This window comes from Cryptomeria japonica, chromosome 10 (genome assembly GCF_030272615.1).
Source record: "Cryptomeria japonica chromosome 10, Sugi_1.0, whole genome shotgun sequence".
NCBI lineage: Eukaryota > Viridiplantae > Streptophyta > Pinopsida > Cupressales > Cupressaceae > Cryptomeria > Cryptomeria japonica.
The window spans coordinates 666,318,449-666,390,537 of NC_081414.1; the positions used below are offsets into that span (position 1 = coordinate 666,318,449).

General features: G+C 34.4%; 1 protein-coding gene across 1 annotated transcript; it reads right to left on the bottom strand.

The window, feature by feature from the left end:
- Window positions 1-20,250: 20,250 nt before the first annotated feature.
- LOC131027526 (uncharacterized) lies at window positions 20,251-25,904 on the bottom strand. Its single transcript, XM_057957609.2, has 2 exons — window positions 24,315-25,904; window positions 20,251-21,464 (listed from the first exon to the last, which is right to left on the bottom strand). Exon 1 carries the CDS (start codon window positions 25,827-25,829, stop codon window positions 24,357-24,359), a length of 1,473 nt encoding a protein of 490 aa, XP_057813592.1. The 5' UTR covers window positions 25,830-25,904; the 3' UTR covers window positions 20,251-21,464; window positions 24,315-24,356.
- Between the last annotated feature and the right edge of the window lie 46,185 nt (window positions 25,905-72,089).

The following is a 72,089-nucleotide window of genomic DNA, read 5'->3' on the forward strand; positions in this document are numbered from 1 at the left end:
GAAAATGGTTTCCGCAAATATGTGATTTTTGGAAGGAAGATTTATCTTGATAAATCTTGCTATCAATGCAACTGTGTCCTGACATGAATGCAAAATGTCGAGTAGCATATCAGCTATAAGTCAATGTGTTTTTCCAACCAAAAAAAACAAAAAACCTTACAATATTAGTGAACATGAACATGCATTCTATAACATTCAATGATCAAAGCTTTAAAAAACCCAACATAAAAGCTAGAGCCAATTATAAATTAGAGAATCTAATAGACATTGGTTTCTAGAAAAGACTAATACTACTGAAAAAGTTTAGAACATTAGTCTAAAGGCAGGGACTAACAAAGAGGTATAATATTACATCTTATAACAAAAATATACTTAAGTCTGATAATTTTAACATAGGGAGCAAACTTGCTTTAATCTTAAAAAACCAAAAATCCTTTAGGCAAACCCTACAATAGTAGAATATTGTAATTAAAAACCCTCCAATAGTAGAATATTGTAATTAAATTTTAATTAGATAAAATTCAGGGAACATATATTCTATATGATACAATATGGCAAATACAATAAATCACTAATGAAAAATAAATTTTAAATGAAACATGAAATCAAAATAATGAAAAAGCTTTTATTGTTGGTAGCAACCAACTCCTAAATAATTTAGTTGGGCATACACTCGCCAATCAACTTTTACAAAAGATACAGCATATGCCTCTTAGTGAAAGTAAACTACCCATATTAATAATGTTTCCTAAAATTAAAACATATCAATAAGTGAGTCCCAAAATTCCATTAAATTTTTGCAAGATTTGTTTTGCCGAATTTCAAGCCTTCCTTGTTTTAGCAAATTTCAGGTTTCCAATGGTGACATTCACACTTGTCACTGCTAACCACATTGCATTAATCAACCATTGATAAGCTTCCTTTTCTCGGTTTGAAAATCTCTCCAAATACTCTCTCCAAGACATAAAAAGTGCCTTCCGGTAATCAAGAGGAAGGCTACCTACCACTTTAGCAACATCCCCAACAAAATTTTCATGGTACCCCTCAGCCATGTAAGAAATATGATATGCCATGACTGGTACCCACATTCTCAAAAAGGAAATTCTGGAACACTTGGGAAGACTGTTGAAAGCAGATGTACTCTGAGAGGGGAGGGGGTGAATCTGAGAGGGGGAGGGGTGAATCAGAGTACTTTGAACTTTGAAATATATCAAATAAATATGCCTTTTAAGATTGGAATAAGCTTTACAAAAATAGAGACAAAGAGCAGAATTGTACAAATGTAGCAATATGTTTGAGAGTGATTTGCCAAGATAAGAAAACTGAAACAGAAATAGGACTGAGATAAATATCAGAACATTAACACAAAAGTAATAAACTCGACACGATTTTGTGCTGAGTGGAAACCCTCAAGATCCAACCAGATCTTGTCATAGGGAGAAAACCACTCCGTTATTGTATTAACCAGTCCAAAAAATCCAAGATTACATCCAGTTTAGTAGCCCTGCTGCAAGGAGTCCAACTCCTAACCTTCCAATGAAAATCAACAAGATCTATGATAGTATATTTGCAATCTTGTAGGCTATACAATCACAGATTTTTATTACAGTCTATAAGATATTCAATTTTATTTCACAACACAATCTTTTCTTTCAAAAATTGCACTCTCACAATGTCGTTTCATATCCATTTATACACACTATGCATCTACAGATGTATGTGCAGTCACAACCAAAAAATTGTTTTCAATAACTTCCTAGTATACCCGTTAGGGTTTAAAACAAATTTCATTTTACAACTTTGTTTATCTTCAACAAAACTACCATAAAAAATCTGTTTCTTCCCGTAGATAAACTGCCAACTGTCATAAACAAATCATAAAATTTTTGCAATGACAAATCACAAAGATTTACCAGCAGTTACCAAAACCTGTCGCGGTTAAGCACCCTCTCAAAGCTTAAACTGCAGTAACAAATCTTTGCCCTCTGAGACCTTGTTGAGTTACCTGTGAAAGGGTTTCACAAAAATGTGAAATAAACAAAACAATTCAAACAACATCCTTTGTCATAATTTATTTTACTCTTACGTCCATCACTTCACTAACTCTCGTGAGTTAAGTATTAAGTACATATTACCAAAGTCAATAGTTAAGTGTCAACCCGAAATCAAATTTTGCCACAACAACCTTAAGAATTTAAACACACGTGGCTTTACTGATTTGTCATCAAGGACAAAATGAATCAACAAAGACTTATATTCCCATTTGCCAAACTCTTCATGTACCTGTCCACTAAAATTTGTAACAGACAACCTGAGAATGTTTCAGAAAATCCGAGATGTGCGTCAAGTAATATGTTAGGTAGTTCTGAATCTTTGATCAAAATATTCAATGTGGTTTCAAATATTTCAACATTGCAAAGCTTAGTAAGGTCTAATAGCTACAAAAGATTCTCACAATCTGAAATCCTTTTCAGAGAAGAATTTCGATTGTTCTTAATACCATCAATTTTGGATTCAAATTGATTTATAATTACATCTTTACATACCTCCAACACACCCGGAAATGCATTTCCTTGAAAAAATCCACTCAGGTGTTGCTCCATGGTAAGCTGCATGGTCCTCGGAGGTATTGTAGAGGTTTCATTCCTCCATACAGCAGAAAACATTTTTCCCAATTTGTCTTTTAAAGGATTTAACTCTTCCGTAAATGAGGTCTCAGAGATTCTTAGCCTGGCATTTAAATCGGCAGAAGCAATTACCTGAGGAATCGAATACAAAGACTCGATTTTGAAAAATTGTTGCGGAGTCCATGGTGCTGCTTGCAAATAATTTATGCATGCCTGAATGCCTTCTTCAAATAATAATTCTAAAGCAACTGCTAAAATATCTAGGGTTTCATCTACGCCAGAGAAGTGAAAGCTTTTTCCCTTGTAAGATGAATACATAAGGCAAATACACTTATGTAATTCTCAGCAACGCAATTGGGAATGACTTTTATGGTGATTTCAAGAGGCGAACTAGATGAAAACCCATTTCTGCAGAGAAATTATTGAAAAAACTCGGATTTTTGCAGGACACAAGAATGTAGAGGCAGAGGACTACTCTCAAATTCAACACCGTCCGAGCAAAATAACCGTAATAAAACATCGACATTGTTACAATCCAGAATCTGGAAGGAATGTCATCCATTGCCACTCGTAATTTAAGAGATGTTAATGAGGAATTCAGATCTCAAGCCGCACCCTGATCTTCGTATTAATCGTATCTGAAAGTTGGAAGATGTTCCATTCTGAAGTCCAACCGTCACAAACCCTTCAGCTTCCCTGCTTTAAACTTGATAGTGTTTTTAATTTTTATTTTTTTTGTCAATTCAAGAACTTGAGCATATGATTCTTGTTGTAAAGTTTGTTGAACGCTGAATGTGGTAAAATTTGAGTATATAGGGGAAAGGATCTAGTAGTTGTGCACCCTAATTTTGCGCTTCTCAAAATCTTATTTGAAAATTTCAAATCACTCTGATCTTTTTACAGCAGCTTACTTGGCAAGTCCCCTGCGTATAACTAAGGTTTCAGGGCTACATCATCAAATATGATGCCACATCAGCATGCTTTTTGCCAAGGTGTCCAAAACAGCCCCCCAAAAAAGTGAGACCAATAGGCGTGCAAAAGAGACCCCAATAGTTGTGCAGCTGATATGACATCCCCTGATTGGTTACTTTTTCCAATATTAGTACATTTCTTAACAACTATTGGTACATTTCCTAACCACTGTTGGTACATTTCCTAACAAAAATTGATATTTTTTGTTTCAAACAATAGGTTTTATTTGTTCAATTTTTGGAACAAAAGGTATCAACAACCCTCACAATAATTGGTACATGCTCAACTACTCGGTCCTTTCCTATAGAAGCGAGTTCCTAAAACGTCCGCTATCAGCGGTTTTTCTTGAATGTCTTTGTTTAACAGAACAATTTCCTTTGAAGGCATTCTTGTTAAACAGTTCATCTTCTTTTTCTTTTTTTTAATTTCAAATTAATTACAATTGACTATGAAGATGATTGTTATCAACTTTATAATTTTATTAACTTTTCAATTTTTGGACATTTTAATTTTCTTTAATGTTTCCACTTTGGAATAAAATTTAATAATAAATAATAATGATAAAATAGAAAAGAATAAAAATAAAATTTAAAATTTAAATATAAAATAATATAATTAAATTTAATTAAAATTTAATTAAGTTAATGAATGGTCAAAAGATATGGAATTATTAGTTATGACTCCCTCAAACATTGAATATAAAAGGGAGAAGAGAACTTTATTTTGGGAAGGGGATAATTTGGGAATTAAAAGTGCAATTTTGATTTTAATTAAGAAGTGTAGATCTGATTGTGAAAGGTTATGTCCCTTTCAAAGGGCAGAAGTAAAGAAGAGTTCCACTCTTTCAAAGGGTGCTAATGGTGAAAGGGTGCATCTCTTGCCAAAGGGCATCCATAATGAAGAGGTGTGACCTCTCCCTCACATCGAAAGATATAAAGAAAAGGAGTCAAAAGCATCCAATGACATGATCATCGATCAGATTAGATCAGAACTATTATTAAGTTACAAGAATTGGCAACCTCCTAGTAAGGGACATATGCAAGGGCATACAAAACAAGACAAAGACAAAAAGACCAAAAAAAGACAAAAAGGAAAACAAAGGCCAAAAGACACAAAAAGACACACAACAAAAGCTAAAGACAAAAAACAAGACCTCAAGTCAACTAGCCAAAGAGACCTCGATATCAAAATGTCTCAACCACTAATATCATTCTTAAAAAATGTCCTCACAATCATAACTACAAGTAGCTAAGTTATGAACTCATGAGAAGAAGAAGAAGGAGAGAGAGAGAGAGAGAGAGAGAGAGAGAGAGAGAGATAATACACAATAGATGTGTTTATATAGGTGATCCATGAGAAGAATGGCAATAAAGAGAGAACATACATACCTCGCCCCTAAATGTTTGCATCTAGGTGATTCATGTTGGGGAGGAGAGTAGGAATAGTCTAGCCCTATTCTGCTAGTTCCACTCATCCCCGTGCATCAATCTATTTAAGACAGGATGTCTGGTTTCAAGTATGAAGCACCCCATATTTGAGTGTGCATCAACCTATTTAAGACATGTAATGTAAATGAAGATGCCAAGAGGTCACTGTGTGTGCAAATGCCAAGAGGCAAATGTGTGTGCAAATGCCAAGAGGCGAATGATAGATACATGCCTGGTATCGAGGACATCCCATGTAAGAGTTTTCTCTAGTTTCAATGATGTGTATCCCCGTCTAAGACTTATTGTAGACTTTAAGTCTCCTCTGTTAGAATGGGCTGATATCGAGAGTAAACTGAGAGGGGGGGGGTGAATCAGTTTACTAACAATAACAACAATCAATTAAATTATAAACCTTAAGTTGGAGCACAACTCAATGAAGAATATAACATGAAAGCACACCACACATAACACCAATATTTTGACATGGAAAACCCGAAAATGGAAAAACAATAGTGGGAAACCCTACCCACAATTAGAGGAATACTCTGCAGTAGTATTGTGAATGATTACAATGGGGTCTGCACATGCAGAAATGCCAACATCTTAGAGCGCACTACTCATCACAAAGGAAAGTCTCACTGACTTACAAAATCATTGCACTATAATAAACTGTGAAAGTAGCATCTACGAATGCTTGATATAGTTCTAGTTAAGCACTAATGTCTGCCCAGCAATACAAAACCTTTCCAACCTTCTTCTAAATGATATGACTTGTTCGCTCATGAACCAATCTCTGATAATGTAGAATTAACCAACCATAAGCATCACATATGAATTACATCAATAAGTCACCTATAAATACATATCGTTAACCTTATTGACAAGGTCGGCTAAACCCTAAACCCATAAACCCATAATTACAAAAAATACATCACACAATATCACTGGACAAATATTATGATTTACATTACATAGCATGGACCTAGATCAAATAACCAAATAATTAAATCTGTCAGGAATTGCGTTAAGACCAAAATCCAACACGCTTCACTTACCAGTAGAAACCTACAATGAAAGTTTAACTAGATCCAAATAGGACCACCATAACAACACACCATCCAATGCAAAGTCATCAAACACTCGAGATATGATCAAGAAGCACAAATAGCATGATAGAAACTGATTCCATAAGTCGGACCCAAAATCCACAGATGAAGTCACCAAATAATGAATATCGATAAAGCTAACCAGGAATGCCAGAAAATGGTAAAGCCAAAAGCAAGCCGGTAGCCGATAGATACCAAAAGTGATGACCAAATTATGAAACCACCAAAATATAGCAAGCACATAACCAACAGAAAGGAATCCAAAACTGATTCCAGAGATCTGGTCATACCGGATCATAAACACATCCAAAGCCAAGATGATCACCAAGACTAACCGAGATAGATCTAACCGGGATAGTCTCCAACTGAGATACAGTGTTGACATCAATGAGAAAACTTAACTATATCAGGCATATTGCCAACAATCTCCCCCTTTGGCATTGATGGCAACACTGAATAAGAAAAACATCCAAGTGTTAAGGAATGCCAACAATCTCCCAAAAGCTGAACATGAATACCTCTACCCAAAAGATCTGATAGTTTTTCACATGGATACCTCTCTCCCCCTTTGACATCAATAACAAAGGATGGATACCAAGCCAATAATACTGAACCAAACAGCTGACTATATACTCCCCCTGAGTAGTAGCACCAAATTCATCAACTCGGATCAGAAAAGTGTGTGTGATAAGCTCACCGGATTGATGCATCCCTGCATCTCTAAGTGTCTTCTGGAGGGCTGGTAACCACCGACTGATCTCTGAGATATTCAAAAGTGTCTTTAGGTAATGGTTTAGTTAGAATATTTGCAATCTGTTCCTTAGTAGACACATAAACCAATCTGATTTCCTTTGCTTTAACCTTTTCCTTCAAGGGATTATACCTTATAGAAATGTGTTTTGATTTGGACTGAAATATCGGATTCTTTGACATATAAATAGCAGCAGTATTATCATAGTGAATAACAATAGGCTCATCATAACTAACCCTTATATCCTTTAACATCTGCTTCATCCATAAAATCTGAGTACAGTTGGTAGCAGCTGCAACATATTCCGCTTCAGCAGTAGATAATGAAGTGCATGATTGTTTCTTACTAAGCCATGAAACCAACTTCTTCCCAAGAAAGAATGCATACCATGCCATAAATCCAAGCATTGTGGTGCATAACACAATGAAACCAAGGCACACACCCCAAAGATCTGATCTTCAGAATGATTTAGCTTTACGTACCTTGGAGTCTTTGAATTTTCTTGATTTGTTGACTCATTCTATTGTTCCTCTGTCACTGTTGAATTTTATGATGTTACCAGAGTCACAGGTTCACTATTCTGAACTGATTCTTGCACTACTGGTTCAGGTCGAATAAATTCATCTTCTGGTCCATAATCATAAGCTCTAATCTGATTATTGCCATGCTCATCCACCTTGACATTTATGCTTTCCAATATCCTATTCAATCTTTTGTTATAACATCTATATGCTTTTCTCTTAGTAGAATAACCCAAAAATATTCCTTCATCACTTCTAGGATCAAACTTACCTAATGTATCATCTCTTCTAATGTAACATTTGCTTCCAAAAATTCTGAAATATCTGATAGTAGGAGTATGACCAAACCATAATTCATAAGGAGTCTTACCGGTATCGCCTTTAATGTGTACTCTGTTGAAAGTGTATACAACAGTATTGCCAACCTCTCTTTTATAGATATCAGGTAATTTAGTTTGAGTCATCATAGTCCTTGCAACATCCAAGATTGTTTTGTTCTTTCTTTCCACCAATCCATTCTGTTGTGGAGTCCTAGGTGCAGAAAATTGTCTTCTAATATGATTCCTTTCACAAAAGTTATTGAACTCACTGGATCTAATCTCACCGCCATGATCTGATCTCAAGCGTTTTATCTTCAATCTTCTTTCAGTCTCAACCATGGCCTTAAAGATTTTGAATTTCTCAAAAACTTCAGTTTTTTCTTTCAAAAATGCTACCCACATCATTCTAGAATAGTCATCAATAAGTAACATAAAATATCTATCTCCTTGAAAACTTTTAGTCCTTGCTGGTCCACACAAATTAGTATGAATAAGATCAAGAATTTCATTAGATTTATCATGTATACTCTTGAAAGAAGTTCTAACTTGCTTACCCATTTGATATTCTCTACATATCGGATTACGAGGTTTAAAATTTTTAGGCAAATCTTTGACAACCGATATTGAACTGATCTTCACTATGCAATCAAAATTTACATGACACGTCCTCGTATGCCATAACCATGAACTTTCATTAATCTGAACAATCAAGCAAGCCTTCTCACCAGAGTTCAAATGAAAGATATTATCTTTAGTCTAAGTTCCAGAAGCAATCTCCAATCCACATTTATTAATTATCTTGCATTTTCCATCTTTAAATTGCAAATGCAATCCTTTATCCACCATCTGACCTACACTCAAGAGATTATGATTTAAGCCTTCAACATAGAAAACATTATCAGTATTTGTCTTACCGTCCGATGATATTGTTCTTTTGCCTTTGATCCTACATGACTTGGGTATGTGCAGGATCATGGTGTGCCAAAACAGGCCCTCAAGTGGCAATGCAATTTCAGAAAATCAGAGTTATGCAATTTGACATGAAAATTTGAATAAGTTGTGAACACTATTTTTAAAATATGTAAGAAGAGAATCTATAGGAAATTGAATGTAGTTTCTAAGCTACTAGTTGTTTTTTGAAAGAAAAAAAATCCTATTTGATAAAAATTTCAAATTTCAATGCAGTGGTACTAAAATTTCAGGAAAAAGATAAGTACACGTATGTCTGACCACCCTACTCACAATAAAATCATAATATTTTTTTATAATATAAGTATTAGACTCATGTCTGGATGTGACACATATTTTTTTATAATTTTTTATAAAGTAAATAATTATTTATGATTTTTTTACTACAACTTTTCAGAAATTCAAAAACTCCTACATCTGACAACCTTAACTTGGTCAAAACCTTATGAAATTTAATTTTTTTTAATTTTTCCCTATAGTAAACGAAGCATAGGATGTGATGCATGTTTCGGATTCAAAAAATGTTATATCGTTTGAAAGTTATGAGTGTTTTCCAATCAGTCTATCAATCAGGACTATTGTCAGAATTCAATTAGAAAATAAACAATAATTATTTATTAAAGTCGAAATAAGACAAGCCTTATATTGTTGGAAAGCTGAGAACGTCCTTAAAAAACCCTTTTCGTTTTTATCAATTTTGGCTACCAAAAAAGTTGTCAACCACCAGTGTAAAGTCTAGAAAATCAAGTAATACTGAAAAATACATTTTTTAAGTTGACTTTCCAGGCTTGTCACTTCCAAGCCAAATCTCAAAGCATTCCTAAGCCAAAATTTGAAATTTAAAATTTGTACAACAAAAATCGGATATCTGGTAAAATCGGATATCCGATTTTAATAAGTAAATTCACTATCTAAATTTGCACATAATTAATCTATTGTTTATTAATATATTAATATATAATATTTTAATATATTAATTTATAAATAAATTAGTATATGATATTAGGGAGAGGGAGAGAGAGAGAGAGAGAGATTAGGGGAGAGGGAGAGAGAGAAGGGGGAAGGGAGAGAGAGATAAAGATATTAGGGGAGAGGGAGAGGGAGAGAGAGAGGGGGGAAGGGAGAGAGATAGAGAGAGATAAAGAGATTAGGGGAGAGAGACAGGGGATATATATATATATATATAGAGAGAGAGAGAGATGGGGAGGGTGAAGGGAGAGAGAGATGGGGAGAGGGAAGGGAGAGAGAGATAGAGAGATTAGGGAGACAGAGAGATATTATTGGTCCTTTAGTGTCCTAAGGGGTCATATTGTGTCGTACAACCACTTAGGACACCATATAACCCCTTAAGACACCAAATTGTATTGTTATGGGTCATATTATATTCTAAGGGGTCATATTGTGTCATATGACCCCTTTAAGACACCATATGATCCCTTAGGACATAATATGACCCTTTACGATTCTATATGGTGTCATTATGGGTCATATAACCACTTATGACACCATATGGTATCGTTAGGGGTCATATGGTGTCCTAAGGGTTCATATTGTGTCCTACGATCCCTTAGGACACCATATGACCCTTTAAGACACCATATTGGGTCATTATGGGTCCTATGGTGTCCTAAGAGGTCATATTTTGTCCTACAACCCCTTAGGGCACCATATGACCCCTTAAGACACCAAATTGTGTCATTATGGGTTATTTGGTGTCCTAAGGGGTCATGGGACTCCATATGACCCCTAAGGACAACATACAACCCCTTATGACACCATATTGGGTCGCTATGGGTCCTATGGTGTCCTAAGGGGTCATATTGTGTCCTATGATGCCTTAGGACACCATATGACCCTTAAGACACCATATTGGGTCATTATGGGTCCTATGGGTCTCGCTCTCAATCAACTAAGTAAACAACTTGTTCCCCCATTGTTTCTATAGGCAAAGTGGAGCCATGTGGTTACCTCTCTATCCTATCCTAAGGGGTCATATTGTGTCCTACGACCCCTTATGACACCATATGACCCCTTAAGACACCAAATTGTGTTGTTATAGATCATATGGTGTCCTAACAAGTCATGGGACACCATATGACCCCTAAGCACAACATACAACCCCTTATGACACCATATTGGGTTGTTATGAGTCATATGGTGTCCATAGGGGTCATATTGTGTCCTACGACCCCTAAGGACACCATATGACCCCTTAAGACACCAAATTGTGTCGTTATGGGTCATATTGTGTCCTTAGGGGTCATGGGACACCATATGACCCCTAAGAACAACATACGACACCTTATGATACCATATTGGGTCATTATGGGTTCTATGGTGTCCTAAGGGGTCATATTGTGTCCTACAACCCCTTAGGACACCATATGACCCCTTAAGACACCATATTGGGTCATTATAGGTCATATGGTGTCCTAAGGGGTCATATTGTGTCCTACGACCCCTTAGGACACCATATGACCCCTTAAGACACCAAATTGTGTCGTTATGAGTCCTATGATGTCCTAAGGGGTCATATTGTGTCATACGACCCCTTAGGACACCATATGACCCCTTAAGACACCAAATTATGTCATTATGGGTCATATGACATCCTAAGGTGTCATGGGACACCATATGACCCCTAAGGATAACATACGACCCCTTATGATACCACATTGGGTTGGTATGAGTCATTTGGTGTCCATAGGGGTCATATTGTGTCCTACAACCCCTTAGGACACCATATGACCCCTTAAGACACCAAATTGTGTTGTTATGGGTCATATTGTTTCCTAAGGGTGTTGGTATTTTGGATATGTTAATATGGTTTTGTCATTGATGTCAACACCTATTAACTCTGACACTTGGAGAATTGGCAATGTTCACCGACAAGCAATTGACTTATGCACAGTCACCGGTATCTGGTACACTGGAAGAATATATTGTTCACCGGCACTTGGAATGACATGGAAAACACCTAGTTATGTCGAAGACATTGTTTGGACACTTTGTCTTGAAGATTTGTTCATTGGTATATTTGTGTTTGCATATTTGTTGTTACCGACAAATAGATCCAGGATAAACATTGATAGGCTTATCTATTCCAGATCAACATGACACGCTATGGAGATGATTTATTATTGTTGTAAATGCATTAAGATGACAAGTTTAATTGGATATTGCATTGGTCATTGATTTACTTGTAAAATGTTTTACTGTAATATCTTTTAGAGCCGACCTACTAAAATTAGTCTTAGGTTATGGTATAAATGTAAGATCTTATTTGTAAGATCGATATGTGAATGTGAGAAGGATTGTAATTCGGTATATGCGAGAATAAGCAGAGCTTTATATGCAGACATCATTTGAAGGTGAAGGAAGGTTTTATCAAGGCATATCAGAACTGAACCGGTACTGAATCCAGCATATGAAGATGCTATTTTGAGCAGTACATCATTATTGGATTTAACCATCCAATTGTAGTCAGTGTGACTCCCATTTGTGATTGAGCAGTGAGCTCTAGGTGCTTGGCCTTTCTGCATGTGCAAACCCCATTTTGTATACACATACTATCTGCAGTAGTACCATCTGATTGTGGGTAAGGTTTCCCACCATGGTTTTTCCTCTTACAGGGTTTCCATGTACAAATATTGGTGTTATGTGTTGTGGATGTTATTGTCTTTCTGTTTCATGCATTAATCTTTACCGATGCTGCAATTAACTGATAAAACTGTCTATCGACATAAAGTTTGGTTCACCGGTATTAAGCATTAAGTTTGGTTAAGTTTTAGTTTTTGTTTAAATTTATTAGACATCTGATTCACCCCTCCCCCCCTATCAGTTGTCTCTGGGACCTAACAATTGGTATCAAATCCTAGTCCTCTTTTTGCAGAAGTTTAACAGCTTGAGGAGATCCAATGTCTTCTAACTATTTCAGGAAGTACAATCCTAAACTTGATGGAACCAACTATGGGATATGGAAGATCAAGATGGAGACACATCTTAATTGCATTGGAAAGGACATCTGGGAAGTTACAAAGAATGGCTATACTGTTCCTACTCCCAGTGATCATAATCCACCTACCTTAGGAAAAGATGAAGAAAATGATTGTAAAGCAAGAGAAGCACTTTTGAGTGCATTATCATATCAACAAATCATGGGATTATTAGATAGATCTACTGCTAAAGCTATTTGGGACCATTTGGAAACATTGAATGAAGGAGATTCCATAGTCAAAATTGCAAAACTTGAAAGCTTCTAGGTCAGGTATGAAAATCTAAAAATGGAAGAAGATGAAAGGATTTCTACTTTTATGGAAAGAGTTAATGAAATTTTTTTGGGTATTAAATGTTGTGGAGGAACCTTAAGTGAAGATGAAATTGTTTCAAAAGTTTTAAGAGGATTGACACTAGCATACAAAATGAAATTTACTGCTATAAATGAGTTAAGAACAATGCCTAATACATTAGTAACTAGAGACACATTGATTGGAAAACTTTCAGCCTTTGAAATTGAGGAATTTGGTCATGTTGCTACTATAAAGATGGATTTAGCTTTTAAGGCATCAACATCATCTGCACCATCATTTGACAAATTTGATTGGAAAACCTTTTATGCAAGAGAACTTGAAGAAAGTAGGAGAGAAAATGAAAAACTTGAAGAGCTTGAAACACTATTTGCAAGGAAAATGCCTAAAGGTCTAATTGGAAGTAAGGATGAAGGTAAAGCACCCTTTAAATGTTTTAACTGTAATAAGATTGGTCATATGGCTTCAAGATGCCCTAATAGACTTGCAAGATTGAGAGAAGAAGCTAGAAGAAAATACAAGCCTAACCCTGAATATCAGAGATACATATTTAAGAAGAATAAAGATAAATCTTGTTATCTTGTTGATGAAGGAGTCACTGATGATTCTGATGAGGATCCAATAGACAATGGATGGGTCTTTGTTGCTATAATAGAAGATCAACCGACACCTACTGTTCAACCGGTAGACCAGGCCCTGGCAACTAAAGTTGAAGTTAAGGATGAATGGATCATTGATTCAGGATGTTCACATCATATGACTGGTGATAAAGGTAAATTCCTGAACTTTCAAGAATATAAATTTGGAGATCTTGAAGAAGAAGTTTACATTGAGCAACCTGATGGATTTTCTTTGACAGATAACAAAGATATGGTTTGCAGGTTAAGGAAAGCTTTGTATGGGTTGAAGCAAGCTCCAAGAGCTTGGTATGCTAGATTGGATAAATATCTTTTGAAGATTGATTTTTCTAAAGGTAATGCTAACAACAACTTATACTATAAAGTAACAAATGATGACATCTTGGTTATAGAAGTTTTTGTTGATGATATAATCTTTGGAGGAGAAGATGGATTATGTAAAGACTTCTCTATTGAAATGCAACAAGAATTTGAAATGTCTATGATTGGAGAGATAAAATTCTTTTTAGGATTGCAGATCTCATAGACTGATAAAGTTATATTCTTGAGTCAATCTAAGTACTTGAAGGAGTTACTAAAGAAATTTCGGATGGAGATTTCTAAACCGGTAAGCACACCTATGACTACAAATGACAAATTATCACTAAGGGATGAATCTACACCTATTAATCCAACTAAGTACAAATCTATGATAGGAGGTTTACTGTATTTGACACAAACAAGACCTGATATTATGAATGCAATATGTATTGTTTCAATATTTCAGAGTAATCCTAGAGAGAATCATGAATTAGCAGTAAAAAGGATTTTTCGGTACTTACAAGGCACTACAAATCTTGGCTTATGGTATCCTAGAGATGAAAACTTTGAATTATGTGCATACACAGATGCAAATTGGGCAAGAGATGTGGATGACAGAAAAAGCACCACCGACGAAGCATTTTTTCTTGGAATCAGATTAATTTCTTGGTTGAGTAAGAAACAAAGTTGCACATCTTTATCAACAATAGAATTAGAATATGTTGCAACAACAACTAACTGTACGAAGGTATTATGGCTTAAACAAATGTTGAAGGACATAAAGGTAAAATGGAGGGAACCTACAACTATATATTGTGATAATACAACAACAATTGATATATCTAAGAATCTAGTACTACATTCTAAAACTAAACATGTTTCTATCAAACTGAATTTTCTGAAAGAGAATGTTGAAGCAAAAGAAGTAAAACTGGTTTATGTGAATACTAAAGAGCAGATTGTAGAAGTTCAAATTTTGACAGAGTGAAAAGTGGAGGACCAAGGTGACCTACTTTCTCGATCTTGAGAATTTTGGTCGAGCTTCTAATAGTGAATCCAATGCATCTCTCTAATTTGAAACAAATCCTAATTGTTTTCCTTAGATTTAAAGGACCAAGGTGACCTACCTTCCCAATCTTTAAAGAACAGGCTTCGATTCTCTTTTTCTTCTTAAATCCCTATCTATGGCTTTATTTGATACCTTTAGTAGTCTTTTATTTTTGTTTCATTTCAATTATCCATTTCTTTATCCTAAACCCTACAATTCATAATCCAAATTTCAACTCAAAAGGGGGAGACAACAAAATTGGTAAATCTAATTAGTATTCTCATCTCTTTACCCAATTGAATTGTGGCTAGATCAATTGCATTTACCCCCCTCTTTTAATGTAATGGGCCCTTAGGTAGAATTAGTATTTTTATTATTTTAATTGGTGAAATCCTAATTTCTCCTCACAACTACATTTTGGTGAACCCAAATTGCTTCATGCTTATTTTTAATTTATCGTCTTAAATTTGATTTTGTATGCACTTAAAGATTTTTATTTGCACTCAAAGATCATATTTGCAATTGAATTACATAAATTTAGAGGTTAAATCCATAAAAACCTTAATTTATTATTCTACAATTGACTTTTAGGTTGCATATTTTTTCAATTGTGGTTTCAAATCTTCAATTAATATTATCTTCATTCTAACTAGAGAGATATAATGATAAAAGGGGTTTGAGCTCTTAAAATCCATTGTAGAATCCTTTGTTTAGAAGGAAGAAAAAGCTCACCATAATCAAGTTTTAATGGTGGAACAAAGTGACCTTGAAGGAGACACTAAGATTTTATAGACATGGGTTTAAACGTAACCTATAGAAGATGTCTTCCTTTAGAAAGATGAATTTGTTATTCCTTGTGAAATACTAACTCAAATTAGGGTAACCATACATAAGGTTCACATTTAGAGAATCAATTCTAAGAGAAATGAATGTCATAACTATTTAAACAATTCTTTATTACATAAGAGAAATTTGAAAACCTAACTCAATTCATTGTGCAAGACATAGTATATGTTGACCTCAATTGTTAGGTGCTAGACATACATTCTTAAGAAAAATCTTTTGATTTCAATACAAAATAAATACAAGAAATCTAGTATTTCAAACTGCATAATAATGTTGTAATCCTCTTTTATTCCCTTGAGTATGGTTTTAATACTAAGACGTATTTAACAAGGTAATTAGGATACAATTTTTTCATATACCTAGGTGACGACAAAATCAACCTAAGAAGTTGTACTACCATTTACATCATCTTATTTCTAAAACATTAGTTTGCTTACTACAGATCTACTCCTTGCTATGTTACAATTTCCCAAATGGAAGGTATATAATTTTGAAAACTATAGAACTGTGCTCTCAGTCAACCCACAATTTAGGTTGATAGTATTTATAAAATATTATGTTTCTCAACATGTCCTAAGTCATCCTTGAAGTTATTTTGATTATTGTAACTATAATAATTAGATTTCTTAAGAAAAATGTATGACCAATATTGAAAATAATATACTTAATTGAAACATGTAATATACTTATTTCTAATTATTCTAATTTCCAGAGTTCCCAAATTTAACTTTAATACCCAATATCACACCAAAATTTTTAATTGAACAACTAACTATTTTTTATTTGAACCATTAATATCATTATAAGACTTATATTGGCCACTATTTGTAGTATACCATTAACACCTTCATGTGAAACTTAATGTGATAGTTGGTACAAAAAGCATGCAAAAGACACTCGATGACTATAAGTGAAAGTGGTGTGACTACTATCACATATCAAGAGCCACTGAACTTGTTGTGAAGATGTGAGGTATCAATAATAAGGGGAAGAAACCCTAGAGGCTTTTCCATACCAACAAGCTGATTTTTTTTTTCAAATAGTTTGATCTCAAGTTGTGAGACTCGATATTCTTTTCATCAATTTTTGGCTAATAAATTGATTTAAGTATAATGTCTGTACCCAAATTACTAGTTTTAGAAATGGCCATCAAGTTTAAGGCAAGGAGTATAGACGTGATGCTGGCAATGGCCACGGAATTTCACTTTACATCTGTCAATTTTATTTGCTTGAGTCTCTAATATCCTCAACAGATCCATTTTGTTTATTTCCTACTATCATGGCATTCCACAAGATCAGATTTCTTTTGGGATATTTCATCAGTAACCATGCGCTTTATCTCTGTATCCGTATTTTGTACACGTCTACCAGATGTTTTGAAACTTTGCTTGATAAAATTTGTTTTCGTTGTACAAATTTAATGGATAGTCATACACTATTATTGCAAGAAATGGACATTTGCTAACATTTTGTGGGTTTGGAGAATGTGTGCAGCGCGCAACTTACGTGTCCACGCCAGCTCATCTCTAATGTAAAGTGGAACTGTTCACAACCAAGTAAAGCGACGGACATAAACAATGCAAAACTTGCGGTTAAAAGATGAACGGACAAAATGGATTTAATCGTCTTGCAATGCTTTTTCTAAATTTTAGACCATTGATTTTAAACTAGCAATTGTATCTTGGTGTGGAAGATCAATGAAAAAAAAATATTTTGTTTTTTCTTACATTTATGCAATACATGAGGAAAATTGGTGAGACATTTAACAAAACTTTCAATTGAGAAGTGATAGCTTCAATTCAACTATACATCCACTTTCATGGATCCAAACATGATTGAAACAAAACCTTTGAATCAGGAACATTATTAAGCTCCATTACTAGTAGGCTCATATATAATATTTACAATAAGGCTCGAGAGAGATAGTGGAAGATACAAAGAGGTAACGAGATAAAGATAGAGACTTGTGCATAGAGGTGAAGATTGAGATTCATATGGAGAAGGAGATGGATATGGAGAGAAGAAGATGGAGAGATAGAGAGAGAGAGAGGGGAGGGGGGGAATACATATAGATGGAAGAGGTAAATATATAGAGGGAGAGAGGAAGAGAATGAGAGAGGGAGAGATAGAAAGATAAAAATATATATAGAAAGTGATATATAGAGAGAGGAAGAGATAATGAGATAGCTATAGAGGGAAAGATGGAAGAAAGAAATGTAGAGCTAGACCTAGAGAGGAAAATATATAAATGGATAGGAGAGAGAGAGAAAAATAGAGAGATTGTGACATAGAATGATAGAGTTAGAGATAGAGATAGTGAGATAGATATGGAATAGGCAGAGAGATGGTGAGAGATAGAGAGATATAAGGAGAGTGATAAGGATATATAGGGATGACGATCAAATCTTGCATTTATATGATTATATACATATATCTTTAATTTATTTATTCACCTTTAAAAAAATTAATTCAATGAAAAAATTCTCTGATTAAAATAATAAAATATGAATGTAACATGTCTCTAAAAAAATTTTAGGTTCAAGTTTTTTTTTTTTTTTTTTGGCATGTTTTTGGACATTAAAGCATCCACTTGTCTAAAAGGAATTTAAAGAAAAACCAAAAAATACTTGAAAATGCTAGCCAAATTTTTGAAAAGATCGCTTTTTGTACTTATCATCTTAAAAGAATAATCATAGAATAGAAATAAAAATAAATATAAGTATACATAATTAAATATATAACAATTTTGATTTTATAATGACTAAATATTATTATTTGAAAAAGAAACATTCATTTTAATAGTATAAATATACATAATTAAATATATAATAGACATGTACCATAAATTTAAAATATATCGTAAATATATGATAAAAAAAACACTCATGCAATCAAATCAAAAGTAGCATACAAACATAATATATAATTCACATGGATTGTGGAAATCTACTAACTTTGATTTAATTGATACAAATGCAAAAAACACTACACAATCAAATCTTAAAACAACCTACTTTTTTTTTGGTTAAAAGAAATACTAATTTTACAATATATTAAATTTTTTAAAATTTAAAATATATTTAAAAATGAATATAAATCGATTAAATTAAGTTTGAAATAAATTCATATTAAAATTAAAATACAATAAATATTAAACTTCATAAATTAATAAATAGTTAATAAATAAAAAATAAAACTAATTTTTAAAATTTAATAGTAATATTATTATTATTTATAAAGTAGCCTTTAATATTTTTATTCTAATATAATATAAATACAACAAATTGACATAAAAGCTAAGCTAATTGAAGGATTCAACTTTCATCAATTATTGTCACTATAAAATAGTTACAAGTGGGTTGTGGGTACAAATCCATGCCTAGCTTATGTGATCTTGTTGGACTTGTTTTTATCTTCTGGACCTGGCCTTTTCACCTAAACAGGTAGTATGTGGGAAAATGCCCCATAAAATTGGTAATACATGATATTCACTCTAATTAATATTAGAAAAATTATCCAAATGACATATAGGTGAAATTCTAGAAGAGAGCGTAGATTAAAATTTTAATAATAAATTGATATATGATGCAGTAAAAAGTGATACGGGAGGTTTAAAAAAAGAACAAATATAATTCCACTCTTCATAGAAAACAAAGCAGCTGTCAAAAGGCCATCACAATATAAAATCTGTAGAGATTTTTGGCTCTGAGGAGAAAGAACAGACAGCTAAAGGATTCCGGACGCAACATATTTTCTGCTCATGCCAGTGTTTGTCTTTATAAAAATAGCCACATTGAAAATGCAATATTAATTTTTCTCGAAATTTTCCACATTTTGTACGTACATGCTTGAAGGCGTAAATATGAAAGAAAAGTCAAGGGACTATATCGTCTTGCATTCGTTTTAGGAAATTGTGAAGCATTGATTTGCAAAGTTAGCCGGTGCATCTCATATAAGAGACGCCTTCGGCGTAAATACAGGTTGTCTCTTTCATATAAATACACTTTTGGCATAAAAAGTAATAGAAAATAAAATTTAGATTGAATTGAAAAATAAAATTTAGATTGAATTGAACATAAAATTTAGAATTAAATTTTAATTCATTTCTTAATCATGGCACTTCTCATCCCAAACCCCAAAGCTAATGAAAATAACATTAAACAACCATCCATTGCAACTTTCTTCAGTACAAAGAAAAATTACTCTGTAAATATAATTTTAGAAAAATTAATAAAAATTAATTTGTAAATATAATTTAAGAAAAAATAATATAGAGATATAATCTTTTAGATAAAAATGTGTCAGTATTTTTATTAGACATTTTGAATCACTCTTAAACTTATATCATCAAAAATTGGATTATGTGAGAAATAGAATGAAAAATAGCTTTTTGTTTCTAGAATACCAACAACAAAAAATTAATGATCTTAAGAAACTTCTTATACTCTTAAGAAATTCATTAGGTCTCTGAAGACAAAATATCAGGATCCATTGTAATCCAATCAAGGTCTATTATAATCCAACTTATAACTAAAAAGATTTCACTTGTCCTTGATTTATATACACAATATGTCAAAAAAAATCCAAAATAACTACAATGAACTAGTTTGAAACTATTCAACTTCACTAATAGACCAAAAACCCTTTAAAACAGATCCTAAATATGTATCTTAACTGATCCATAAAAAACTTAACATATAGAAAACCTCCTGCAAAGAAAAAAGAAAAAAACACTTCATCACAGTTTCAGCTACCTCGAAATCCAAACAATTTACGCACACCCCATATCAATACAGTAAGGGCTGCAAGTATGAGTATCTCTCCCAAACTGGGCGTTTCCGGTGGGCGTTGCTCAGCCCTCACCTCCTCTCGATATGAGAAAACCGGCGGCGCCCGCCTCTCTTGCGCCGATCTCACCTCCTCTCGGCGTGAGAAAACCGGCGGCGCCCGTCTTTCCTGCTCCGATCTCACCTCCTCTCCACATGAGAAAACCGGCGGCGGCGCCTTTTTACCTTGTTGCGATGGTGGGTTCCTCTGGGCATTCAAAGGTCGCTTTCTTACTCTTGGAAAGTAATTATCCTTGCCCATTCGCTCTCTCAGATGGGGTTCAGGAGGTGCTCTGAAAAGTGGCCTGGAATACAGATTCACTTCTACTGTGGAAATTTGAGCTTTTCTAAACAGCCAGAGGCGCCTGTTGTCATTCGACCACAGTACACCATTCTCATCTTTTGCCACCTCTATCAGTGGAAAATCGCTGGCTTTGAGTCGATTTGAGCGAAGGTCACTCAAAGCGTCCTTTAGCAGAAATTCCTTCCCATTGCCGAGCTTGAAATGATCTGCAATGGAGTCCTGACTGAACCTTAGCTGGTTCGGCCTCACCTTCACACTTTCACGATCCATAACAACAATGGAGGAGGAGTTGCAGAATACCCACTTTGTTTAACTCTATATAAATCAAGTAGTGGATTGCAGTACTCTCTTAATTCACTATCACAGTGAATTTCCAGCTTCTTTCGCAGAATTGATGAAAGATTAAGTTAGGTAGTGGAGATTGGTACAAGGAGCCCCACTACACAGTTTGATTTGACAATGCTTGCTTCCTCCCATTTGCGTTAAAAGAAGAATCACTCCCCTGCCGTACCAAAAAGATTATTCAAAGATGACCATGATTTGTCATTCCAAACTCATTAAGATAATACCTTTTTTTTAAAAACCTTTGAGCAAGTAACCTTAGAATATAATATAAGTTGAGATTGAAATCATTTGAATGGTATTAGTGTATATATTTCACATTTTAGTAGTAATATATTAGCATTATTATTAACTCAAAAATTTCACTTGTTATTTTTATTTTCATTTTGATTTATACAATTGTATTCCATAATAATTACTAGTCATATTATAATGTTCTAAATGAAGGTTAATGAAATGATAAAGTGAAGGACAATGTTATGATAAATTTTGTAAGTAACATTTGTCTATTATAAAGAATATTTATCTATAACAAATAACTATTACATATCGCCTCTTATGATGCAAGAGCACTTTAATAATTTAGTTAGAATAAAGCAAAAAAAAAAAAAAATTGTTCGGATTGGATAATGGTGTGATAAAATTTGTAAGTAATATTAGTCTATTGCAAAGAATATTTGTCTGTAAGGAATGAGTATTAGGTACTATCTTTTATGATGCAAGAGCACTTTAATAATTTAGCCAAAATAAAGCAGAAAAAAAATGGTTCACATTGAATAATGGTTTGATAAACTTTGTAAGTAATATCGGTCTATTGCAAAGAATATTATATGTCAAAAATGAGTATTAGATATTGTCTCTTATAATGCAAGAGCACTTAAATAATTTTGTAAGAATAAAACAAAAACAAAAAAGTTCACATTAGAGTGAGAATCGTCATAATGAATGTATGTTGTACATGACACTTTTCTTAAAGCTACTTTTCAAAAAAATAATGTTCTTGTTGGTCCCCTAAAAAATAAAATGTATAATCTCTGACATCTTGCATTTAGTTTTAAATTATATTCATGAATAAAAAGGCCTCAAATTTAATGGACTATCTTAATAACGGTTAGTATTCAAACAAGGATTATAAACAAGTAGTATACTATGAAGGAATGTCACAATTTTATATTCTTTAGTAGTAACATGAAATCTAATTAAGTCTTAGAATATAATGCCATGACTACTTAATCCATAAAAATACTTAATCATGTTTACTTTTAGGGATTTGATAAATTTTATTTTTTATTTTTACTTTTATTTTGATTTGTACAACAATAATAATTACTAGACATATTATAATGTTCTAAATGAAGGATAATGGTATGACAAAATGAAGGATAATGGTATGATAAACTTTGTAAATAATATTTATCTAAATTGTAAAGAATATTTATTTGTAGCAGATGAAATATTGGAACGTCTCTTATGATGCAAGAACACTTTAATAATGTAGCTAGAAAAAAGCAAAAAAAAAAGGTACATATTGGAGTGAGACTCATCATAATGAATGTATGTTTTAAAATAGACTTTTTTTAAGGCTATTTTTTAAAAGATAATTTGTTCTTGTGGGTCCCCTAAAAAATAAAATGTATAGCCTCTAACATCTTGCATTTAGTTATTAACTATAGTATTAAATTATATTCATGAATAAAAAGGCCTCAAATTTAATGGGCTATCTTAATAACAGTTAACATTCAAGCAAGAATTATTAACAAATAGTATACCATAAAGGGATGTCACAATTTTATATTCTTTAGTATTGACATGAAATCTAACTAAGACTATGACTACTTAATCCATAACAATAATTAATCATGTTTACTTTTAGAAATCTTATAAATCAATTCCATAACCATAGAATTTAAAATAAGTTTAACAAGATCATGATGAAGGCACCATCTATTAATAGTACTCTAAAACCAATATCCGATATTCTAAAGATCCCCTTGAATATATTTTAAATTTATTTATGCTTTCTCATCTAAAAATTTAATATCTTACTCATAAAATTGAAATCAAAATATCACCATACTCAACATATAAAATCATCATCATAATTCTCTAATACATACTAATATTCAATAATTAAAATATTCTCAAATTTATGAAAAATTATATTCAATTGATTCTTAAAAAAAAAAAGACTATAAACATAAAATACACTAAAAGTTTCACATTTATATCATTTTTTAAAAGTCAAAATGTATATCCATCACTTTTAGACATTTCAAATTGAAATATTATATTTCTGTTGATTTTTTTTAAATGGAACGTAAGTCTAAATTTTCATTTGATTATAATGGTGAAAATACACACTTTGTACTTTCCCCCCCTTTATTTAGAGTCATTTTTTACAAGGATATTCCTAATGCAATGACTACAATAGGATGCATTGTTGTGTGGAAGCTAGCAAATAACCTAATCTTACAATAGATATGATATTTCATTTGTCCATATTGTGATTGAGAAATCTTTATGTAGAAAATTGTGCAATTATTTTCACATCAAACAACACTTGTAACACAAAATGATGTCAATTTAAAACATGTCACTCTTCAAAAAATATGTTATAGAATCAAGACAAAGTTCTAAACATCATAATAAATAAAGTTCATATCCTCAAATCCAAATTCAAATCTATATATATGATTCAAATTTACAAATGCAAAAATGAAATTTATAATCACATATGCAAATGAAAATTGTGATTTAATCATAATTGATTTATTTATAATGGTTGACGCTCTTGAAAGTGATACAGAACAATAAACTATCATAGCTTTCTTCAATTAAAAAAAAAAACTAAATGTCTTATCAAATTTATCATGCTGTTAGAAATCCAATATGTCTCTTGAATACAAAAGATTAAGGAGTTTAGTAAGCTAGCTTATACCTAAAAATTATATAAAATTCAAAAGCCACAATCCCCACATCTAATACATATGTAAAAGAAAAGTACACTTACAAAAGTAAAGGAAATCCTCTTCAACCCTCAATTTCAATGGCCTTAAAATCCAAACCATTTACGCGCAACCCATATTAATACAGTTGCAGCTGCAGGTACGAGAATCATTCCTAATCCAGACGTTTCTTTGTTGGGAGAGGGATCTGGTGGATCTTGTCTCTCTTGCTCTGACCTCAGATCTGGTGGACCTTCTTGTCTCTTTTGCTCTAACCTCGGATCTGGTGGACTTTGTCTTTCTTGCTCTAACCTCAAATCCGGTGGACCTTGTCTCTCTTGCTCTGACCTCACCTCCTCTTCATATGAGAAAGATGGTGAAGCTTGTCTCTCTTGTTGTGATCCCACTTCTTCTTGACATGAGAAAACAGGTGGATTCCATCTATCTTGCTTCGATTTCACCTCCTTTGGACATGAGGAAATTGGTGGGGATTGTCTTCTTTTTGTTGATCTCACCTTGTCTTGCCTTGAGAAAACTAGCGGGTGTTGTTTCTCTTGTGCCAACCTCACCTCCTCTCCACATGAGAAAAATGGTGGTTGTTGTCTCTCTTGCACTGACCTCACTTCCTCTGGACATGAGAAAATCGGTGAAGCATGTATGTCTTGCACCAACATCACCTCTTGACGTGATAAAATTGGTAAGTGTTGTCGCTCTTGCGACAACCTCACCTCTTCTTCTCGATAGAACAAACTTGATGAATGTTGTCTCTGTTGTGCCGACTTCATCTCCTCTTGAGATGAAAAAATTGATAAAATTTGTCTCTCTTGCACTGACTTCAACTCCTCTCCACATGAGAAAGCTGATGGGGCCTGTCTCTCTTGCACTGACCTCAACTCCCCTCCAAATGAGAAAGCTGATGGGACCTGTCTCTCTTGAAATGAGGTGATCATCTCATTTCGACTTTGGTCCCATCTCTCTTGAGCCAACCACACCTGTCTCTCTTGCACTGACCTCACCTCATTTCGACTTTGGTCCCGTCTCTCTTGAGCCAACCTCACCTTTTCTCGATATGAGAAAACTGGTGGAGCCTCTCTCTCTTGTGCCGACCTCACCTCCTCTCGACAAGAGAAATCTGGTGAGGGTTGTCTCTCCACCCTTCCATAGGGATAAGGCGTCCTTATACTTTCTTGCTCTACCCTGAATGGTGGGTTCCTTTGCCTTATTACAGGTCGCTTCCTTACTCTTGGAAAGTAATCTTCCCTGCCCATTTCCTCTCTTAAATGGGGTTCGGAAGGTGCTCTGAAAAGTGGCCTGGAATACAGATTCACTTCTATGGTGGAAACGCCGGCTTTCCTAAAGAGCCAGAGGCGTCTGTTTTCTTTGGACCAGAGTACACCATCCTCATCTCTGGCCACCTCTATCAGTGGAAAGACGCTCGCCTGGAGTCGATTTGAGCGAAGGTCACTCAAAGCGTCCCTTAGCAGAAATTCCTGTCCGCCCTCAAGATTGAAATGATCTGCAATGGAGTCTTGAGTGAACCTTAGCTGGTTAGGCCTCACCGTCACAGTTTCGAAATCCATAACAACTATGAATCAAAGAGTTACTGAATACTTGAGTTGAATGACCTTGTTTTCCTCTACATAAATCAACTAGTCGATGACAGCGCTCCCTTAAATCGCTATCACATTGAAATTCGAGGTTCTTTTGCACGATTGATGGGAGAATAAGGTAGTGGAGATTGGTACGAGGAGCCCCACTAAAAAGTTTGATCCACAATGTTTGCGCCCTCTCATCTGCGTTAAAATAACGTCCGTGCCGTACCAAAAAAATTATTCAAAGATGGCCATGTTTGGTTGATTGTATCTTGGTGTGTAATGGATACAAGGAATAGGTGTGGAAAATCAATTAGAGAATATTTTGGTCTTTTTTTGGTATATATTTTGTAATACATGGGGTCTGTTAGCACATATTTTTACAAAATACTTTGTGCTATACATAGATGCCCTTTTTCTTATCAGGTGTTTTATATGTAGGGGCATACCGAAGAAAATGGAGTTGTCCAAAGATTAACTCGCATCGTCAAGACTCCCAAACCTATGCATATAGAATGGTGGAAAAGGCTTTGAAAACTTTCAAGTGTGATGCGCTAGCAGAGGGAAAGCCTTTATCCCACATTGTTTGTGGGATAAGCTCGTTTAACGTTTAAGTCCAAAACGGCCCGTATGATAATTGTCGAAAGACAAAAGGCTTTTAGCGTGAAGAAGGGTGACGCTGATGGACCCCATGTATGCACGTATCCCGAAGAAACCAAATTTTTACAACAGACTGGCGAGGATGGAGGCTAAAGATTGAGCAAGTTTGACTAATCGGACAGTGATTGCGGAGGATCTGACGATCGTCGCTATGTCGCAAGATAGAGATGCATGTTGGTTTAAACTCGCATCCTGGAGACTAAGAACGTGTGGAAAAGGGGAGGTTAATGAGCACGCAAGTTCGAAGTGGATCAACGGTCGTCGCTATACCACAAGATGGAGTTGCACAACCTATATCCCCCACGACATAGCAACTGCCAAGGTGGCAGATGAGGTGTCGTCCTGGTAGATCTGTAAGCGACTTAGGATGTGCCACGTGGTAAAGCGCAGAAGAAGAACCCAGGTCTAGTGGCACATGAAATGGCAAAATAGATAGGGTCCCGTGGCAGTCAAGGTGGATCCATGGGCGAACCAAAAAGTGACACGCGGCACGGATGGACGAAGAGAAGAGAAAGTCGTTCTGGCAAGATTAAAGGTTAAGCAGATAAGGAAGATCGGACGGACAAACGGATCAATCCAATGGTGGTCACTATATCGCGATCGGAAGGTGCTCGATGTGTATTCGCCGCGACATGGCGACCGAGTGGTGGGGCCTGCTAAGGAAGCAATTCAAAAGACCAAATTCTGGCAGTGAGTCCAGGTTGTGCTGAAGTGGCAGGATAAAGACCCCAGAGCCAATCAAAAGAAGACACGTGGCAAAGCGCAGAGGGAGGTAGATCAAGTGGTAGAATGAGGTGGTTAAGGGAAACAGTTGAAGTGAAACAGTCAGGTGGTGCTGAGCTTATCGAACAAGCTTAGGTTGCGATGGATTTCAAAAAAGAGTCACTGAAAGTAGCAGTTTCATCGACATGAGGTTCATCGAAGAAATTAGCAGTTGTCCCATCGAAAATAAAAGGTGTCGATGAAACTAAAGAATCAATAAGGCTTGTGAAGAGCTTGCCGATGAGGAAGTTTGGCAGAAAAGATAAAGGGTGATCCTCGAACGAACCAGAAGAAGATAAGTGGCACGAATGGATGCGCACCAAAGGGAAAAATTAAAATTAAATGTATAGCTCGGACTATAAGGGGGGAATATGGTCGGAATACCGATTCCTGAAAATAATAAAAGAGAAAAAATAATGAGAGGATGATGAATATTTGCTGAAGAATTTTATCAAGACAGAGAATAGAAGACACATTATTAAAGCATCATTTAGTATTTTTTAAGGGTTCTCATTTGTAATTTTTTATTAAACCAAAGGGTGTGTCCTTTGGAGGGAAATTGTCTGTAACTCCCTATTGTGTATGAAAGGGTGTGTCCTTTCATATATGCCTTTTGATTTGCATACTTATAGGGAGTCATTTTTGTATGTAATGGGGGGAAGTCACAATAACAACATAATGCTGTAGGGATTGAATATCATTTTGTATCAGAGAAGTCTATAGGAAGAAGAAGTATCATTTTGTGCAAGCAATCTGTAATGAAGTATTTACAAGTGCAGCTTATGTATGCAATTATTTCCTAAAGATTTATATACAAGGTTTATTGTCTCTTTTTCCAAATATTGTGTACACTTTTTTTGTTGATGAGTTATCTTTTGTCCTCTTGATAAATCTATTTATAGATTTGCTATGATGTGAATCACAAGTCGTTGCATTAAGTGAAAGATTGAGTTCTTATTGTTTGTGTAACGCATATTGAACCTTCATAGTTGATGAGAAATTGTCTCTTGAGTTGATAAGATATTTTGTGCACAAAGTGTCATATATATCCCCGGATAGAGGCACTAGTCTGTTATTGATCTTTTAAGGTTTTGATCTGTATGCATTCAAGGTCCTTAATAGAGAAACGTTCTTCCAAAATCCTATATGAACTGATCTATGCAGATTTTATTTAAGTCCTGAAAGCAATCTCATTTTCAATATACATTCACAATCATTTCTTTTCAAAGCATTCAGTTAAAGCACATAATAAAGCATAGTTACAAAACAATAATTTGCCAATTGTGTAAACTTGCTAAAAGGTTTAAATCCACTATAAATAACCTCTTTTGTGCTTGAGAGGAAGAGCCACACCCACCTAGGTTCAGTGGAGCCTAAAGTGCAGAGGGATTTGGTCTTCAACCATCCTTGTTCATTGGCCAAGGCTGATTAGACTATTTGAGGATTTGGCAAGTCTTTTGGTTTTCCAATCTGTGGTTTTGGGAACCAATAGATTGGCAACTCTACTGGGGAGTTGTCACACAAAGTTTTCATAATCTTTGGTAGTTTATTTTAGACTCTACTGGAGGAGAGATCCCAAAAGATCAGTTAAGTTGGTAATATTTCCTCTTAGGAGGTGGAGACTCTACATTTTAATACATGAATAATAATTGGTATGTTCAGAAAATAAGAGAAACCCCTAGGAATTTGTCAATAAGATTTATGTAGGGGAGGAGGTCTCTACATAAGGGACAAGAAGATTTTGTTCAGTTGAGTCCCAAGAAAAGGAACAAAGAGAAGAAATCAAACATGGTGTTTGAAGGATATAAGAGATTTCCTAGTAGGGAGGAAGATTCTTCATCCGATGGCAAATCTGAAAATAGGGAGGAAAATCCTTTCTATAAAATAAGTACAAAAGATAATTGACATAGTCATGATGAGATCTTGACTGAGCAGGACAAGAAACTAGATGAAATCATACTTAAAATGATCGATTTAAATGGAGATGAATCCAAGATGGCGAAAGCTCTCAAGAGACAACCGGATTGGGTGTTGCAAAAACTAGGAATAAAAAGAGATACAATTCAAAGCCCTAGGTCAGAAGAAATTGAAGACAAGAGTAAAGGTGAAGGAAATAGGCCAACAATTCCTAAATATAGTCCTCCTCATATGAGAAGAATAGAACAACCTTTTGTAACTTATGGTAACCCATTACTAAATGGAACTAGAAGATGGAGGGATGTGCATAGGGATCAAAGTGAAGAAAGGCATGGGGATGGAAGAAGGAACGGAAATGGGGGAAATGATGGGAACTAGAATAACACAAATAGGGGTAACCATATAGGAAGTAATGGGTATGGCACCAATCAAAATAATGGACATAATAGAGGTAACAATGGCAATTATGGAAATGGCAATGGTGGAGATAGGAACAACAATAATGGCAATGGAGGTAATTATAATAGTGGAAACAGTGGGAACAATGGTAATTATGGAAACAATGGTGGATTCAATAGAGGAAGTATGAACAATCAAGGCAACCATCATGTCGGCAGATGACCTATGATCATTGAAAGATACAGACAGTTGGATTTCACTGGCATTGTTGGTTTTCCAAATCAAATCACTAGTGATTCAAGATCAACAATCCCCAAATTCTCAGGGAATGGAACTGATTTGAGCAAAACAACATGCAGTTAATGTAAAAAATATCATTGAAGAATTTGAGTTTCCTCATGAGGATGTATTCATGAAGTTTTTGTTCAATCTTTGATAGAAGATGCAGGGGAATGGTATAGGAACCTTCCTGATGGATGTATCAACAGTTGGGATGAGTTTGTAAAATTATTCTTGGAGGAATTTGGAGATCACAATGATCCTTCATTTGCATCCCATGAATTAACAAGTATAAACAAAAATTAGAATGAATCAGTTGCTGTGTTTAATAAAAGATTTAATAAGGTATTAAATAGAATACCCAGAGATGTCAGACCTATTGATTCTTTTTTGATTAACTTTTATTTGAGTGCTTTTGAAAGCAAAACCCATTATGAGATTTTGTCTCATAGACCTGATACTCTACAAAAAGCATTCAAGATTGCTGCTACTATTGAGAACAATAGGAAGGTTGCTAGGAAAATTGCTAAAATAGATGATCCAAAGTTATACAATCCTAGGGTTCCCAAGAAAGATGACCTTACTCAGATCATGGACATGCTTAAGGACATAAAAGGTAAACAAAATCTTAATGAAAAGCCACCATACAAAAATAATAAGAAAATGAATTTCAATAGGCCCATACTCCATGATATGGCTTATAACACCAATTGGAAGGATGGGAAGCCAGTAAAACCAAATCTGAGTAAAGAAACTCCAGATCCACTAAAGAGAGAAAATAACTTTGTGGGAGATTTTCCATGGCGTGAGGTTTGCAACCTTCCCCATGATGAAAATCAATGCATGATTGCACAGGGTCTGATGGAGGATTGGCATCAAGAAGAGGAATGTGAGCCTACAATTAATCATCTGTCATCAGATCCTATGTGGGGTAGAGATGAGGATTCATCTGAGGAAGAGCAACATTCAAATATACAAAGGATGAGAAACCATCAGGAGTATAGCATACAACAGGTTTTTTCTGATGATGATGAAGATACCCCTGCCTTGAGAAAATTGTTTCAAGAGGAAGAAGTGCCTTCTTTGAGAAACTTGACTGAAGAGGAGAAGAGAGCATTCACAGTGGCTATTGTTTCCTAGGCCAAGAGTAATTACCAGTTGAGAAACATAGCAGTGAATCCTAAACAGGGGAGGCCTGCAAGAATATTCGCAAAAGTCTCAAAACAAAGTGTGAACAAGGAGGCAAATGACAAGAAATGAAAAGAGGATCCAAGTGAACCAACAAAGCAGATTGATGCTTCAAAGTTGGTCAAGCCTATGGAGAAAAAATAAATCAGTAAGCCTCTTTCAAACTGTGGAACTTTTATGTCTCAAGCGTTGTCTCAGGTAAAAATTTCTATGCCTTTGCTTGAAGTGATGAAATTTCCAGATTACAAGAATGAGACTTTGAAAATCATATCAAATGTGGGTGATGCCAATAAAGAAAATCCAAAATCAAAAGAATATCCTCCTGTGGTATATTTAGGCACGTCCATTACCAAAAACTTCGCACAAGTGGATCATTTTTATTTAACACTACTTATAAACAATAAGATGGTAAAAAACTGCATGATAGACTCAGGAGCAACAATAAATATTATGCCAGAGGATTTCATGAAAGAGCTGGGAATGAAGGTAGATACCCCTTATGGAAAATGTTATGCAATGGATAATAGGTCAGTCCCAATGGTTGAGATCATGAAGGATATTGAGTTCAGGTTTCTAGCTTGTCCAGACACTACCTATAAAACAGATGTAATAGTTGTACAAGTGCTTGCAAACTATGGACTGCTACTATCCAGACAGTGGTCGAACTTGGTAGGTGGATATGTGCAATTAGATCTATCATATGCTACCATCCTGGTCAAAGGAGCAGAGGTAAGAATCAATAGAGAACCAAGATCTCCTTACCTCATAGAGGAATTTGATCTGGATCAAGTAACTTGCTTTTGCCATTTTGACATGGACAACTTTTAGGTAATTATTTCTAAACCTTTAGAAGTTGAAAAAATTACAGAGGTTGTTAAACACAATGAAAATTTAATTTGGAAATTGTATTTTGATGGTGCCTGCAGTAAGGATGGAAATGGAGCAGGAGTTGTGTTTATTTCACCTAATGGAAAATCTTTTAAATACTCTTTCTCATTGGCATTTGAGTGTACTAATAATATTGCCAAATATGAAGCTCTCTTATTAGGACTTAAATTAGCAAACAAGCATGGCATTAAGTTACTAACAATTTATGGTGATTCAGAATTAGTTGTTTCACAAGTTAGAGGTAAATTTGCTGCAAAAAATACAAAATTAAAAAGTTATAGGAATGAGGTTTGGGATTATATTGAACTTTTTGATGCTTTTTCCATTAATTGGACTGAAAGGTCCAATAATATTTTCGCGGACTTTATGGCTAACCTCGTACTTAAACATAATGATATCCCTTTTAATGATATTACACAAGTTGAAATTAAAACAAGACCATATGTTCTTGATAATGTTAAGAGTTGGCAAGTGTTTGATAATGACAGAGATCTCCTAAGATTTCTCTTTTGTGAAGATCAGTATGCAGACCAACAGATTGATTGGAATGGACTTGTATAAGATAAGGATGGCACAAAAACAGTACTTGGGTAGGAGGTGTTGCAGCTGAAGACAAATAAAATCCCGAAGGGATTGGTAGAGCTAGAAAGAATGTTTGATGATAAAGACATGACTAGTTTTAGACCTAGTTCAGGAGGGTGTGAAGGTGTTGAAAAATTAAACTTGGGAAGTGAGAGAAATCCAAGAGAAGTGTATATTGGAAAAAAGCTCACACCAAAGATTAAAACAACATTGATAAATTTTTTGATGAAGTATATGCATGTCTTTGCCTAGTCATATGATGACCTTAAAGCATACAAAGAAGACCTTTTTCAACATGAGGTACCATTAAAACTAGATGCTAAACCTTTCAAGCAAAATCAAAGGCCTATAAACCCTACCTTCGCTCCTAAGATGAAGAAGTTAATGAAAATGAGAAGGCACTCAACATGGGTGTCAAAATTAGTACCAGTATGAAAGAAAAATGGTATATTAGGTTATGTGTAAAAATCTAAATGTTTCATCTTTGAAGGATAATTATGCTTTGCCTAACATGGAAGCTCCATTGTAGAAGGTTACAGGAAATGAATTGTTGTCTATGATGGATGGGTTTTCAAGCTATAACCAAGTTAAGGTCAAGGAGTCAGAGAAATACAAGACAACCTTTACTACACCATTGGGGACTTATGTGTATGCAAGGATTCCTTTCGGGTTAAGAAATAGAGGAGCTACATTCCAGAGGGCTATGGATGTAGCCTTTGAAGGGTTAATTGACCATATTTTAGTAGTGTACCAAGATGATATGACTGCTTATTCTAAAAATGCAGAAAATCATTGTAACGACTTAGAATTTTTTTTAATTAGAGCATTAGAATATGGCATATCTTTGAATCCTAAAAAATGTCACTTTGGGGTTACTGAAGGAAAGTTGTTAGGCCATATTGTTTCAAAAGATGGTGTAAGAATTGATCCAGAAAGGATTGCTGCTATTGATAAAATTCAAATCCCAAAAATAGTTAAAGTAATTCAATCTTTTTTTCGGTCAGATTAACTTTGAAAGAAGATTTGTTTCAAACTTCTCTGAAATCATAAAGCCTATTGCTAAAATGTTGAAAAAGGGTGCTGAAATAAAATGGACTAATGAGGCTCTTGAATCTTTTGTAAATATCAAAAGAGCCATCAAAGAAGCCCCCGTATTAAAATTACCTGATTTCTCTAAACCCTTCCAAGTGTTTTCATTTGCTTCATTCCATACTATTGTTGTTGTCAAGTTACAAAAGAATGATGAAGGTCATGAACAGCCAGTGACATTTTTTAGCAAAACGTTGCAAGCATCTAAAGTGAATTATGATTTAAATGAAAAACAAGCTTATGCTCTTGTGAAAGCTGTGAAATCTTTTAGATCCTATCTAGTTGGTGCCACTGTCATTGCCTATGTACCAAATGTTGTTGTTAAAGACATCTTCAGACAATCAGAAACTATTGGGAGGAGATGCAGATGGATAAATCAGATCCAAGAATTCAATATTGATCTACAAATCACAAACTTGGTAAGGGGTTAGGGTTTGGCAAATCTAATGGCAGAATCCAATTTTGAAGCAGCACAGGTAAATCAAGTAGAGTTGGAAAATGTACAAATTAGCATTGAGAGATGTCCTTGGTATACAAATATTGTATATTACTTAAGATACATGAAATGTCTAGATAGTTTAAATGATAGTTAGAAGAGGACATTAAAGCTTCAAACATCTAAGTATGTGTTACTTAATGGAGATCTATACTAGAAAAATAGAGATGGTATTCTTTTATTGAACGTCTAGATGAGTGTCAAGCATCTATTGTTTTGAGAGACTTACATGAAGGCGTATGTGGAGGACATTTCTCAGCTAAAACCACTACTCATAAAATTCTAAATGATAGTTATTATTGGCCCCAAATTTTCAGAGATAGTCATGCTTATATCAGAAAATGTGAAGCATGTCAAAATTTCTCAAGAAAAATTAAGTATAATGGAGCCATTCCTCTCAGACCCATGCATATAGAGGATCCATTCCAAATGTGGGGTATTGACTTCATAGGGGAAATAGAAAACAAATCTAGTGGTGGGCATAAATGGATTTTGGTGGCTACTAACTATTTTACTAAATGGGTTGAAGTCATTCCTACAAGACAAGCTACCAGCAAAGTTGTGATAAAGTTTCTTTTGGAAAATATTCTTACTAGATTTGGGGTACCTCAGAAAATTATGGTAGATAATGGGATGTGTTTCAAATCCAATGAGTTCTCTGATTTCTGTGAAAACTATGGCATCACTTTATCCTATTCATCACCTTACCATCCCTAAGGAAATGGGCAAGCATAATCCAACAATAAAAACTTGTTGAAGATTATCAAAAGGATGTTGGGTGATAATAAAAGAGCTTGGGATTCAAAATTGATATTAGCAGTATGGGCTGATAGAGTGACAGTCAAGAAGTCCACAAGATTTGCTCCATATGAGCTTGTGTATGGCAAAGAAGAAAGATTACCTTTGAGTAATTTGCTCCTAGTTTATAAATTTGTTACAGAGGCATTTTCAGAAGAAATAAAATTTATGGGGAACACGTTGATGGCTTTGGCTGAGTTGGATGAATATAGAAAAGACGCTCAGGAAAGAAATATTCAAAGGCAACAAATGGTTAAGGCTTTACATGATAAAAGGGCTTGTGACATAACTTTTGAGGAGGGAGAATGGGTACTAAAATGGAATGCCAAAGACCAAGACAAAGGAAAACATGGAAAATTTGATGCACTCTGTCTAGGACCTTATATCGTCTTTGCAAAAAGTGGAGAAAAATCATATTACTTGCAAGATATTGATGGAGAAGTGCTGGAATTTCCAGTTCATGCTCGATATCTCAAACATTTCTTCTCTTGATGATCAGGGAGTATTTCTTGTATTATAGTAATATAGTTTTTTCTCTTATTTTCTATTATATGTTTTCAATTTTCATTTTGGTCTACTTTCTAGAGATAACTAGGATCTTGCTATGTCCTTAAAGAGAACATACATCCCCAAAAAGAGCCATTGTTAGCACATATTTTTACAAAATACATTGTGCTATATATAGATGTCCTTTTTCTTATCATTTGAGCATTTAGTGCAGGTGTTTTATATGCAGGACCATACCGAAGAAAATGGAGTTGTCCAAAGATTAACTTGCATCGCCAAGACTCCCAAACCTGCGCATATAAAATGGTGGAAAAGGCTTTGGAAACTTTCAAGTGTGTTGCGCTAGCAGAGGGAAAGCCTTTACCCCACATTGTTTGTGGGATAAGATCATTTAACGTTTAAGTCCAAAACAGCCCATATGATAACCGTCGAAAGACAAAAGGCTTTTGGCGTGAAGAAGGCTGAAGCCAGTGGACCCCATGCACGTGCATATCCTGAGGAAACCAAAGTTTTAAAATCGACTGGCAAGGATGGACGCTAAAGATCGAGCAAGTTTGACTGATTGGATAGTGATCGCAGAGGATCTAACAACCATCACCATGTCGCAAGATAGAGATGCACACTAGTTTAAACCCATGACTTGGCGACTAAGCACGTACGAAAAATGGGAGGTTAACGAGCATGCAAGTTTGAAGTGCATCAATGACTATTTCTATACCGCAAGATGGAGTTGCACGACCTATATCCCCCGCAACATAGTGACTGCCAATGTGGCAGATGAGGTGTCATCCCGGTAGATCTGCAAGCGACTCAAGATGTGCCACGTGGTGAAGCACAGAAGAAGAACCTAGGTCTAGTGGCAGATGAAATGGCAAAACAGATAGGGTCCAGTGGCAGTCAAGGTGGATTCGCAGGAGAACCAAAAAGTGACACACGACATGGACGGACAAAGAGAAGATAAATCCTCTCTGGCAAGATTAAAGGCCAAGCAGATAAGGAAGATCAAATGGATAGATGGATCAATCCAATGGTGGTCGCTATACCACAATCGGAAGGTGCTCGATGTGTATTCGTCGTGACATGGCCACTGAGTGGTGGGGCCTGCTAAGGAGGAAATTCAAAAGACCAAATTCCAGTGGTGAGTCCAGGGCATGTTGAGGTGGTAGGATAAAGACCCCGGAGCCAATCAAAAGCATATGTCTGGCAAAGCACAGCGGGAGGCAGATCAGGTGGTAGAATGAGGTGGTTAAGGTAAACGGTTGAAGTGGAATAGTCCGGCGATGCTGAGCTTATCAAACAAACTTAGGTTGCGATGGATTTCAAAACAGACTCACTAAAAGCGGCAGTTTCATCGACATGAGGTTCATCGAAGATATCAGCTGTGGTCCCATCAAAATAAAAGGTGTCGATGAAACTGAAGAATCGATAAGACCTGTGAATAACTCTCCAATGAGGAAGTTTGGCTAAAAAGATAAAGGGTGATCCTCAAATGAACCAGAAGAAGATAAGTGGCACAAATGGATGTGCACCAAAGGGAAAAATTAAAGTTAAATGTATAGCTCGGACTATAAGGAGGGAATACGACCAAAATACCGATTCCTGAAAATAATAAAAGAGAAAAAATAATGAGAGGATGATGAATATTTGTTGAAGAATTTTATCAAGACAGAGAATAGAAGACACATTATTAAAGCATCATTTAGTATTTTTTAAGGGTTCTCATTTGTAATTTTTTATTAAACCAAAGGGTGTGTCCTTTGGAGGGAAACTGTCTGTAACTCCCTTTTGTGTATGAAAGGGTGTGTCCTTTCATATATGCCTTTTGATTTGCATACTTATAGGGAGTCATTTTTGTATGTAATGAGGGGAAGTCATAAGAACAACATAATGTTGTAGGGATTGAATATCATTTTGTGCAAGCAATCTATAATGAAGTATTTACAAGTGCAGCTTATGTATGCAATTATTTTCTAAAGATTAATATACAAGGTTCATTGTCTCTTTTTCAAAATATTGTGTACACTTTCTATGTTGATGAGTTATCTTTGTCCTCTTGATAAATCTGTTTATAGATTTGCTATGATGTGAATCACATTTCATTGCATTAAGTGAAACATTGAGTTCTTATTGTTTGTGTAATGCATACTGAAACTTCATAGTTGATGAGAAATTGTCTCTTGAGTTGATAAGATATTTTTTCCACAGGATGTCATATATATCCCTGGATAGAGGCACTGGTATGTTATTGATCTTTTAAGGTTTTGATTTGTATGCATTCAAGGTCCTTGATAGAGAAACGTTCTTCCCAAATCTTCTATGAACTAATCTATGCAGATTTTATTTAAGTCCTGAAAGCAATCTCATTTTTAATATACATTCACAATCATTTCTTTTCAAAGCATTCAGTTAAAGCACATAATAAAGCATAATTGCAGAACAATAATTTGCCAGTTGTGTAAACTTGCTAAAAGGTTTAAATCCACTATAAATAACCTCTTTTGTGCTTGAGAGGAAGAGGCACACCCACCTAGGTTCAGTGGATCCTAAAGTGAAAAGGGATTTGGTCTTCGACCATCCCTATTTGTTGGCCAAGGCTGATTGGACTATTTGAGGATTTGGCAAGTCTTTTGGTTTTCCAATCTGTGGTTTTGGGAACCAACAGGGTCAATCGATTGTCATGATGTTATTTTTGCAATAAAATTATCAATAAAGAACTTATAGCTTCAAATCAGTAGGAATCTAAACATAATTGAAACAAAACTTTTCAATCAAGAAAATAATTAGGCTCCAATGTTGACATGCTCATTTAATGTTTGCAATAAGAAGAGAGAGAGAGAGAGAGAGAGAGAGAGAGAGAGAGAGAGAGAGAGAATGGGAGAATGGGGAATGGCAGAGATGGATATAGGGGAGAGGGAAATGGAGAAGTGAGAGAGAGATAATGAGAGAGAGGAGAGAGGAATAGATAGATATGGAAGATATAAATATAGAGAGGGGAAGAGAATGAGAGCTTGAGAGAGATAGAAAGATAAAGAAAGAAATAGGAAGTGATATATATAGAGAGAGGTTTAACTCTACTTACACTTAATTTTATAGTGATCTTTTATTTTTTAATGTTGAATTTATCTTTCAATTAATGTTAATATTATTTGTAATATATAGCGAGATAGAGATAGAAAGAGAGAAAAGAGAGAGGAAGAGAGAAGGGAGAGGGAGATAGAGATAAGATAAAGAGAGGCAAAAAGGGAGAAAAGATAAAGCAAGAGGGAGAAACAGAAGGGAAGTAAATGAGACAAATGAGGAGAAAGGGAGGCAAATATATATGAGGGGAGATAGATAGAGGGAGAGAGAAATAGGAGAGTTATAGATATATAAGAACAAAAAGATAGATAGATAGAGAATTATATTAAGAGAAAGAGATATTCAAGTAGAGATGGAGAGAGGGAGAGAGATAGGTAGGAGGAGAGATGGGGATAGAGAAAAGGGGGGGCAGAGGAGGAGAGAGATAGGGAGAGGAGCAAGAGAGAGAAGGGGGCTCAGAGAGGGAGAAATATGTAGAGAGGGGAGAGATAAGTGGAGAAGGGAGAGAGAGAGAGAGAGAGAGAGAGAGAGAGAGAATATCTCTCTTTCTATATTTCTATAACTTTTTCCCTCTCTCTATTTCTCTTTCTCTAACCCTACCTTTGTTTGTCCCTCTCTCACATCTCTCTGCCTCTCTTTCTCCTCCTTTATCTCATTTTCTTCCCCTCTTTCTCCCTCTTCCTTTCTCTTTTGGCCTCTCCATATCTTAACTCTATCTCCCTCTCCTTTCTCTCTTTCTCTCTTTTCTATCTTCCTATCTCCATCTCTTTATATATTACAAACAATATTAGCATTAATTGAAAGATAAACTCAATATTTAAAAATAAAAAATATTATAAAATTAAATGTAAATATAGTTAAATTCTTAAATGAATTAAAATCATACTCTATATAAAATACTATAAATAAAAATAAACTATATTGAAATTGTTAAAGATAAAATTTTATTTTCACAAGTAAAACCAAATTTATAAAGTTAGAAATAAAATGAAACCTTTTAAAAAGGTAAAATATTTTTTTTTTTTGATTATGTATTTTTTTAATCATCTCTTGATATCATAGATTCTCATGTTTTATGTTTTTAATGTAAAATATTATTGAAGTTGTTTTTTAAAAAAAAAAATCAATATTTTAAAGAAAATTTAAATAAAAATATTAATATTAATTGTTTCAAAATATTATAATAATTATATAATAAATTTAATGGTATTCAAATTAAATAAGTTTTAAACATTTATTTATTATTTTTCCTTTCAATTATCTTTTTATTGACTTTTCCTTTCAATTGTCTATTTATTTTTCCTTTCAATTATCTATTTATATAGTTTAATAAACAACATATAAATAAAAAAATATTGCATTTATTTATTTTTTAATCAAAATTAAATTTTGACATCAATTAATAATTAAAAAGCTAACTATTTTTTTTTCTAAATATCTATACTATTTTATATAAATTAAAATGTTACTTTAAAATTTATTTTTAAAAATTGTTATATGTAAAACTAAAAATCCAATCAGAATTTAATCTAAAATAATTAGCAAAATAGGTGAAATATATATTATGGTAAAATAATAATAATAAAGTTGAAAAATAAAGCGTGCAAATAAAAATCCATTTACCATACTATCAGCAAAGAGGGCATATAGATTTTAATCTGTCGCAAAACATTTTTGTCTTCATGGAAGCACAAAAATAAAAGTTAAAAAAAAAAGGAAAATGGGGGGAAACACACACAAAATCTTATGGTTTAAATTACTTCAGTCGTCTTGCATGCAAATTTCAACCTTTGATATTCAAAATGAGGTCATCCACTTTAGATAAGGAACACCTTTGATGTAAAAATATTTTCATATATAATGTTTACAATAAGGCTCGAGAGAGATAGTGGAAGATACAAAGGGGTAACAAGATAAAGATAGAGACTTGTGCACAGAGATGAAGATTGAGATTCATATGGAGAAGGAATGGATATGGAGAGAAGAAGATGGAGAGATAGAGAGAGAGAGGGGAGGGGGGAATACATATAGATGGAAGAGGTAAATATATAGAGGGAGAGAGGAAGAGAATGAGAGAGGGAGAGATAGAAAGATAAAAATATATATAGAAAGTGATATATAGAGAGAGGAAGAGATAATGAGATAGATATAGAGGGAAAGATGGAAGAAAGAAATGTAGAGCTAGACCTAGAGAGGAAAATATATAAATGGATAGGAGAGAGAGAGAGAGAGAGAGAGAGAGAGAGAGAGAGAGAGAGAGAGAGAGAGAGAGAGAGAGAGAGAGAGAGAGAGAGAGAGAGAGAGAGAGAGAGAGAGAGAGAGAGAGAGAGAGAGAATGATAGAGTTAGAGATAGAGATAGTGAGATAGATATGGAATAGGCAGAGAGATGGTGAGAGATAGAGAGATATAAGGAGAGTGATAAGGATATATAGGGATGACGATCAAATCTTGCATTTATATGATTATATACATGTATCTTTAATTTATTTACTCACCTTTAAAAAAATTAATTCAATGAAAAAATTCTCTGATTCAAATAATAAAATATGAATGTAACATGTCTCTAAAAAAATAATAGGTTCAAGTTATTTTTTTTTTTTTTTTGGCATGTTTTTGGACATTGAAGCATCCACTTGTCTAAAAGGAATTTAAAGAAAAACCAAAAAATACTTGAAAATGCTAGCCAAATTTTTGAAAAGACATGGCATCGCTTTTTGTACTTATAATCTTAAAAGAATAATCATAGAATAGAAATAAAAATAAAAATAAGTATACATAATTAAATATATAACAATTTTAATTTTATAATGACTAAATATTATTATTTGAAAAAGAAACATTCATTTTAATAGTATAAATATACATAATTAAATATATAATAGATATGTACTATAAATTTAAAATATATCGTAAATATATGATAAAAAACCACTCATGCAATCAAATCAAAAGTAGCATACAAACATAATATATAATTCACATGGATTGTGGAAATATACTAACTTTGATTTAATCGATACAAATGCAAAAAACACTATGCAATCAAATCTTAAAACAACATACATTTTTTATTTTATTTAAAGAAATACTAATTTTACAATATATTAATTTTTTTAAAATTTAAAATATATTTAAAAATGAATATAAATCTGATTAAATTAAGTTTGAAATAAATTCATATTAAAATTCAAATATTTAATAAATTAAAATACAATAAATATTAAACTTCATAAATTAATAAATAAAAAATAAAACTAATTTTTAAAATTTAATAGTAATATTATTATTATTTGTAAAGTAGCCTTTAATATTTTTATTCTAATATAATATAAATACAACAAATTAACATAAAAGCTAAGCTAATTGAAGGATTCAACTTTCATCAATTATTGTCATTATAAAATAGTTACAAGTGGGACATGGGTACAAATCCATGCCTAGATTATGTGATCTTGTTGGAATTCCATGCATTGATTAAAAATGTTTTTATCTTCTCTGGCATTTTCACCTAAACGAGTAGTATGTGGGAAAATGCCCCATAAAATTGGTAATACATGATATTCACTCTAATTAATGATAGAAAAATTATCCAAATGACATATAGGAGAGATTCTAAAAGAGAGTGTAGACTAAAATTTTAATAATAAATTGATATATGATGTAGTAAAAAGTGATACAAGAGGTTTAAAAAAAGAGCAAATATAATTCCACTCTTCATAGAAAACGAAGCAGCTATCAGAAGGCTGTCACAATATAAAATCTGCAGATGGATTCCGGATGCAACATATTTTTTGCTTGTGCCAGTGTTTGTCTTTATAAAAATAGCCACATTGAAGATGCAATATTAATTTTTCTCAAAATTTTCCACATTTTGTACGCACACGCTTGAAGGTGTAAATACGAAAGAAAAGTCAACAGACTATATCATCTTGCATTCGTTTTAGGAAATTGTGAAGCATTGATTTGCAAAGTTAGCCTATGCATCTCATATAAGAGATGCTTTCGGCGTAAATACAGGCTGTCTCTTTCATATAAATACAATTTCGCCATAAAAAGTAATAAAAAATAAAATTTAGATTGAATTGAAAAATAAAATTTAGATTGAATTGAACATAAAATTTAGAATTAAATTTTAATTCATTTCTTAATCATTGCACTTCTCATCCCAAACCCCAAAGCTAATGAAAATAACATTAAACAATCATCCATTGCAACTTTCTTCAGTACAAAGACAAATTATTCTGTACATATAATTCTAGAAAAATTAATAAAAATTGATTTGTAATTATAATTTAAGAAAAAATAATATAGAGATATAATCTTTTCGATAAAACTGTGTGAGTATTTTTATTAGACATTTTGAGTCACTCTTAGCCTTATATCATTAAGAATTGGATTATGTGAGAAATAGAATGAAAAATAGCGTTTTGTTTCTAGAATACCAACAACAACAAAAATAATGATCTTAAGAAACTTCTTATACCCTTAAGAAATTCATTATGTCTCTAAAGACAAAATATTAGAATCTATTATAATCCAATCAAGGTCCATTATAATCCAACTTATAACTAAAAACATTTCACCCGTCCTTGATTTATATACACAATATGTCAAAAAATATCCAAAATAACTACAATAAACTCATTTGAAACCATTCAACTTCACTAATAGACCAAAAACCTTTTAAAACAGATCCTAAATACATACCTTAACTAATCTATAAAATAGAAAACCTCTTGAAAAGAAAAAAAGAAAAAAATACTTCATCATAGTTTTAGCTACCTCAAAATCCAAACAATTTACTCACACCCCATCTCAATACACTAAGGGTTGCAGGTATGAGCATCTCTCCCAAACTGGGCATTTCTAGTGGGCATTGCTCAGCCCTCACCTCCTCTCGATATGAGAAAACCGGTGGCGCCCACCTCTCTTGCGCCGATCTCACCTCCTCTCGGCCTGAGAAAACTAGCAGCGCCCCTCTTTCCTTCTCCGATCTCACCTCCTCTCCACATGAGAAGACTGGTGGCACCGCCTTTTTACCTTGTTGTGATGGTGGGTTCCTTTGGGCATTCAAAGGTCGCTTTCTTACTCTCAAAAAGTATGGATTTATATGCTTTCTAGGAAATTAGAAGTGTTTTCAAAATTTAAAATTTTCAAGGCATTAGTTGAAAATCAGATTGGGCATAGGATTAAATGCTTACAAACAGATAACAGTGGGGAATTTTGTTCACATGAATTTGATAATTTTTGTGCTGATAATGGGATTAGAAGAATCAAGGTTGTTCCATTCACTCCTCAAGAAAACGGTGCAGCCGAGAGGATGAATAGAACAATCCTTGAGAAGGCATGATGTATGTTGTCTAATGTAGGTTTAGGCAAAGATTTTTGGGCAGAAGCGTGTTATACAGCAGTGTATTTAATTAACCGAAGTCCATCATCTAAATTGGATTTTGGTATTCTAGAAGAGGATTTCATATTCGCATCTTCATGTGTTTGGATGCAAAGCCTTCTCGCATATACCCAAGGAAAAGCGAACGAAATTGGATCCAAAGTCGCTGAAATGTATCTTTGTGGGGTATGGAGAAGAGCAGTTTGGTTTCAGATTGTGGGATTCAGTTCACAAAAAGATTGTTCGTAGCAGAGATGTAGTCTTTCATGAAACCTCCTTTCCTGCATTGCAAGATGCAAGTAAATCAGAGACAAAATATGTTCCTATGTCTCTATTTCAGAATGCGACTGCCAACGCTCTGCCTCCGGTCTCTCATTCAGTGGGAGCTCCTATGACATCTACATCTATTGAATATAATTCTCAAACTGAGAATGATGAAGGGAGTGATGAAAATGTTTGGTCTTCATTTAATTCAGAATTTGCGAGTATGCAAAACAAAGCAAATCCTCCTCAAAATAACACCAATGTTGGAGGAAACTTGGAAGATCAATCTCAAAGTGATTTTGGCTCACATTTGGCTGGGCACACTCAACGGTGGTCTCTAACGCCACCATACCCTGCAAACTTTGTCTTCCCCTCACGGCATACTGCGCAGCCTACCTACACAGCATACCTACCTCACTCCCCACACCCCGTAGCTTGCAATCCTTCCCAGGAGTCTTCCGCAGCTCCTTGCTGCCTTCCTCGTGCTCCTCCCACAGCCCCTTCTCCCCGCAGATCCCCTGCAGCCTCCTCTCACTCCACGCGGGACCTGCCAAGCCTGCAAACTCCTCGCGAGCACCCTGCTGGTCTCCATGCCTCCCTGTCCTGCAGTCCTCCAGCAGCTCCCTCTTCCTCTCCGCAGGCTCACTCCATGGGCTCACTGCCACCACATACTTCTACTGCTGACAGTGATGGTCTCATGGAAGACCATTCACGTGGTCTCTATCCCCAACAAAATCCACAGGTCAGTAAAAATAACAACATAAAAAATAGAGGAAGTGATGTTAATATGGTTAAATAGGGAACACAAAAATTAAAAGACTCTACTACTGAAACAGAGAGTCAATTGAGAAAATCAACTAGACAGAGGCGACCTCCTGCAAAAATTTTTGATTATGACTTATTGTTTTGTGAAGAGGTTGAACCTTCTTTGCTCATCTCTGATCAAACAGAGCTTGCAACATACAAAGAGGCTTGTAAAAATGTAGACCGTGATTATAGATAGGAATCTAGAAAATCATCAAAGCAACATAAACATTAGCCTAGCTCAATCATGAAAACTAAAATGCAGTGATAACAATCCTAAAAACATTCAATGAAAACATGAAAACAAGACATTCAAAATGAAATCTAAGCAAACCAAATGCAGATGTCTCCTTCATGTGGCTCCATTGTCCTTCTTTCTCCTTCAAATTGCTTTATTTTGTGGATCTCACCTTCAAGTGCATAAGTATGATATGAAAGCAAGACAAGACGACATCATAAGGGTACTAGAAGCGTGATTGATTTGACCTTTTGATTGAAGAAATTCATCCAATTTATAGATAAATTGGAGAAAAGACAAGATTAGCAAATGAAATTGACATTAGAGGCAATTGACTTCAAAATGGCAAAATTGAGTTGAAGGAAGAAGGTTATGACACCTTCTATGTCATGAATTATGACATATTGCCAATGCAAAGGTTAGAGACTAAAAGCTTATGACATCTTACTATGCCAATAGTATGACGCATGAGAAATTCATGCTCCCACCGAAGCACAAAAATAGGGAGAGACTAGAGAGAAATTAATTAGGTGGAAATTGAAATTAGGAAATTAGAAAATGAGGAAATTAGGAATTAGGAAAATTAGAAAATGAGGAAATTAGGAATTAAGTGAATTAATTAACAATTTTTCATTCATTAATTAATTCACACAAAGAGAGGGAATTAATTAGCCAATTAAATAAATATTTAATTGTGACAAGAAGACTTAGGATAAATAAATAAATTATTTAACCTAGAGGAAAAATGCCAAACAAGATTAAATGAATAAATCATAAAACCTTAGAAGATGAATTAGAAATGCAAGGACGACAATTAGGTCTTGACAAAAGATAATTAATGTCGATTCGATTTGATCATGATTTTGAATTGATAAATGATTTGATTGATAAATGCGCCAATTAACGAGGAACAATGACGATCGATGTCAAATTGATCGCAAAATGACAAAAACGACAACGATCGATGACAAAATAGATTGCAAAATGACAAGATTGAAAATGACCACGATCGATGACAAATTGATCACAAGATGACAAGATTGAAAACGACAACGATCGATGATGAATCGATCGCAAGATGACAAGATTGATAAGGGGACAAAACCCTAATTCCATCATCGATTAGGATTGATGATGTCCAAAATATGACAAATGAGCACGCACATTGATGCAACAGGATAAGATTGACCAAAATCATGACTAAAGATTGTTGTCGACAAGACCAAATTCGAAAGTGAGATAAATGAAGAATGAAGAAGAAGGAATCGATGCTCGCAAATGATAAAAACCAAGTGCGTGACATAGGAGAAATGTTAATGCGATGCAAAAACCCTAAAATAAGGCAATGCACAAATGTTAAAGTATGACTCCACAAGCATTGACCATTTTTAGACGTCTACATTTTGCCCCTCTTTGAGACAATGCGATTTTAAGCGTTGTTTCAAAGAACAATAATGAAAATGCCCTAGACAATAACGATGACATATGCATGCCCCCTCAAGTAATTGGTCGAAAATATAAAGAAAAGATGCCAATTGATCGATAAGAATGATAGAAAATGATAGGAGCAAACAGACTGAAAATCGGAGATCGGATGCACGAATGACAAGCAAAGGAAGATGCAAAAGACCGCGACCAACATAAGATGGAAAGAGTGCATGTCCATCTATACACTGACAAAGATCTATAAATGAGACAAAGAGAGTGAAAAGAGCTCATTTGCACTAGCCAAAGAGGAGAATTTGTTGCTCTGAAAAGGACACGTGTAGAGAGATGGTGAACATTCCAATGGCAGATCACCTCAGAGAATGTGTACGCACCTACAGTCAACCGAACGACATGGGAGCAGCGATATGTATCTCAAAAACCCATATTGTCAATTTTATGAATTTTGATCGCTTGCGGGACATTGCGGGGCCCACAGGGGATGCAGAAAGTGACTTCTACGCTTGTGTGAGCACATCTTGCACTTGTGTAGGGTATCCTGCGCTTGTGTAGGGTACACAAGTGCAAGTTGATGCAACACAGGTGCAAGACACAACACACAGGCGCAGTTGTGCACTGGGAACTCAAATTTGGTCAAAAACAGCATGCGAATGTTCTGAAAAGGGGTATAAGGGTAGGATAGGTCAAAATAGACTAGAAACACCCTGATTGGTGGATGAAATGATGAAATGAAACCCGTAGGAGCAAACCCTAAAACTGACAAAATGTGCCCTAATTGTGATGCAGAGTCGACAATATCCATTAATCACGTGGGAGAACCGACCAAACTACTTCATGTTACGACATAGACTCAGAAGCACAGATAGAGATACACTAGCAAGACTTGGAATATACTATATCACATTCATGCCCGAGATTAGGGCAAACACAGGACTGCTTACCGCATTGGCAGAGTGATGGCATTAGGAGACTTCCTCATTCCATCTGGCGACTCGAGAGGCGACTGTGACACTAGAGGATGTATGGCGTATCCTCCGCATTCTGATTCATGGGGAGATGATAGAATATGACCCAGTGATAGGGAGAGACATGTTGTGCAGATTATTTGAGTGCGACGCAGATGATTTGGATATCGTAGAGAGGGAGATTGGCTGGGAGACCATGGCATCAGAGTATGATCGGCGATATGTGGTGATAGCAGTGGTGATAGCTTGACTACTAGCAGGAGACAAACGAGGACATGGATTCCCTATTGGATGGGGAAGAGTGCTAGAGTGGATGGTGACATAGGGGACGGTGTACGCATGGAGACCATGTGTATTGGCTATGCTATATTTTCAGTTGCATCAGATAGCATATTAGGGAGTGCAGACTTTGAGCTGTGGAGTCACACTGTTACAAGTATGGGCATTTGAGCACATAGCCATATGTCGACCAATTGTAGAGAGATAGGTAGTACCACACCGACCATATGTGTACTGCTATGGGGGAGCACTGAGACAAGGTCCTTTTGGATACATATTGTATTGGTGACATGAGCTAGACAGATTGAGAGAGTTCACATGGAGGCCATATCTTGATTGCCCTGGATGGTCAGATGATAGTGATGAGCTATCATATTGTAGAAAGGAGAGGTACCTGATTGGGCGACCAGTGAATCACCAGAGAGTGATTGAGATGTACCTGCCAGAGAGAGTCAGATGCAGTTTGGAGAGGCAGGATGTACCAAGAGGGACTGCACACTTTGCTCGATCTCACAAAGAGATGAGTTAGTGGGGGAGGATGATTCAGCCACACATAGCATATGCCGACTTCACACAGCTATAGCAGAGACAGTGGGATTGGAGATTAGATGTTGTAGATGCCGAGATGACAGAGGAGTATGAGCGATGGTTTGCACAACGACAGCTAGTGCCATTGACAGATCCTGATATTCTAGTACCTAGGAGACAGGAGGACTTCCCACTCGCTGGAGAGGAGGAGGGAGATGATGAGGACGAGGAGGATGAGGGTGGTGATGAGGATGAGGGGGATGATGAGGATGGAGATGATGAGGGGGATGACGATTATGAGCCAGATTCAGCCGATCAGGAGTCATTGCAGGATATACCCATAGAGCCGGAGATAGCTAGCATAGAGGAGATGGAGATGTGCAGGGCTACCATAGTGAGTTAGCATGATCACATTGCGACATTAGAGAGATAGAATGCTATCTTGAGGATAGAGAATGATCAATTCAGAGTAGAGATAGCCAGACTTACAGCAGCTCGAGATACAGCAATAGCTCAGGCACAGCGAGAAGAACAGAGAGTCACCGAGTATATTGGGTCAATTAGGGATGCCAGTGCACGTGAGATGGCACAGATGTTGGTAGAGACCGGAGAGGAGATACGCCATTGGAGGACACTCTATGAGAGTGAAGTTCCACCAGAGTAGAGAGCAATGTCATATCGGGCACGATCGAGGACAGAGAGCAAGGCATGTTCTTGGAGGTCAGTGAGCAGCATGGGGGTGAGTGGACCTATGAGACCACCACAGCCAGGACCAAGGGCAGGAGGGACATCATCTGTGAGGCATGGCAAGGATGAGGAGGACAGAGGGAGTACCCAGTGACAGAGGCACGTACTCCACATGATAGAGACAGTTGACATTATGTAGTGTGATATTATATAGTCAACCTACAGGCCATACTTAGGACAGACAGTCCAATTTTGTACTCCAATATTATTGTGATATATGATATGATAGGCATTGATATGATGGGATGCAATGTGTTATGACTTATAGGTGTTTTCCATGTATGGATATCTTATGCACTATTTATTGTGGAACATGTATGGATACATTTTGATGTGTTTTTGATGCATTTATAATATGAAATGGATAAAATGCTTGATGTGATGCTTGATGTAATGCAAATGTACTAACCAAATGGATGTAGGATGCAGCATATGTATGTGGAGATCGGAGAACAAGACCAAACTGACTACCCGAACTGATGGAAGAAATGTTAGTAAGAAGAAATGAGACAAAGGACAGTTAGAGACGAAGAGAACTTGCTTTCACTAATGCACTTTGTAGGTGAGAACCTTTATTTAATGTAGCAAAACGGATGCATAGCATCATGGCATTGAAGGCCAGAGCTGAAACGCAACCCTTTTTGCAAAAGACAGACACATCACACACAAGGAATGAGTGAGGCATCCTAGGGTGCATACATCAAGGGTCGAGGTATGTGCGTCGTTCACAAAGCGAACGTACTTATCACAAACACCCAATGATATAGTTGCCCCAGTTTGTAACAAACATTCCATAAACAGCAATCACAATAAAAAAGAAAGGGACCATGAACCATCCCGGTCACTCTAAATCACTCAGTGACATCATTGAGCAACATAGGAACATGATCGAAGATAAATCAATAAAGGATAAGACTTGCTAATTCCAACAAGTCAAACAAACATCTTGATCTTCATTGTCAAAAGTTGAAAGTGCTGATAGGACGATCATGCTGTCTGGTTTTAGGGAATGCGGTACCCCATCTAAGACAAGACACAGTCTGGTTTTGAGCATACCACCTTGTATAAGACCCATGATAGTGTGCCAAGGACGAGTGATATTGATGTTGATGTTCGATTGATAAGACAATTTTAATCAGTTTGAATGTCTGGTTTGATTGAAAAAGTTCATCTGTTTATGCGTGATTTCAGTAAAATGCAGTGTTGGATTGATTGTCATTGGATGTATGCTCAACGATCTGTCTATGCACAAAGGGGATATTTATTGCAAAATGCTTGTTTTTGGATTTTAATGTTTTGAAAATTGTTTTTGTTTTTCAGGACTTTATTTGACTTTTTAGGGATTTTCTTAGGACATTATTTGATTTTTAGGGATTTTTTCAGGACATTATATGATTTTTGTGATTTTTTTTCAAGACATTATTTGATTTTTTTATGATTATTTTAGGCCATTTTTCAATTTTTATGATTATTTCAGGATATTTTTCAATTTTTAAAAAAAATTTCAGGACTTTTTTCAATTTTTATGATTTTTTCAAGACATTTTAGCTAAAAATGAACACATGATTTTTTTTTATGTTTTTGAATGTTTTTAGGATTTTTTTTTTTCAATTTTTTTTAATTTTTGCCCCCAATGTTAGCAAGGCAAGGAATATGACAGGTGAATAAATAGGCTTGCTAAAATGATGGTGGATAGAGGGAAGACAAAGGCCTTTTACTATGGAGACAATACAGATGCAATTTTCAAGGGCTATTGCGTGATGGGACAAGAGACTGGATATGACAATGTAAAGCAATGACATAGCATGAGGGACATGTCAAGAGGTTTTTGAACCATGTTTAAATTTTGCATCCTTATGTCAGATCAAGATCAAGGAATGAAAAAGAGTGTATGGATAGTGATAAGATATGGATAGGATAAGCAAGACCAAGAATGGATAAGGGACATGGACTGAAGGTCGGGGTAGGATACGGGATAGTGGCAGAAAGTTGCAATAAGACAGGGAATATGGATGAAAGGTTATAATAAGCAAATGGATAAAGGCCAAAAGCTATGATAGACTAAAAGCTGCAAACAAGATGCATGATGTTCATGAAGATCATCAGCCTTGTCAAGATCAAAGGTGGAAAGGGAAAAAGGACATGAGGGATGATAGGACAAGGAAGGGTAATAGGACATGAAGGAGTATGACATGGGTTCAATAGGATAATGAAGGGCAATAGGATATGAAGGAGGAAACCTACCCCCAAGTGCGGTGTGCAAGAAGTTCATAAATTATGCATGATGCCTGTTTGCCAGGTTTTCACCAGTGGACGAATTATTTTTCTCTATTTTTTTCTTTTGTCTTTTTTTTTTCTCACTTTTTCAATAGAAGATGGACACATGATAGGGGATGGAAGAAGGAATCAAACATCTTTTATTTTTTGGATAATAGCCTTGAAAAAAATGGACCATGACCTTTAAAAGTATGCTCAAAGATGTTGGTAGGATAAGGACATGGAAAATGAGATGAAACTAAGGCAAGGATTTATGCAAAGGATGGGATCAAAGGGATCGAAGGATGGAAAATATGCATTGGATAATGGATAGGGTATTGGAAGAATTGGGCTTTAGTGGATGGAAATGAAGGCAAGATCAACATTGGAACACACCTTGAGGGGTGATGGACTGATGGAGGAAAAATAGATCTCAGATTGTGAGATTTGGATGGAGGAATAGCTTGGGATTTTGGGACATAAGAGCCCAAAATGGATGATGAAGGTGATGGAGGAATAGATTTGGAAGGTTTGGATGGAGGAATAGTAACTTTGGATGCCAAGTTGGATGTTTCTTTTTGTGCTTCAAGGAGCTTCTTAGGGATCCACATGGTTTTTGATTTTTCATGCTTTTGTGGTTCCTTGGAGTGCATTGCTTGCACAAGGGACTTAGGAACCCATATATATTTTGACTTTGCTTTATTTTGCTTAGTCGGCCTTTGTGGCCTTTTGGATATTTCTTTTTCTTTATAGATCATATTGTTCTTTGTTTTGACATGTCGATTATATTGGACATGTTGATCCTTGAATACATGTGGATTGCTAGACTGATGACTTTTATACTTGGCATCCAAATTGCTTGGAGGGGGAAAGGAATGCATGGATGGATATGAATGAAATGGAATTCTTTTGGATTGATGAAATTTACTCAAGGATGTGTGCTTTTTCTGACCTTGCATAGAGGAGGAAGGGATATAAGGACCTAAGATGGATGGAAAGTATGATGGGGAAGGTGTATGTTTTGATTTTGAAGGGATGTTGGATTTAGTAGGGGTACCCACGTCTTGAGGAATTTCACTAAGGCCATGACCCTTAATATTTTCTTTAACATGAAGGGATGCTTGCTTATGGAGATCTACTCCTTTTCCTTTATGAATATCTTGACTTGTAGGATACTCTTTTCTTTGGGAAGAAGACGCGAGTCCATTATGAGGTGGATATGATATGAGAGAAATAATGAGATCTTGAAGTGGATCAGATTGCACCAAAGTGGAAGAACCCATTATGCATGTCGAGAGTTCATGAACATCTTGCATTGACATGTTAGAATCATGAGGGAGATTAGGATCATGAGGGGAACTAGGATTGTGTAGTGGACATGGTTCAATGACAGGCTCTTCAAGAGATGGAATGGGAGAAATAATGGGATCATCAAAAGAAATGCGATCTTGGAGTGTAGATGGAGCATTAAGACAAGGAGATGGAGGAACAAAAGGATCTTGTGGAGGATTTAAAGGAATAATTTGATCTTGACAAGGAGGAAGATCATTGGAATCCTCTTTAAAGGTGCTTTGCTCTTGACTTTCAATGGGATCATCGGAAAGGATGGAAGGGATATCTTGATCTTTCATAGAAAGTGGAATGTCAATGGGATTTGAAAGGACATTTTTTTCATGAAATGGAAGGGGATCGCTTGGGATTGGATGGACTGGGATATCTTGATCTTGCTTGGGGAATGGAGTGTCAATAGGACTTTGGATAGGATGGACAAGAATAGGGGAATCATTGTGAGCGTCTGGGAACATGGGGTCCTGGTCAACAATTGGATGGGATGATAAGGTTTCAGGATCTTGAGCTTGATTTTTTTTAAGACATGTTTCTTCATGCTTTAAATTATCCTCTTGACATGAGGTTGGACTTTGGATATGCATGGAGGATTCTGACAAGGAATCAATGTTTTGGCATGAAGGAAATGCACTTTGAACATTTGTGATGGATTCTGGCAGGGAATCAATGCTTGAACATGAGGAAGAGGGACTTCGAATGGGGTCCTCTAAAACAGGTAATGGCAATAAAGTGCATGGTGGCATTGGGTCTTGTATTTCTGAAACATGACAAGGATGTGCATCATGAATTGGATTATCTTGGCAATCAATTATGGATAGCTCTTGGATAATTTCATCCTTGGGTGTATTATTTGATGAGGACAATATAGAAGGTTCTTGTGAAACTTCTAAAGGTGTAGGGATAGATGCCACTGGAGAGTCAATTTGTTTGTGGGGGGATGAGGCATTGCTAGACATAAGTGTATTATCTTGATCTTCTTCAAAGAACTCACTTGGTAGGTTCCTTAAGAGCCTTGAAATAAAGCCACCTTTCTTTCGAGGTTTTGATATGGTTGTATCTAGAATTTGAACTTGTTTGGCAAGGAGTTGGTTCTGATCTGATGTCATGTTTTGATATTGGACTTGGTTCAATTGTTCTGACATGTTTGAAACTCGGGTTGGTGTGTGCTGCAACCTTTGTTTTTGAATGTTTGGTTGTGGTTGTTGACATTGATATTCCACCATTGGTTGAACCACTTGTGGACATTGTATAGTTGGTTGGACATATTGTTGAAATTGGACCATTGGTTGTATTGGTTGTATATGTTGAACAATTGGTTGAATGATTGGTTGTATTGGTTGAAAATTTGATTGATAGTAAACACCTTCTTGTTCTTGTTGTGGAGACACATAATATTGAAATTGATGTTGTCTCTTTTCTTGAAATTGTTTCATCATCTCTATTTGGGAGAGGAGAGCTGGTATGTCTGATCGTTCAAGAAGAGATCTTACATCAATTGACTCAATCTTTGGATTTCAACTTGGAAATTTTTGAAACATTTTGGACATTTGTGATCTATTCTTCTCAATGTTTTTCACTCTTTGTTCCAATATCTTCGTTTCTTAAGCTAGTTTCTCCTCTAGCTTTTGTATTTGGAGACTTGTTTCATCATAATAAGTTTGATCCAAGTTCTGAGACATGTAGATATTGGATTGACATGATTGATTTCTCAATTGTGATGACATGGCTTCGTAAGAAGGCTGAGACCTCATTTCAACAAACATATCACTATGCAATGCAACTAATGGGATTGACGAATGCAACCTAAAAGGATGACAATGCAACTTAATGTTTTTGTTGTTTTTCAAGATTTTGACAAACTCATGAATGCAATTCTAAAAATGAGACCCTTAGGAAATTGAAATGATGTCTAGACCTCAAAAGACAAAAGGACCAAGTGACAATAGGACAAATTGACAATGTCTCCCCTATATGCTTGGATACTAAGCTAGGTTTGACCAAATGACATTGATGACAAAAAGACAAAAAATTGATAAGGTCAAGACTTCCTAACAATGACTTAGGGTTTATCAAAGATTTGGATTACTCAAGTATGACAAAACCTAGTTTTGACACTATATGCAAAGGGACAATTACTATGCAAATGACCCTAATATGATATGATAATGACCTAAACTTAATGAAGAGACCTAGGGTATGCAAATGCAAATGTATTACAATGTCAACCTAAGTTTGAATTATGAAATGGTATTACTCTAATGCAAGAAGACACCTGCAAATGGATGACCCTTATTGATATGCAAAGGAGTATGACCTAGGTGAAACCTAACCTTGGTAGTTGACAATTTATTTGCAAAATGCAAACCTAGGATGAACCTAAATCTAAGTGACATGAATGTTGAGACAAGATTTTGAAAAATGTTTGACAACCATGTTTGAAGGTGTTTGAACTTTGTTGAATGAAATATTATAGTGTTTAACCTTGTTTTGAATGAATGTCTTGTTTTTGAAATGAGACACAACTCAACTTTTGACAAGTAAAGATATTTCAACTTAGACTCAAGACAATCATGCTTATTCACACATTTCTTATGGTAGGCAAGGACAGTAGGTACTTGAGAGGTAGACTAGTTATGAGATTCAAGGAGAATACATAGATGCTTGACCCCACGGGCTCCCCTCCATGGCACTCACTTCTCAGGGCAGCCAAGCATCAGTCTCCAGGGAAATCTCCCCATGGTGAACTTAGTATCTCTTCCAAGTATCCGAACTTGTCCTTCTCAAGCAACTAGAAGGATTTTTTGGCCTCTAAATACAAGGTGTTTAGTAAGGATTTATGTTAAGCGTTACTCCTTGGTGTCACGCAAGCGTGATTGAGACATTCAGCCCACCAAGATACCAAACAAATGTAGTCACACAAGCATGATTTAGACCTTGAGGCCCTACTTAGATTTTGATATGAGAAAGAGTCCAAGGGTCATCACTTCCCAAGTAACTACAATTCCCACGTAACCCTTCCTTCAAAGCTTTCGCCCATCAGGTATTTATTTATAGTGAGTTAGAATGCCAAGGTATTCTAGATGTACTCACTTTGGGTCATTCCCTTCTCACAATTGTCACTTGCAAAAGAAAGCAAATGGTCAGGAAGGTAGGCCCTCTAAAGGTAACAAACAATCTGAGCCATGAGAATGGTATCGAAGATCTCGATTTCTGATCACCCTAAGAAGGATGAGAGCATACTCTCCTACTCCAATGTCAAACTCAATAATCAAAGCAAACACACGTTCATTCCATCCTACTTAGCAATCATACTAGGTGCCTAATTATGAATTACAAACACAAAGTTTAGTTGGAGTACAAGGCAACCTGCAAAATCACCAAGTCAGAAGTTTGATTTGTTTGATCTTTGACTAGAAAACCTGCATAAAATTTGTTAGTAGTTCCATTTTTGTCTTTGCCATGCGTAATGCCAAGGTGTTGCATAGAGAATCAGTACCAAAGAAAAACCAAAATGCAGAAACAAAATGCAAAACAAAGCAATTTGCAAGTAAAAACACTGCTTTTTACCTTTGTTTCTGGCCTTACACAGGCACAAAATGTCCTACACAGGCGCAAAATGCAATAACACAAGCACAAAATTAAGTAACAGAGGCACATATCCCTTTGACACAGGCGCAGATCCCTTGACATAGGCGCAGAATGCAGTGACACAGGTGCAGAAGTGCCCAGAAAGCCTTAAATTACCCTATTTCTTGGGTTTTTCACCTGCAAATCAACTCAAAAGCACTCAAAAGCATGATTAGGGGGTTAGTTCACGTCGGGTTCACCAATTAATGTAGATAGGAATCTGGAAAATCATTAAAGCAACATAAACATTAGCCTAGCTCAATCATGAAAACTAAAATGCAGTGATAACAATCCTAAAAACATTCAATGAAAACATGAAAACAAGACATTCAAAATGAAATCTAAGCAAACCAAATGCAGATGTCTCCTTTATGTGGCTCCATTGTCCTTCTTTCTCCTTCAAATTGCTTTGTTTTGTGGATCTCACCTTCAAGTGCATAAGTATAATATGAAAGCAAGACGAGACGATAAGATAAGGGTACTAGAAGCATGATTGATTTGACCTTTTGATTGAAGAAATTCATCCAATTTATAGATAAATTGGAGAAAAGAGAAGATTAGCATGAATTGACATTAGAGGCAATTAACTTCAAAATGGCAAAATTGAGTTGAAGGAAGAAGGTTATGACACCTTCTATGTCATGAATTATGACATATTGCCAATGCAAAGGTTAGAGGACTAAAAGCTTATGACATCTTACTATGCCAATAGTATGACGCATGAGAAATTCTTGCTTCCACCGAAGCACAAAAATAGGGAGAGACTAGAGAGAAATTAATTAGGTGGAAATTGAAATTAGGAAATTAGAAAATGAGGAAATTAGGAATTAAGTGAATTAATTAACAATTTTTCATTCATTAATTAATTCACACAAAGAGAGGGAATTACTTAGCCAATTAAATAAATATTTAATTGTGACAAGAAGACTTAGGATAAATAAATAAATTATTTAACCTGGAGGAAAAATGCCAAACAAGATTAAATGAATAAATCATAAAACCTTAGAAGATGAATTAGAAATGCAAGGACAACAATTAGGTCTTGACAAAAGATATTAAATGTCGATTCGATTTGATCATGATTTTGAATTGATAAATGATTTGATTGATAAATGCGCCAATTAACAAGGAACAATGACGATTGATGTCAAATCGATCGCAAAATGACAAAAACGACAACGATCGATGACAAAATAGATTGCAAAATGACAAGATTGAAAATGACCACGATCGATGACAAATCAATCGCAAGATGACAAATCAATCGCAAGATGACAACGATCGATGACAAATCGATCGCAAGATGACAAGATTGATAAGGGCACAAAACCCTAATTCCATCATTGATTAGGATTGACGATGTCCAAAATATGACAAATGAGCACGCACATTGATGCGACAAGATAAGATTGACCAAAATCATGACTGAAGAGTGTTGTCGACAAGACCAAATTCGAAAGTGAGATAAATGAAGAATGCAGAAGAAGGACTCGATGCTCGCAAATGATAAAAACCAAGTGCGTGACATAGGAGAAATGTTAATGCGACACAAAAACCCTAAAATAAGGCAATGCGCAAATGTTAAAGTATGACTCTGCAAGCATTGACCATTTTTAGACGTCTACAGTGATATCTGGCATGCTGCAATGTGTGAAGAAATGGATGCACTAGTGAGGAATCAGACATGGGATTTGGTGTCACTTCCGCCTGACAGGAAGGCATTGAGAAATAAATGGGTGTATAAACTAAAAGATGAAGCCGATGGTCACAAACGATTTCGAGCAAGACTGGTTGTAAAGGGATATGCTCAGCAGCAAGACCTTGACTTCAAAGAAATTTTTTCGCCAGTAGTTAAAATGACTACCATCTGAGTAGTATTGGGATTAGTTGCAGCGTGGGATCTTGAACTTGAACAGCTTAGGGATGTGAAGACGACATTTCTCCATGGCGACCTTGATGAGGAATTATTTATGCATCAGCCGGAAGGGTTCATTAAAAAGGGGCAAGAACACCTTTATTGTAGATTGAAACACAGTTTGTATGGGCTTAAGCAAGCCCCCCGACAGCGGTATCTTAAATTTGACAAATTCATGATTGATCACAAGTTTACTCGCAACGAGTCTGATCCTTGTATTTATTACAAGAAGCTTCCTAATGGCGAATTTGTCATTCTTCTCCTTTATGTGGATGATATGCTCATAGCTGGCACAAGCATGAGGATTGTGAGTGAACTTAAGACACATTTAGCAAAGGAATTTGCCATGAAAGATTTAGGGGCAGCAAAGAAGATCTTAGGAATGACTATTTTTCAGGATAGAAAAAAGAGAGAACTCAAACTATCTCAGCAAGACTACATTAAAAAAGTCTTGGACAAATTTGGTATGGCGGATGCTAAATCTGTTTGTGTACCTTTAGCTTCTCATTTTCAGTTGTCTTTTCATTTGTGTCCTAAAACACAAGAAGATAAGGAGTTTATGGATAAAATTCCATACAAATATACAGTTGGAAGCCTCATGTATGCTATGGTGTCTACTCGACCGGACATTGCTCATGTCGTGGGATTGGTGAGCAGATTTATGGCTAATCTGGGAAAACCACATTGGGAGGCGGTTAAGTATATCTTGAGGTATCTCAAAGGTACTTCTGATTTTTGTTTATGGTTTGGAAAGGACAAGGCAGTTTTGCAAGGGTTTACTGATTCAGATTTTGCCGGTGACTTAGACAAAAGAAAGTCTACTTCTGGTTATGCTTTCACATTTGTCGAGGCAGCGATTAGTTGGGCTTCAAAATTACAACATACAGTTGCTCAATCAACCGCGGAAGCATAATACATAGCTCTTTCTGAGGGAGCAAAAGAAATGGTATGGCTGCAACTCTTGTTCAGCGAGTTGGGTTTGAAGCAATCAGATTTTGCTTTGTTTTGTGATAACAATAGTGCAATTTTTATGACTAAACATCAAACATCTCAGCCAAGGTCAAAACATGTTGGTGTTCGCAGTCATTATGTTCGCCATATGGTTGAAGAAGGCAAGTTTCTTGTAGATAAGATTCATACCGATTTGAATCCAACTGATGTACTCACTAAAGTAGTTAAGTGGGAGAAGTTCAATTTCTGTCGAGCTTCTCTCGACCTTTCCAATAAATGATAGCAGAACTAAGTGGAGGAATTACTTGTTGCAACAATTCGTTGGCCTTCAGTGGGAGATTGTTGGAAGTTGAAGTCCAACAGACTCCTTCCTTGTTTGCTGCCAAAACTCTTGGCTATTCATATTCTTCCTGGAAGCTCTTTAAGAGCTGATTGTAATTCATTTTATGGAGTTGATTACTAGAGCTGATTGCAGCTGTGTAGATGTAAACCAAATTGGTGAATAATATAGTGATTCCCCTGCTTCAAGTGTGGATATAGGCAATTGCCGAACCACGATAAATCTGTGTCTCATTGTTTATTGTTGTGTGTGTTATTAATTTGTTTATCTGTTGTTTTTCAATTTGATTTCTTCATCCTAACAGAAATTCCTTCCCATTGCTGAGCTTGAAATGATCTGCAATGGAGTCCTGACTGAACCTTAGCTGGTTCAGCCTCACCTTCACACTTTCACGATCCATAACAACAATGGAGGAGGAGTTGCAAAATACCCACTTCGTTTAACTCTATATAAATCAAGTAGTTGATTGCAATACTCTCTTAATTCACTATCACAGTGAATTTCCAGCTTCTTTCACAGAATTGATGAAAGATTAAGTTATGTAGTGGAGATTGGTACGACGAGCCCCACTACACAGTTTGATTTGGCAATGCTTGCTTCCACCCATTTGTGTTAAAAGAAGAATGACACCCATGCTGTACCAAAAAGATTATTCAAAGGTGACCATGATTTGTCTTTCCAACCTTATATTTTTTGAACATTTAAGCAAGTAGCCTTAGAATATAATATAAGTTGAGATTGAAATCATTTGAATGATATTAGTGCATATATTTGACATTTTAGTAATAATTTATTAGCATTATTATTAACTCAAGAATTTCACTTTTTTATTTTTACTTTCATTTTGATTTATACAACAATAATTATTGTATTTGCGAATAATTACTATTTATATTATAATGTTTTAAATGGAGGATAATGGTATGATAAAATAAAGGATAATGGTATGATAAATTTTGAAAGTAATATCAGTATATTGTAAAGAATATTTAACCGTAACAAATGAGAGTATCAGGTATCATGTCTCTTATGATGCAAGAGCACTTTAATACTTTAGCCAGAATAAAATAAAAAAAGGGTTCACATTGGATAATGGTATGATAAACTTGGTAAGTAATATTAGTCTATTGCAAAGAATATTTGTTTGTAAAAAATGAGTATGAGGTACTATCTTTTATGATGCAAGAGCACTTTAATAATTTAGCCAAAATAAAGCAAAAAAGAAAAGGTCCACATTGAATAATGATATGATAAACTTTGCAAGTAATATTAGTCTATTGCAACATATATTTATCTATAACAAATGAGTATTAGATATCATCTCTTATAATACAAAAGCACTTTAATAATTTTGTCAGAATAAAGCGAAAAAAAAAGCTTCACATTAAAGCGAGAATCATCATAATGGATGCATGTTGTACAAGACACTTTTCTTAAGACTATTTTTTTTAAAGATAATTTATTCTTGTGGGTCCCTTAAAATATAAAATGTAACATCTTGTATTTAGTTATTAAGTATAGTTTTAAATTATATACATGAATAAAAAGGCCTCAAATTTAAGGAGCTATCTTAATAATTGTTAATATTCAAACAAGGACTATAAACAAACAGTATACTATGAAAGGATGTCACAATTTTATATTCTTTAGTAGTACCATGAAATCTAATTAAGGCTTAGAATATAATGCTCTAACTACTTAATCCATAACAATACTTAGTCATGTTTACTTTTAAGGATTTGATGAATTTCACTTTTTATTTTTACTTTTATTTTGATTTGTACAACAATAATAATTAGTTTATTTAATAATAATTACTAGGTATATCATAATTTTCTAAATGAAGGATAACGGTATGACATAATGAAGGATAATGATATGAGAAACTTTGTAAATAATACTTGTCTAAATTGCAAAGAATATTTATTCGTAACAAATGAATATTAGAATGTCTCTTATGATGCAAGGACACTTTAATAATTTAGCCAGGAATAAAACAAAAAAAAAGGTACATAATGGAGTGAGACTCATCATAATGAATGTAAGTTGTACAATACCTAGACTTTTTTGAGGCTATTTTTCAAAAGATAATTTATTCTTATGGGTCCCCTAAAAAATAAAATGTATAGCCTCTAACATCTTGCATTTAGTTATGGATGACTATTCTTTTTAGTGTTGTTTATGCGATGTTATAGTACTTTTCTTGATTAAGGAAAATCAGGGTTTAAGGGACTGAAACCCGCTTACATAACGAGGAGATAAGCAAAAGAGAAACTAGAAAGAACAGAGAAAAGATAGAAAGGCTGCAAAAGAACAGCAAAAAAAACAACAGCCAAGGAAAAGAACAGCATAAGGCCAGTGAGAAACTGGCAACCTAAAACCAGATTACATATCAGATGAAAATCTTTATAGACTCTTCCGCATCCTTAACCAGCATCATCATCACATTAGCTGCCTCTTTCAGATCTTTGTTTTCCTGCATCTGATGGGTGTCTTTGGTCTTCAACTCCAGCTCACTGGTAGTTTGCCTGGTTCTGCGTCTGGAGGAGTGTAGAACAGAACTAGAGGTCAGCTCGTCATCAATGATCACTGTCTCTTTATTCTGCTTGTTCTTCTCCAGACAAGCAACCAAAGCGTTCATGTTTTGAGAAGACACCTTCAACACCGCCAGACTATGTTCTATGAATTTCTTCAAGGCCTTCTCAGTTTTTGTAATCCGGTTGTTTATAAGATCATTATCAACCTCTCCCTTTTCTTTGATGATTCTGACCACATCTTCAAGATGCTTCAAATCTCCCTTAATCATATCTTTTTCCGGCTAGTCCGAAATTTCTTCTTCGTCCTCTGCCTTGCTAGTATCCTCCGCAGCATCCTCTTTACCTTTAGTGTTGGTATCCTTAATCAAGTTATGGTGTTGTAGTATTGTTATGGCGTTGTTTATAGTTCATACTATGTAAAGGGTCAACACCTTGGTTCTCATTGCTTTCTTAATAAAAAACATCTTGCATTTAGTTATTAATTATAGTTTTAAATTATATTCATGAATAAAAAGGCCTTAATTTAATGGACTATCTTAATAATTGTTAATATTTAAGCAAGAATTATAAACAAATAATATACTATAAAGGGATGTCACAATTTATATGTTTTAGTAGTGACTTGAAATCTAAATAAGGCTTAAAATACAATGCTATTAAGTACTACTTAATCCATAACAATAATTAATCATGTTTACTTTTAGAAATCTTATAAATCAATTCCATAACCATAGAGTTTAACATAAGTTTAACAAGATCATGATGAAGGCACCATCTATTAACAATACTCTAAAACCAATATCTCATATTCTAAAGATCCCCTTGAAAATATTTTAAATTTATTTATGCTTTCTCATCTAAAAATTTACTATTTTACTTATAAAATTGACTTCAAAATATCACCATACTCAACACATAGACTAATCATCATAACTCTTGAATGTATACTAATCTTCAATAATTAAAATATTTTCAAATTTATGAAAAATTATATTCAATTATTTTTTTATAAAAAAAAGACTAAACATAAAATATACTAAAAGTTTTACATTTATATCATTTTTTAAAATTCAAAACATATATGTCACTTTTATATCTAGCGAAAAATCGCTAACTTTGAATCGATTTGATCAAAGGTCACTCAAAGCGTCCCTAAGCAGAAATTCCTTCCCATTGCCGAGCTTGAAATGATCTGCAATGGAGTCCTGACTGAACCTTAGCTGGTTCGGCCTCACCTTCACACTTTCACAATCCATAACAACAATGGAGGAGGAGTTGCAGAATACCCACTTTGTTTAACTCTATATAAATCAAGTAGTTGATTGCAGTACTCTCTTAATTCACTATCACACTGAATTTCCAGCTTCTTTCGCAGAATTGATAAAAGATTAAGTTAGGTAGTGGAGATTGGTACAAGGAGCCCCACTACACAGTTTGATTTGACAATGCTTGCTTCCTCCCATTTGCGTTCAAAGAAGAATCACGCCCCTGCTGTACCAAAAAGATTATTCAAAGATGACCATGATTTGTCATTCCAACCTTATTAAGATAATACATTTTTTTTTTTAAACCTTTGAGCAAGTAGCCTTACAATATAATATAAGTTGAGATTGAAATCATTTGAATGTTATAGTGTATATATTTCACATTTTAGTAATAGCATTATTATTAACTCAAAAATTTCACTTTGTTCTTTTTACTTTCATTTTGATTTATACTGTATTTGAGAATTATTATTATTCACATTATAATGTTTTAAATGGAGGATAATGGTATGATATAATGAAGGATAATAGTATAGTAAACTTTGAAAGTAATATTAGTCTAGTGTAAAGAATATTTATCTGTATCAAATGAGTATTAGGTACTCTATTTCTTATGATGCAAGAGCATTCTAATAATTTAGCTAGAATAAAACAAAAAAATGGTTCATATTGGATAATGGTATGATAAATTTGCTAAGTAATATTAGTCTATGGTAAAGAATATTTGTCTATAACAAATGAGTATTAGGTACTATCTTTTATGATGCAAGAGCATTTTAATAATTTAGCCAAAAAAAAGCAAAATAAAAAGGTTTACATTGAATACTGGTATGATAAACTTTGTAAGTAATATTAGTCTATTGTAAAGAATATTTATCTGTTACAAATGAGTATTAGGTACCGTCTCTTATAATGCAAGAGAATCTTAATAATTTTATCAGAATAAAGAAAAGAAAAAAAAGGTTCACATTGGAGTAAGAATCGTCATAATGAATGTATGTTGTACAAGACACTTTTCTTAAAGCTATTTTTTTTAAGGATAATCTACTCTTGTGGGTCCCTTGAAAAATAAAATGTATAGCCTCCAACATCTTGCATTTAGTTATTAAGTGTAGACGCATAAATCTATCCACTTAATTAAATGAATATTTAATATTTATTTGATTATTTAACCATCAGTCAACAATTACCTCTTCTTCTATTAATTAAATAAATTATTCAATTTATTTAAATTAATTCATTAAACCATACTCTAACAATTAATTAAATGAATAAAGCATATTTGTTTAAATTAACCCCTTTCTTCATTTAAATAAATAAATAAATATTATTTAAAATCTCTAAAATCCCACCCCACTTGCATTTTCCTACAAATGCCAGTTGCACAATTTTAGTTGAAATAAATGAATTTATTTTAATTAAAATCCTATTTTCTCTCACCTACCAAACTCACTTGCATCCTAAACCCCTTCTAGATTCTTCCAATCCATTCCAAATTAGCCTAATCCCCCTCCCTAATTATTGTCACATTCCTAAGCAAAGAGAAGTCACTTCTCAAAGCCTCCAAAGTCTTTGAAATGCATTAAAGGCTTTTCATCCTTCAACAAGTTAACCCCCAAAGTCTTATAAACCATTTATGGCTCTTACATAACCATTAATGGTTAAACTCAACTCACCCACATGGTTAGAAGCTTTCCCTTTGACTCAACCCTCATTTAACTCATGGGTCTCTTCAAGCATTCATTGCTTTGACCGTGATTATCCCCACTAACTCTTGCATAAGAGTTTACCCATTGGATAAATGCATTATTCATTGGATAAAAGCTTTATTCACTAACTCAAGCCTAACCAAACCCTCCCAAGGTAACCTTCATGCCATCTCAAGAATTTAATGCTTCTTCCCTCTCCTCTCAAGCCATCTCATGTTGACATTTGTCATCATGGGATTGGGTTGAAAGTCATCACATGGATCATAAACCCATCAATCCTAGCCCTTGTTAATATTACTCAATCTTGACCATCCATTGCCCTATTTCCCCTATAAATAGAGCTCTTATTCTTCATTTTCAGGATCAATAAATCTTTGTGCATCAAACTTATAGTTATTTTTAAGAGAGCATTTAGAAGCATTGGCATTGTTATTCTACTAAAATTTACATAGACTAATTAGGTGCTTTCTCATAGTAACTTATTTACACTTGCTTGAGCATTTGTTCTCATTTTTACAACCATCTTAAATCTTCATAAGACATCCATAAATAGTGCTAAAAGCTTAGAGCTACACTCATGTGGGACTTGGAGAGGAGAGGAATAAGGGAGGAGCATCTATGAGCATTTTGGGGAGCATCTTGGGGGGTTTTCTTTCCTTTTTTCATTTATGTATTCTTCTTGTTGTTTTCTTTATATCTCTCTTGTACGCATGTTAAGGTTTTTAAGTTCATTTGTGTTTCGTTTTGTTTGTGACTAACATATTAACATTTGAACTTGTCTTGTGGCTTGTGCCCCTTTTTAGCGTGCATCATTAAGTATAACCTAGTTTTAAATTAGATTCATCAATAAAAAAGCCTCAAATTTAATAGACTATCTTAATAGTTGTTAATATTCAAACAAGGATGTCTTCGGATATGTAGTGTCGCGGTTAAAATACTTCGTTGGTGAAGCAGCCACCAAGGTTCAAACCCGTGCTGGGCCATTGTGCTCGTGGGTTTGAATAAGTGAAATGTGGGGATGAGGTCCCCCAATTGTGGCCTCACCGGTTCATAGCTCCGAGTCAAAAAGCGTCTCACATGGATCCAGAGGGTGTGTCATGCCAGTGTCGCCGGTCACGTTAAAATTTTTACCAGGCATTTAAAAAAAATAAATGAAAAAATTCAAACAAGGATTGTAAACAAATAGTATACTATGAAGGCATGTCACAATTTTATTATATTTACTAGTAACATGAAATCTAATTAAGGCTTAGAATATAATTTACTATGACTACTTAATCTATAACAATATTTAATCATGTTTATTTTCAAAGATCTGACAAATTTCACTTTTTATTTTTATTTTGATTTTGATTTGTAGAACAATAATAATTATTGTATTTAATAATAAGTACTAGGCATATTATAATGTTCTAAATCAAGGATAATGGCATGACAATAAGAAGGATAATGGTATGATAAACTTTGTATATAATATTTCTCTAAATTGCAAAGAATATTTATTCGTAAAAGATGAGTATTAGAATGTCTCTTATGATGCAAGAGCACTTTAATAATTTAGCTAGAATAAAGCAAAAAAAGGTACATATAGGAGTGAGACTCATCATAATGAATTTATGTTGTACAATTGACTTTTTTAAAGGCTATTTTTTAAAAGATAATTTGTTCTTGTGGGTCCCCTAAAAAATAAAATGTGTAGCCTCTAAAATATTGCATTTAGTTATTAACTATAGTTTTAAATTATATTCATGAATAAAAAGGCCTCAAATTTAATAGGCTATCTTAATAATTGTTAATATTCCAGTAAGAATTAAAAACAAATAGTATACTATAAAGGGATGTCACAATTTTATATTCTTTAGTACTGAAATGAAATCTAACTAAGGTTTAAAATATAATGCTATGAGTACTTATTCCATAACAATAATCAATCATGTTTACTTTTAGAAATCTTATAAATCAATTCCATAACCATAGAATTTAACATAAATTCAACAAGATCACGATGAAGGCACCATCTATTAACAATACTCTAAAACCAATATCTCATATTCTAAAGATCCCCTTGAAAACATTTTAAATTTATTTATGCTTTCTCATCTAAAAATTTACTATCTTACTTATCTTAATAAAGTTGACTTCAAAATATTGCCATACTCAACATGTAGAATAATCATCATAACTCTCAAATGTATACTAATCTTCAATAATTAAAATATTCTCAAATTTAGGAAAAATTATATCCAAATAATTCTTTTAAAAAAATTAAAAAGACTATAAACATAAAATATTTTAAAAATTTTACTTTTATATTATTTTTTAAAATTCAAAACATATATGTCTCTTTTAGACATTTCAAATTGAAATATTATATTTGTGTTGATTTTTTTTTATAAATGAAACATAAGTCTAAATTTTCATTCAATTATAATGGTGAAAATACATACTTTGTACTTTTTCCTCCTTATTTAAAGTTATTTTTTACAAGGATATTCCTAATGCAATTGCTAGTTTACAATAGGGTGCATTATTTTGTGGAAGTTAGCAAATGACCTAATCTTATAATATACATGATATTTCATTTGTCCATATTGTCATTGAGAAATCTTTGAGTTGAAAATTGTGCAATTATTTTCACATCAAATAACACTTACACAAAGTGACGTCAATTGAAAACACACCACTCTTCAAAAATGTGTTATAGAATCAAAACAAAGAAGTTCCAAACATCATAATCAATAAAGTTCATATCCTCAAATCTAAATTAAAATCTATATATATGATTCACATTTACAAATGCAAAAATTAAATTTATAATCACATGTGTAAATGAAAATTTTGATTTAATCATAATTGATTTATTTATAATGATTGAAGCTCATAAGATGAGATAGAATGATAAACTATCATAGCTTTCTTCAATACAAATTAAAAAAAAACTAAACATCTTATTAAATTTATCATGCTATAAGAAATTCAATATGTCTCTTGAATACAAAAGATTAAGGTGTTTAGTAAGCTATCTTATAGATAAATATTATATAAAATTCAAAAGCCACAATCCCCTCACTCACCTAATACCTATGTAAAAAAAAAACACTCACAAAATCAAAGGAAATCCTCTTCATCTCTCAGTTTCACTTGCCTTAAATTCCAAACATTTTACGCGCACCCCATTTTAATACAACTGTGGGTGCAAGTTTGAGTATCATTCCTAATCCGGGCATTTCTATGTTGGCAAAGGGATCTGGTGGATTTTGTCTCTCTTGTTGTGACCTCGGATCTGGTGGACTTTGTCTCTCTTGCTCTGCCCTGAATGGTGGGTTCCTTTGCGTTATTACAGGGCGCCTCCTGACTCTAGGAAAGTAATCTTCCCTGCCCATTTCCTCTCTTAAATGGGGTTCGGGAGGTGCTCTGAAAAGTGGCCTGGAATACAGATTCACTTTTATTGTGGAAACGCCGGCTTTCCTAAAGAGCCAGAGGCGTCTGTTGTGTTTGGACCAGAGTACACCATCCTCATCTCTAGCCACCTCTATCAGTGGAAAGTCGCTCGCCTGGAGTCGATTTGAGCGAAGATCACTCAAAGCGTCCCTTAGCAGAAATTCCTGTCCGCCCTCAAGATTGAAATGATCTGCAATGGAGTCTTGAGTGAACCTTAGCTGGTTCGGCCTCACCGTTGCAGTTCGAAATCCATAACAACTATGAATCAAAGAGTTACTGAATACTTGAGTTGAATGGCCTTGTTTTCCTCTACATAAATCAACTAGTTGATGGCAGCGCTCCCTTAAATCGCTATCACATTGAAATTCGAGGTTCTTTTGCACGATTGATGGGAGAATAAGGTAGTGGAGATTGGTACGAGGAGCCCCACTAAAAAGTTTGATCCACAATGTTTGCGCCCTCCCATCTGCGTTAAAATAACGTCCGTGCCGTACCAAAAAAATTATTCAAAGATGGTCATGTTTGATTGGTTGTATCTTGGTGTAATGGATACAAGGAATAGGTGTGGAAAATCAATTAGAGAATATTTTGGTTTTTTTGGGTATATATTTTGCAATACATGGGGTCAATTGGTTGTCATGATGTTATTTTTGCAATAAACTTATCAATAGAAAAATTATAGCTTCAAATCACAAGGAATCTAAATATAATTGAAACAAAACTTTTCAATCAAGAAAACAATTAGGCTCCAATGTCGACATGCTCATTTAATGTTTGCAATAAGGAGAAAGGAAGAGAGAGAGAGAGTGAGATGAGCATGTTTGCAATAAGGAGAAAGGAACAGAGAGAGAGAGAGAGAGAGAGAGAGAGAGAGAGAGATAAAAAGGGGAATGACAGAGATGGATACAGAGGAGAGGGAAATGGAGAAGTGAGAGAGAGATAATGAGAGAGAGGAGAGTGGAATAAATAGATATGGAAGATATAAATATAGAGAGGGGAAGAGAATGAGAGCTTGAGAGAGATAGAAAGATAAAGAAAGAAATAGGAAGTGATATATAGAGAGAGGTTTAACTCTACTTACACTTAATTTTATAGTGATCTTTTATTTTTTAATGTTGCATTTATCTTTCAATTAATGTTAATATTATTTGTAATATAAGTGAGATAGAGATAGAAAGAGAGAAAAGAGAGAGGAAGAGAGAAGGGAGAGGGAGATAGAGATAAGATATAGAGAGGCAAAAAGGGAGAAAAGAGAAAGCAAGAGGGAGAAAGAGAAGGGAAGCAAATGAGACAAATGAGGATAAAGGGAGGTAAATATATATGAGGGGAGATAGATAGAGGGAGAGAGAAAAAGTAGAGCTATAGATATATGAGAATAGAAAGATAGATAGATAGAGAATTATGGTAAGAGAAAGAGAGATTCAAGTAGAGATGGAGAGAGGGAGAGAGATAGGTAGAAGGAGGGATGGCGATAGAGAAAAGGGGGGCAGAGAAGGAGAGAGATAGGGAGAGGAGCAAGAGAGAGAAGGGGGGTTCAGAGAGGGAAAAATATGTAGAGAGGGGAGAGATAAGTGGAGAAGGGAGAGAGAGAGAGAGAGAGAGAGAGAGAGAGAGAGAGAGAGAGAAGAGGGGGGAGAGGGAGAGAGAGAGATAATATCTCTCTTTCTATATTTCTATATCTTTTTCCCTCTCTCTATTTCTCTTTGTCTAACCCTACCTTTGTTTGTCCCTCTCTCTACATCTCTCTACCTCTCTTTCTCCTCCTTTGTCTTATTTTCTTCCCCTCTTTCTCCCTCTTCCTTTCTCTTTTGGCCTCTCCATATCATAACTCTATCTCCCCCTCCCTTCTCTCTTCCTCTCTTTTCTATCTTTCTATCTCTATCTCTTTATATATTACAAACAATATTAGCATTAATTGAAAGATAAACTCAATATTTTAAAAAAAAAAATTATAAAATTAAATGTAAATATAGTTAAATTCTTAAATGAATTAAAACCATACTCTAAATAAAAATAAACTATATTGAAATTGTTAAAGATGAAATTTTATTTTCACAAGTAGAACTTTAAAATAAACTATATTGAATTTGTTTTTTAATTAAAAACTAACTAATATTTTTTTCTAAATATCTATACTATTTTATATAAATTAAAATTTTACTTTGAAATTTATTTTAAAAAGTTGTTATATGTAAAACTAAAAATGCAATCAGAATTTAATCTAAAATAATTAACAAAATAGGTGAAATATATATTATGGTAAAATAATAATAAAAATAAAATAAAAAAATAAAGTGTGCAAATAAAAAGTCATTTACTGTACTATCAGCAAAGAGGGCATATAGATTTTAACCTGCCATAAAACATTTTTGTCTTCATGGAAGCACAAAAATAAAAGTAAAAAAAAAAAGGAAAATGGGAGGGAAAACACACAGAAAATCTGGTTTAAACTACTTTAGTCATCTTGCATGCAAATTTCAACCTTTGATATTCAAAATGAGGTTGTCCACTTTAGATAAGGAACACCTTTGATGTAAAAATATTTCTACCTTAAGCAAGTAACCTTAGAATGTAAAATAAGTCGAGATAATTGGAATCATTTAAATGGTTATTAGGGGAGAGGGGCCACTTACCATTTGTTGGAACATGCTAATTAAAAGTCCACTAAAAAAATATGTTATTGCATCAATAGCAGTCCACATATATACCTATAAGTTGAGAAAAAAGTTAAGGAATTGTGAAACTTTATTGGTACCCATAGTGTACGATTACTAGGTCATTGTGCATAAGTATTGGATTATATGTGCAAATTTTGTGGTTGTTAAAGTGAACAATCAAAAGGGTAATATAGAATATGTATCGGATGTCACCACAAAATGATCACTTTTTAACTCTTGCATACATAACAAATTCTCTTGAGTTCATCAAATTACCCAAAACTTGAAACAATGGTTATAATCTCTTAAGTCACATAGGAAGAAAACAAAGTCAAAATCTAATGTATTGTTTAGAAACTTACAATGTGCAACTTTAGTTGTAACGACAACTAGTACCCTTCCCCTGATGTTTATTAGTAAATGTATTTGTCAATTAATTTTATGTTGTAATTTTTTAAGCAATATTTCTCAATTAAATATTTAAAAAAATTAAATTAAAATTATTTTTAGTATTACTATTAATTCAAATTTTCAATTCTTATATTTGCCTTCATTTTATGCAATAATAATAATTACTAGTTATATTATAATATTTCAAATAAAAGATGGTGGCACAATAAACTTTGCAAATAATAAATTTGTCTATAGCAAATGAGTTCTAGGTATTGTGGACATCCATTTTAATATTATAGTATTTTTTATTAAATATTTACAAAATTTAAATAAAATTATTTTTAAAATAATTTATTATTATTATTATTAATTCAAAAATCTCATTTCTACCTTCACTTAATTTATGCAATAATTATTATTATTATATTTGATAATAATTATTAATTATATAATAATATTTTAGATGAAAGATGATGACACAATAAACTTTGTAAATAATATTTGTC

What these genes read in the sequence shown, in the direction of transcription:
- LOC131027526 (XM_057957609.2), bottom strand. Translation starts at nt 25,829, where the DNA reads ATGGATTTCGAAACTGTGACGGTGAGGCCTAACCAGCTAAGGTTCACT.